We start from the raw sequence: 71,317 nt of genomic DNA, 5'->3' as shown, positions 1-71,317 counted from the left end.
GTTGGGTTTGGACTGAGTCTTACTCCACAGACAGAGCAGGAGACTTGTATCTGGATTGCTGTTCAATTTTAATTAATAAATCTTGCTCCATAATGTTGCAAAAGAGATAAAAACCGCTTAAACATGTCTTACGTATGTAAATTTTTAAGGAAAGCTGGCAGTTAAGGAGCGGTGGAAGTGAAATTGGAGAAGTGGATTATGACGAGGAACTCTGTGTGGCTGGAAATATGGTGATCTGGAGCAAAGGAAGTAAAAGCCAGGCATTGGCTCTTTACAAGGCCTTTACAGTTGGTAGTCCTGTTCAACAGGTGAGTTGATTTGAATTTTAGTATTTGATTGATTATTGAGTAATTTTTTTAAAAAACAAAGCTTTTATCCTAAAATGTAACAGAAATAATAAAAAAATATATAATGATCCCAGTAGCTAGATATATGTTTTAACATGTATTGAAGATAATGGTAGGGAAATAAACATTTCATTTATTTTCTGTATCATCATTTTTTTGCACTGTTCTTTGTCAATTTCATGGTAATGTTTAAACACTTGAGTAATTCAATTAGTTATTGCCAAAAAATTTTATAAGACTTAAATTTAAGGGTATAAGAATATATTAGCACATGATTATATTTGGTTGCAAAGTGTTGAATAAATAAAAATCAGGTTCATAGTAAAAATAGAGAGTAAGGGAAAGGAAAAAAAAAATCTAATTTGCTGTAATTGCACATGGTTGGGTTGCTGGCTTGATCCCCAGTAGGGGGCATGCAGGAGGCAGCCAATCAGCGTTTCTCATCATTGATGTTTCTATCTATCTCTTCCTTTCTGAAGTCAATGAAAATACATTTATATATGTATTTATATTTAATAAATTTATATATCAATTTATATGTATATTCATTTATATGTAAACTACATATATTTGTAACTGATTATAAAAAAAAGAATAGAAACAAATAGAAATTAGTAATTAAAGGGACAGAATTAAGCATTTGCCCTGCCTTTTTAGGAAGCCTTGCAGTTCATCTCCAGTTAATAAAGGAAAACCCTTATTTAAATAAGAATACCAGCTAATAATTATAGAAGGAATGGTAGAATTTGAAAATCGCTATTCTGTGTAAACTCTTACTCCAGTGTAACCTCTGATTCAGACAAGGATTGTAAATGGGATAGTAATGCCATTGCGTGAAAGGTGTTAGCATGGCACCAAGGTGTCACCCAAAGTGACGAAACAAATGCATCTCTACTTTGAAGCTGCATGTTGTTCTCCACCTCCACAACCTGGTGGGTTTACCATCACTGATAGGGGACAGAGGACTCTTTTATACCTACAGCTGTAATGGGGCATGGAGACATGATGTCATCTACTCAGTTTTCTTCCCCAAAATATTTGACATGAAAGGAGACCTAACTTCCAGTTATAGGAAGTATGGGGGCTAGAGGATCAGTTTGTAAAATGAGATGAGGAATGGGTGGAGGTATAGATGAAACAAGAACCACCAGAAATTGAGAATGATTGAAGCTGGCTGTTGGAGATTTATTGTGTTACTCTGTTTACTTTGTATATATTTGAAATTTTCTATCATAAAGACTTAAAGAAAAAAACACTATGAGATACAATTAGACAAATCCAGAATATGGGATAGTCTACATTCTGGTCTCCTTAAAGAGTTAGTCATGGAGAGAAACCAAGATGGCGGCATAGGTAAATACTGGAGTTTGCTGCCTCGAACAACCACTTCAAAAATACAACTAAAAGACGGAACAGACATCATCCAGAACCACAGGAAGGTTGGCTGAGTGGAAATTCTACAACTAGAAGGGAGAAGGAAAGAGAAAAGCATACCGAGACTCAGAGGAGACGCAGTATGGCAGTAAAATACTATGGTGCGGAGGTGCATGCAGAGCAGACTAGCAGCTGAGGGTGTGGTTGTCGTTTTCAATCAGGAGGGAGTCTCAGGCTCTGAGCTCCAGTTCCAGGCGAGTCTCTAGGGACCCAGACTCATACAGGAGAAGTGGGACTGTCTGGCATAGGTCAGAACTAGAGGGTAGCTTTCTCTCTGAGGGGCTTGCAGTGATTACCGGGACATTGAGAAGCAGAGCCTCTGAGGGCTGGACTGAGAGTAGCCATAACTGCTAGCTCCGCCCTGTTGATCCTGTGGGACCCACCCTGCCCAAGTCCTGCAGGGAGGCTTTTGCTGGATAGCCTCAGGCAAAGGCTAGATTAGCACCTCCCTAGAGATCCAGGAGCCAGGAAACCCAGAGGTCAGAGTGGGACCATCTAGTTTGCATCTCCATGGAACCATAAAGGACACACTCAGGGGGCAGACTCAGTGAGCATCAAAGCCCCATTGAAGCAAGTCTTGCCCCAGAGGGGTGTGTCCAGCACAGAAGTTCTCCCTCTGCAGACACAGCTGATTCTCACAGCCAATTGGCCTGGAGGTCAATTCCTCCCAGTGATAACTACAACAATCAAGGCTTAACTACAAGACTGTGCACAAAGACCACAAGGGGGTGCACCAAGAGTGTCTTCCTCAGGTAATTGAGGAGGCTGAACCAGTGGGCCCTAGTGGACACTCAGCACAGAAAACCACTTTATCAACACAGGGAAGCATAAAAAATGCAGAGACAAAGAAAAAGGACACAAATGACAGAAATAGAGGAAAGCAAACTACTGGATATAGAGTTCAAAACCACACTTTTAAGGTTTTTCAGGAATTTTCCAGAAACTGCCAATAAACTTAATGAGATCTACAAGAAATATAATGAGACCCTCGAGGTTGTGATAAAGGGCCAACTAGAAATTAAGCATACACTGAGTGAAATAAAGAATAGTATACAGACTCACAACAGCAGACTAGAGGATTGCAAGAATCAAATCAACGATTTGAAATACGAAGAAGCAATAAACACCCAACCAGAAAAGCAAAATGAAAAAAGAATCCAAAAATACGAAGATATTGTAAGGAGCCTCTAGAACAGCTTCAAGCATACCAACATCTTAATTATAGGGGTGCCAGAAGAAGAGAGAGAGCAAGATATTGAAAACCTATTTGAATAAATAATGACAGAAAACTTCCCCTACCTGGTGAAAGAAATAGACTTACCAGTCCAGGAAGCGCAGAGAATCCCAAACAATAGGAATCCAAAGAGGACCACACCAAGACACATCATAATTAAAATGCCAAGAGCAAAAGACAAAGAGAGAATCTTGAAAGCGTCAAGAGAAAGAAAGTCAGTTACCTACAAGGGAGTACCCATACGACTGTCAGCTGATTTCTCAACAGAAACTTTGCAGGCCAGAAGGGAGTGGCAAGAAATATTCAAAGTGATGAATGCCAAGAACCTACAACCATCATTACTTTATGCAGCAAAGCTATCATTCAGAATTGAAGGTCAGATAAAGAGCTTCACAGATAAGGTAAAGCTAAAGGAGTTCACCACCAAACCAATATTATATGAAATGCTGAAAGGTATCCTTTAAGAAGAGGAAGAAGAAGAAAAAGGTAAAGATACAAATTATGAACACCAAATACACATCTATCAACAAGTGAATCTGAAAATCAAGTAAACAATCTGATGAACAGTAGGAACTGGTGATTGTAATAGAATCAGGGGGCATAGAAAGGGAGTGGACTAGCTATTCTTGGGAGGCAAAGGGGTGAGGGGAATGCAGGAAGAGACTGGACAAAAATCGTGCACGTATGGATGAGGACAGTGGATGGGGAGTGAGGGAGGAGGGTGGGGTGGGAACTGGGTGGAGGGGAGTTATGGGGGGTAAAAAGAGGAACAAATGTAATAATCTGAACATAATGATTTAATTAATAAAAAAAGAAAAAAAAGAACAGTAGTTAAAAGCAAAAAAAAAAAAAGGCATGGAGGGGGAAAAAAGGTGGGGCCTATTATAGGTTAAAAGAGACTAAAGGACATCACCAAATGCAATGTTTTTTGCACCATTTTGAATGAAGTTTGATTGAGTCCTGGTTCTAGAAAATTGTCTTAGAAAAACATTTTGGGGAAAATTTGAAAAAGTCGCAAATGGACTGAATATTAGGTGATGTTAGAAAAATTTTTTCTTAGGCAAGATGATGGTTTTGTGGTGTATAGGAGAGAATATTTATTATGGGGAAATGCATGAGGAAGTCATGATGTGGGGGATTTTCAGGTAGTCAGCACCCCCCACTCAAATCCCTCACATGCACATAAGCAGATTTGGCAGAATGGTAACCACTGTTAGATTTATTTGTTTATTTTTAAAACATTTTTTATTGATTTTAGTGAGGAAGGGAGAGGGAGAGAGAGAGAGAGAGACATCAGTAACTTCAATGGTAAGAAGAGAAGCATTGATTGGCTGCCTCCTGCATGCCCACTACTGGGGATTGAGCCCGTAACCTGGGTATGTGCCCTTGACTGGAATCAAACCCAGGACCAGTCCGCAGGCCGATGCTCTATCCACTGAGCCAAACTGGCTAGGCCTTAACAACTGTTAGATTTAGATGAAACAGGTGTTCACTGTATTATTTCAACTTTTCTTACTGAATATTTTCAGAATAAAAAGTTTTGGGGCGGGGGAGAATATATTTATAGCAGTTGAATTAATTGTTGGGCTATTGACAAGAGATTTCAAGACTTTTTGACTAATGTTAAATTCCTTAGTGGTAAGCACTGCAGTCTTGGTACCTGGATATTGCTTTTTTGTGTGTTCCCCCATTAACTGTTTCCTGATGAACATTGTACCCTTCTGACAATATACTGGGATCAATAAACTGAATTATTCCAAAACTTGAGGGCATGTGTAAAAGTATTTCTGTCCAGGAGTGTTGAAGCCAGTGACCATTTTTTTTTAAATATATTTGTATTGATTTCAGAGAGGAAGGGAGAGGGATAGAAAGATAGAAACATCAATGATGAGAGAGAATCATTGATCGGCTGCCTCCTGCACGCCCCCTACTGGGGATTGAGCCCGCAACCCGGGCATGTGCCCTGGACTGGAATCTAACCTGGGACCCTTCAGTCTACAAGCTCAGGCCCTATCCACTGAGCCAAACCAGCTAGGACACCAGTGACCATTTTGATGATATTTCCACCCCCCACCCCCACCCCATGTAACCATATGGTTAGTGTAGTTGTGAAAGTGGCATGACAATATCCAACAAGTGTTTGTTTTTTTTTAAATATGTATTTTTATATTTCAGAGAGGAAGGGAGAGGGAGAGAGAGATAGAAACATCAATGATGAGAGAGAATCATTGATTGGCTGCCTCCTGGGGATCGAGGCTGCAACTCAAACATATGCCCTGACCTGGAATCAAACTGTGACCTCCTGGTTCATTGGTCGATGCTTAACCACAGAGCCATGCAGGCTGGGCTCAAACTAATTCTTTGCTTCTATGTTTCCATCTTAAGTTCTCCAAAGGATGATTGCATGTTTACTAGATTCCATGGATGTGCAATTAGATGAATTGTCTCTTTTGTCTCCGTTATCTTAAGATGGCTTGTAAATAGAATGATAAGATTTTTAATTTCAGTCTTTTGGTCTGGAAAACATATTGTTCTTTAATCTTCTTACTATATGGGGGAAGATATTTTATATTTTGGTTAGGAATCAATACCAGGTGTATGTGACTCAGATTTAGTTGAACAAATAAACAGATAACTACAATGCTGTATGCAGATAAATTAAAATGCCATATAATACCTGTGTGTCCACAGTGTGGTGAGAGTCAGGGGACTGGCTCTGAAGGAAGGATTTCTCAAAGAAGTTGCTGTTTGAACTGGAAGTTGGGAAAAGAAGGGCATTCTAGGCAGAGCGAATCAGCCAAATGATTTATGGAAAAACATGATGTTTTCTAAGTTCAGAATGGATGTACACAGGGTTTGGGTGTGGAGAGATGCTTGCAGGTGCTGAGTGGATCCAAACTGAAGGGCCTTGTTTGTACCTGGGAACTTGAAATTTAAACTGTACCCAGAAGGAGCCTGTCAAGGCTGTTAAAATGCAAAGTACATCTTCAGTTCTGTATTTTGAGAAGATATGACTTTGGTGGCAATGTATAGGATGTGTAGGATTGGCTGGAGAGTAGAGAGAATGTTGTCAAGGATACTGTTCTATGATAGTTCAGGGGAAAAAGATTGGCTCTGAAGAGAGAAGACAGAGATGAGAGACAGAGCTGAGGGAATGTGCAAGTCCTGAGACATCAGGAGTAAGGGAGAGTATGAAAATACTATTGGGGTGGGGATGGGAGTGGCCCGGAAGATATTAATGCTGGGAAAGGAGGACCTATGTAATACTTTCAACAATATAGATTTAAAAAATAAAAATAAAATACTATCTGTTTTTAGAGACTAGGAGGATGGGATTTCATAAAAGGAAGCTGAGTCAATAATAGGTACAGCGTAGATTTGGGACATTTCAGGTGGGAGTGCAGCTCTAATGCCGGTTTTTCCTAAATTCAACAACCACAGATCAGACAATTCAATTTAAAACTGGACAGAGGGCTTGAACAGACATTTCTCTAAATGGCCAATGAGCACATGAAACAGTGCTCAGCATGTTTAATCATTAGGCAAATGCAAATCAAAACCACAGTGAGATACCATGTCATACCTACTGAGATGACTGATATATTAAACAATGAAAAAAATAAGTGAGGATGTTGAAACTGGAACCCTGTGATTACTGGTGGAAAAGTAAAAAAAAATGCCACTACGGGAAACCATTTTCTGTTTCTCAAAATATTAAACCTAGGCAGGGTGGAGGGGATCAATGGGGGATAGAAAGGGACATCTATAATAATTTCAACAATAAATTTCAAGATGAATTAGCGGGGGGGGGGGAGTTAAACCTAGAATTACCATATGATCCAACAATTTCCCTTTTGAGTATATATACACAAAAGACAGAAGCATCGATCAGATGCTCAACCCTCAGAGGGAACATAGGGGAGGGTGGGGGTAAGGGATAGAGGTCAACCAAAGGACTTGTATACATGCATATAAGCATAACCAATGGACACAGACCCAGGGGAGTGAGTTCATGAACGGGAGTGGGGTGGGGGGCAATGGGGGGATAAGGACATATGTAATAGCTTAATAAAAAATGTTGAAATGAAAAGATTTGAAAGCAGGGACTCAGTCGAACACCAGTGTTCATAGCAGCATTATTCACAATAGTTGAAATTGGAAACAACCCCAGTGTGTATGGAGAGATGACTGGATATACAATATGTGGTATATGCCTACAGTGAAATATTTAGCCTTTAAAATGAAGGAAATTCTGAGATGTGCTACAACATGGATGGACCTTGAGGATGTTATACCCAACATAACATAAATACTGTATAATTCCACCTTCATGGGGTACTTTTCTTTGATTAGGTAAATTCATAGGGACAGAAAATATAATAGAAGCTGAGGGAGGGAGAAAGGGGGAGTTGTTGAATTGGCAGTTTCTGTTTGGGATAATGGAAAAGTTCTGAAAATGCATAGCATTGAAGTTACACAACTTTATGAATGAATGTATTTAATGGTACTGAATTTGTACACCACAAAATGGTTAAAATGGTAAATTTTACATTATGTATATTTAACCACAATTAAAAAACCCATAAAATACCATTAAATAATTTCAAGTGATTGTTAGGCATGCTAGTGAAAGTTGAATGGCATTTCCTAGTTTATGTTTTGCAAGATGAAAGGGAAAGTTTAGTTTTTCTAAAGATTTTTTTCTGACTGTCTAAGAATGATAAGATCATTAAGAAAACTGTAGGTTATGAATAGCTCTTCTGGTAATCTTTGGCTTTATAAAGGACATAAGGTCAATACAGGTTGAGCCACGGTTTGAGGTCACTTTTGTGGCAAGGCTTCTATCTAGTAGATTTTTAAATTTTTGTCTACTCTTTTCTTAAAATTTATTTACACACATAGTTTATCTTTTCTTATAATATTTATCATTAATTTGTTTAATTTTATTTTACCTTTTTTAGTTCCCATGGTGCATGTGTTGAGCTGGTGAGAAGATAGTATATAGCTATATGTCATAATTATTTATTTATTTTTAAAATCTTTCCTTTCGAAAGTATTATAGATGTCCCCCCTTTTTTATTGTCCCCTTCTAGCTCACCACAATTCTTATTTAGATATTATTTGTTAATAGGCTATTATTTAGATGCAATTCTTAGATAAGCATTTTGTTTTAATTTTAGGCATTTATCATATCACAGGGTAAGTGGGAAAAAGCCTACAATAAGTTTCTTTTTGGAATTTTATTGAACTTTTTGATTCCAAATGTATACCTCTTTTTTGTTATTCAAAACAAAATGCATAATTGTGGTTTTGTCTAAGCATTTTTATATTATTCATTAAAGGAAGAGTCCCACATCTCTTTCTGGAGAAGGTGCTGTGGAGACTGTGGAAATGACAACAAAGAGCCTCAAATCTCGTGGAGAAAGTGCTTTGGAGACTGGAAATGACAACAGAGGATTTAGAAGATCACTAAAGTCATTTAGGTGTTTTGATATTCCTTTCATTTTCCAGCATTGTGATTACTTAATTTTTAAAATGTTTTAATTGATTTTAGGGACAGGAAGGGGGAGGGAGAGAGATAGAAATATCCTTGATGAGAGAGAATCATCAGTTGGCTGCCTCCTGCACACTCCCTCCTGGGAATAAAACCAGAAACCTGGGCATGTGCCCTGGTCAGGAATTGAACCATGACCTCTTGGTTCATGGATTGATGCTCAAACACTTAGCCACATCTGCTGGGCCAGCATTGTGATTTTTTTTTTTCATATTCTTAGATCAACTTAATGTGAAAATGGAACTTGAATTGCTTTATTTTTTATTTTTTTTATATACAGCCCTTGACTTCAAGGAGCCCACAGTGTAGGACATGATTTTTATTTTCTAGTATTTAGCAGTATTTTTAATAAAAGGGCATTATACATGGACTCAGAGAAGATAACAGGTTAAAATGAGGACTCTGGACTGGAGGATCTTAAAGTTTCCTCTCTCATTCATAATATCTGATTCTTTTTTTTATTGCTTAAATTAATACAAAGGGTATTACATATGTGTCCATTTTTTGCCCCCCACCCTAGACAGTCCCCTAGCCTCCCCTATCCCCCAGTGTCTTATGTCCATTGATTATGCTTATATGCATGCATACAAGTCCTTTGGTTGATCTCTTACCCCCCTACCTCCTGTCCCCCAACCCTCCCCGTCCTTCCCGCTGCAGTTTGACAATCTGTTTGAGGCAGCTCTGCCACTGTATCTATTATTGTTCAAAAGTTTATAATGGTCTCTATTATCCATGAATGAGTGAGGTCACGTGGTATTTTTCCTTCATTGACTGGCTTATTTCACTTAGCATAATGCTCTCCAGTTCCATCCATGCCGTTGCAAATGGTAAGAGTAACTTCCTTTTTACAGCAGCATAGTATTCCATTGTGTAGATGTACCACAGTTTTCTAATCCATTCATCTACTGATGGGCACTTAGGCTGTTTCCAGATCTTAGCTATGGTGAATTGTGCTACTATGAACAGAGCCGTGCATATATCCTTTCTGATTGGTGTTTCAGGTTTCTTGGGATATATTCCTAGAAGTGGGATCACAGGGTCAAATGGGAGTTCCATTTTCAGTGTTTTGCGGAAACTCCATACTGTCTTCCATAGTGGCTGCACCAGTCTGCATTCCCACCAGCAGTGCACAAGTGTTCCTTTTCCCCACATTGTCTCCAGCACTTGTCGTTTGTTGATTTGTTGATGATAGCCAGTCTGACAGGTGTGAGATGGTACCTCATTGTTGTTTTGATTTGCATCTCTCGGATGATTAGTGACCTTGAGCATGTTTTCATATGTCTCTTGGCTTTCTGAATGTCCTCTTTTGAAAGGTGTCTATTTAGGTCCTTTGCCCATTTTTTGATTGGATTGTTTATCTTCCTTTTGTTAAGTTGTATGAGTTCCCTATAAATTTTGGAGATTAGGCCCTTATCAGATATGACATTGGCAAATATGTTTTCCCACGCAGTGGGTTTTCTCATTGTTTTGTTGATGGTTTCTTTTGCGGTGCAGAAGCTTTTTATTTTGATGTAGTCCCATTTGTTCATTTTCTCTTCAGTTTCAAGCGCCTTAGGAGCTGTATCAGAGAAGAAATTACTTCGGCATATGTCTGAGATTTTTTGGCCTTTGTATTCTTCTAGAATTTTTATGGTTTCCTGTCGTACATTTAAGTCCTTTATCCATTTTGAGTTTATTTTTGTGTATGGTGTAAGTTGGTGCAGCAATCCTGAAAAAGAACAAGTAGGTGGGATCTCAATACCAGACATCAAGATGTATTACAAAGCCACTGTTCTCAAAACTGCCTGGTACTGGCACAAGAATAGGCATATAGATCAATGGAATAGAATAGAGAGCCCAGAAATTGGCCCGTACCAATATGCTCAATTAATATTTGACAAAGGAGGCAAGAACATACAATGGAGCCAAGATAGTCTCTTCAATAAATGGTGTTGGGAAAATTGGACAGATATATGCAAGAAAATGAAACTAGACCACCAACTAAAGAAAAAATAAAATGGCACTTTAAAAAATGGTAAAATAGTAGCAGTAATAATACTGGTTAAAAATAAGAAGGTAGTAATTAAAAGGGTAAAATCAGGTGATGGAAAAAGAAGAAAAAAAAGAAAAAAATGGTTTCTTAGTTAAAAGGTGAAAAAAGAAAAAAAAATTGCAGTAGTGAAAGTCCTTCGGTTCTTCTGTTCTTCAGTCTGGCTCGCCTTTAGTCCTGCCAGGTATTCAGGAGTGTGTTGAGTTTCCCTGCGATACACTGTTCCTCTGTGTTGTAAACCACAGTCCTTATTTTAAAGCAGGCCGTATTTGTTTCCCAGACTGCCTTATTTTGTGTTTAGCAAAGACTCAGTTTGTGGCTCAGCCTCTGGGTGGCAGTGTTCTGGGGTTGGCCTCTGAGGCTATAAGGCTTCTCTATCGCATTTAAAACTGATTTGGATAGGTCAACTATCCAGAGCTGGTTCCTTAATAGTTATCCGCTCTGTGTTGTTGCTGGGATTGAAAATCCCTCTATAGGTCAGATGCTGTTAACTCCCAGGGACTGATCAGATTATTTTAATCCTTGATCTCATTCAGGGTGGAATCTGGGTGTGGCTGTGCTCCTTGCCTGGGGACTGGGGGGAGGAGTCTCACTCTTCAGAGAGAATGGCTGCCCCAGTCCTGGGCTCAGGGGTATCCCAGCACTCAATTCGCTGCCACCTCTCCCGGCTCCCCTTCTCTCCTCAGTCTCTCCCCAGATTCCACTCCTCCGCACCCTCTCCCTCTCTTCAGCACAGGTGAGTGTCTGTATCCGAAATATCTTATGAACAGGATTCAGTGAAAACAAACAAACAAACGCTGGCGTCGGAAACGGGGAAGGCTTGGTTTCTGTAAGCTCTTTTCTTACCGGCACGGCATGGTCTGGTCAGCTCTTCAGGCTGCCCCCTTTAGGCTCAGTCCTCCGTGATCACAGAACCCAGCTCTCAAATCCCCCGGCTGCGCCAGGAATCCCGCGGATCTCCTTTCCCCAGTCAGGGGCTGTGCCTGTCCCAAGGGACGCGGCTGTCTTCCACACTATCTCCCTCCGACCCTCTGGGCTCAGAGGTCTGGCAAACTTTCCTGCCCAAATCCCTGTGTTTTTTTTACCTTTCCAGGCTGGTTCTGCCCTTCCCGGCTGCAAACGGTCTCACCAGCTGAGAAATTTCGCCAATTCGGGGTGGGTTTTATTAGTTTCAGCTGCTCACTCCATTTGCTCCCTTGAATTGCTTTAAATGAATTTTTCTTATTGTTTAAAGCAGCATTTCTCAACCTGTAGATCATGAGCCCTTTAGTGGTCGAATAATCCTTTCACAGGGGTCGCCTAATACCATGGGAAAACACATATATAATTACATATTGTTTTTGTGATTAGTCACTATGCTTTAATTATGTTTAATTTGTAACAGTGAAATTGGGGGTCAACATAACATAAGGAACTATATTAAAGGGTCGCAGCATTAGGAAGTTTGAGTTTAACACTGGTTTAAAGTATTACATATGTCTCCTTTTCCCCCCATCGACCCCTCCTTGATCACTTCCACCCCCCTAATTACAAGGAGGCATGATTTAAAAAATCAACATCTGTTTCTTCTTCTCGGGATTGGGAGTATTTACTGAAGTCAGACCACCACCAGAAGGTTGAGTCTCACCTTTTGAACAGATCTTTGTCTGAATCCTTTGGAAAGTTTCTCAGATGAAGGATGAAGACTTGTCACAGAATCTCAGTCTGGATTCTTCTACAATTCTCTCACATACCTGCAATGTTTTTCCTACTTCACTGGGTCTCTGAGGAGCCTAAATGGAATACTCTGATGGGAGAAGGAATTCATTCACTTGTTGACCCCCCCTTGTTCAGCTGGCAAGGTAAATACTGTGTGTAGAGTGAAAACTTCCAGGAGTGCTCAGGTGACTTAGAAATTGGCCTTAAGAACCCAGAGCATTTTTTGCAAAACACAGACTTGTTTGAAGATACTGTCTATGTAAGGGCTTGTGAGTCATCTTCGTCCCAAGATCAGCAGGAAATCAGGAAAAATGGTAAACACTGGGGGTGACCCAAAGAGCATTTCATGTTGACAGGCTGACTGCCTGCACTGTGGTGGAAGGTCTATAACAATACCTGCTATGCTGTAACAATACCTACATTCTAGTAGTGCTTACAGTTCAGAGAATTGCAGTTTTGCTACATAAATTGTCAACAAGGCCAGGGAATCATGATCCCCATTAGTGATGAGAAAACCTGTCAGAGTGTGTTTCCAAGACCATGACGCTTGGTTAGCTGTGGGCTCTCTGCTGCACTTGTGCTGTCGCCTTCTGTGTCTTTCAGGTTCCTAGTGGATCTACATTTAAATGGTGCTAACACTGCACTTTCACAGCCTTGCCAGAATTCTGTTTATACACCGAATTCTAAAGGTATTTCTGTTATGTTTGGACTCTATGTCATAAATTCGCTTCTAAACAACATAGAGTACAGCCCAGCTGATGGGGTGTCAGGCCCTGTCACTTCTCTGGTACTCTAGTTCTTGAGTTCCCTTCCTTCCTCTCAGCCTCTCTCTGGCTTTCTCTGTCTGTGCCACTGACCTGTTACTCTGTCTGGAAGCTGAGTCCACACCCTTTTCTTTACCACTTTAGCCAATCTTGGTTTTGGTATGTTCTTCACTTTGTTCTGAGAGTGTCTTAGTCTGAGAAAAGATACGGCATATCGTGCTACTTTATTGTAACTTCTAGACATAAGCTGTCAAGTCCCATGAGTGGGATCGATTTCCACCTTGACATTCCTGATACGACGATTCTAGTGTGAAGCCATCAAGGTAAGCAGCAAGAGTACTAAGCCACATTGACTTCAGGGCCTCCTGATCCCATGCATTCTCTGTGACCTATCAACCTCTAGTATCACCAGGTCCCTAAGCATTCTCTACCGGCAGCCCGAAGGATCTTTTGAAAATGTCAGTATATGATCATGTCTCTTCTGAAGACTGACAGTGCTCTCCTATGGCCTTTAGAAATGAGTCCCAAATCCTTAGCGTGTCCGTCCAGGCCCTCCATGGTCGGACCTTGGCTTCTTTTGCAGTCTTGTCTCTCCCTCACCCCTTTTCTGTGGTCACACTTTGAGATCCTCATTGGCATCACACTCTGCCAGCCCAGCTTAGAGCTGTGCCATGCCCTGTGTCCCGATGTCTCCCTCTAGAGTCCCTGGAAGGCTGGTGTTCTTTCCGGCATCTCCCATCTTTCCCCTGTCCTGCTCTCTGCTCCCATCGTTTTTTGTTTTTGTTTTCATTTTTGTTGATTTTTTTTTTTGCAATACCATGAAATGCTACAACCCTGTCCACCCTCAGGGGTTTTAACGATCTCATTCAGTGTGGAAGCTGAGAATTATAAGCAGCAGAATAGTGATGAAGCTAACAGTAGGGCCTTGTCTTTCTCACAAAAGAACAAGTCCACAGGTAGGTGGATCCAATATTGAATCCAGCTGCTCAGTGATGTCAGGGTAAGCTCCCAGCATCAACGAGGGGAAAAAAATCCTCTCCTCGCTATTGTGCTTTATATCAGGGAGGAACTTAGTGTCTCAGAAATCGACTATGAGACTCTTGTGTGAACCCTTGGGCAGAACAGGCCGAATTGCAAGGGACATGGGGCAGTTTAGTGTCAAACTGCTCCTGAAGGAGGTGCCTCAGCCCAGGAGGAGGTGGTGAGGGGAAGGGCAGTGGGCACATGTGGGATGGTGAGCTTCCTGTTTCTACTGTGATCATTAAGGGCCCCGTACATTTCTTCTGTGTGGACTTGTGGAGGAAAGGTGTCCCGAGATACAGGGATGACTGTTTCACAACGGTTGCCTAGTGTTTTGAAGTACCCTGTCTCATAGGGTCCATATTATCCACATAGAACTGGTTAAACATATATGTTTCTACTGATCTCAGAGGGAGGAAGGGCAAGGGAACAGAGAGAGCGGGGGGTGGAGGTGGGGGTGGTGAGGAGGCTGGGCAGGGGAGAGAAAATATCACTGATGAGTGAGCATCAATGGTCCCATAGCCCCTAGCACGCAACCCCGGTACAGGCCCTTACTGGAAATGAAACGGGGATCTCTTGGTTCTGGGGTCCACGCTCAAGCACTGAGCCATCCCAGCCCGGCAGCCACATATCAGTTTAAAATGAAATTTTTTTAAATTCTAATTTAGTAAAACTTAAAATTCACTGAGGCATTTGGGTTTCTCTTGTTGGATACCTGAGGGCTATTGGCTTGGTGTATTGACCAGCTAGCTGGTTTGCCTTGAAAGCAAATATGAAATGAAAGAAAGGAAATGTGTCTCCCCTCAGAGCAAGAGTGCTGCTCACATGAGCACGATGAGCTTTGGATGATTGGGCCACAGCACTGAACGGATCCCTCTTGCACAGCGTGCCTCCTTTTGAAATACTCACCAGTGGCATTCCTTTGTCCTTTCTGCTTAGAATTTTCTGACATGGTGGTTTTCGTTTCAATTATAGATTGTTCCAGTGGTGGTGTCAGTGAACTATGGCCCCTCCGGTAGAACCAGGGCTGCGTACCTTGTTTCAGTACCGTCCTGTTCCAGTGGAACCATTGCCTGTCCCTAAGCTGAGTTTGACTGGTGAGTTAAATTCTGGGCTCATGGAGGAAGGGAAATGATTCAGGAAGTGTTTAGTGGGGGGAGTTGTTTTGAGTTACTCCTGTTGCAACCAAGCAATGCTCTTGCTATCCTAGTGATTTTAAGTATGGTTGAGAGCTAGTCTACTGGCTGTTTCTGGCCAAATGGCAAATCCAGCTAAACGGCGAGGGAAGTAGAATGCCCCCCATTAAGTAATTTTTCCTTTCATGGGACTATTTCAAGAGACAAATTGGCTCTTGGGAAAGTTTAGAAAGATATGATTGAGTCTGGCCAGTGTTGCACGGTGGTCGAACTTCCCCCTGTGAAGCAGGCAGGAGTGCACAGTTGGTTTGATTCCGGGTCAGGGCACAGGCCCGGGATGCAGACTGGATCACCAATAGGGGTCATGAAGGAGGAAACCGATCAATGCTTCTCTCTCATGGTTTAGGTTTCTGTCTCGCCCTTTCTCCCTCCATGAAATCAATCAAAGTGTATTTTTTAAAATATATACTGAGTCTAGCCCCGGCTGATGGGGCTCATTGGATGGGCATCTCCCCTTGCACTGAAAGGTTTCGGGATCAGTTCCCAGGGAGGGCACGTGGCAGGGTTTTGCGGTCAATTCCTTGGCGGGAGTGGGTAGGAGGCGGCTGGTGCACCTCTCATCTATGTTCTCTGCCTCTCCCTTCCTCTCTCCACTGTCTGTCTATATATTGGAGGTATGATCCTTGTGTCAACCAGAACCTATACATAAAGCAAAATGAGAAGAAACTGTCACTTCTAGTAGTTTCACTTCTGACAGTTCACTAGTGTGAACATTTTGGTGTATATATTTCCAGACTTTATTTCCCCATTTTATCAATGTATACGTAGATATCAGAAGAAATTAAATGTTTCAAAACTTATTTTAGATGGCGGCTCATGGCGGCTCTCAGTCCTGTCCCCAGGGGCTCTGCCTCTCTGAGTCCCAGCACCCGCTGCAAAGCTCGGAGAGAAAGCTGCACTCGCTCTGACCGAAGCCAGACAGTCCCACTTCTCCCGTTTGAGTCTGGGTCCCCAAAGACTCGCCCGGATCTGGTGCTCAGAGTCTGCGACTCCCTCCTAATTGAAAACAACAACCGCGCCCTCCGCCACCAGCCCGCTCTGTGCACTCCACACCTCAGAATTTGACTTCACCACTGCGCCTCCTCTGAGTGTCCGTGTGCTTTTCTCTTTCCTCCTAGTTGTAGGACTTCCACTCAGCCAGCGTTCCTGTGGTTCTGGGTGATGTCCCTTCCGTTTTTTGGATTCACTTTTGAAGTAGTTGTTCAAAGCAGCAAACTCCGGCGTTAACCTATGCCGCCATCTTGGTTCTCCTCCCAAGCCCTGTGTTCTTGATTCTGTCTGAAGTTCTGTCTTCTTAGTTCTGTCTTCTGAATTCTCAAGAATTCTTAGAACTACATTGCTATTTGACATTACTATGTATATATATTTACATTCTTTTAAAAACAGAAATATTTTTGTTTGTTTCCTGATAAATTTAAAGAAAAGAACCTCATAATTGTCTTATTTAGGTTTTGTCATAAAAATATGATATAAATAAAGTTTAAATCAGAAAAAAAAACCAACTTATTTTAAAACTGTATTATACATTGAGCACCTTCCATGCCAGCATATATGTGTACATGTGTGTGTGTGTGTGTGTATGGAATTATGTATATGTACATGAGAAGACATAGTCTACACGTGTTTTTAATAAACATCCTTATTTAATCAAAAGGAGTATTTAACTTAATGGGACATAGTCTACATAAATAGGTGGGTACTTTTAGAAATTATCCTTATTTACTATTATAAATGTACAGTTGGGATGTATTCCTCTGAATTATTTAAGATAATCGCTTAGAACTCTTCTGACAGCACGAGAGAAGGCTTCCAGCGCAGCCAGTAGCTGGCTCCATAATGGCTTCAGGTACTGCTTCGGGCCAGGCCTGGCCAGGGCAGGGCCTCTGGTTGGACCAGGCTCTGGCCCCTGAGCAGACCCTTCCTCTGCCTCCAGAGAACTCTGGAGCTCTGAGCGTGGACCTGGAGCAGGAGAAAGAGACAGATTGACTCACACTCCTGGCTTTCCTGTGACTTAGTGCAGACAGGAAAGATGCCACCGCCTTTAAGGGAACTCCAGCCCATGAGCCTGCCCTCCCCCGATGATCTGCCCAGATGATCATTCCGCCTCACCTTGTTGAGTTGCCTCGGTGGGCTCAAGGTGCTGCAGCGCCAACCATAGATTTTGGGCGTGGCCCACCAGGTGTGAGACGGGGGAGTTGACGGGCACCAAGGCCTGCTCTACCTCGAAGCAGGCGAAAGGAAGGGGCTGCCCCAAACCCTGGACGTGGTCCAGCCAGGTCCCCACCATCGCAGCAAAGGCCCTGGGGAGAGGCAGGTGGGCAGCAGAGTCTGAGTCCTGGTGTTTCCTTCCACTCTGCCCTCCCATGGCACACTTGTTTAGATCTGAGCCTCTTTGCAGGCCCCCCTTGCCCACCCAGGGGACAGCCCCATGCCACCCCCGGCCCCTGTGTGGCTGTCCTGGTTGTAGCAGTTGTGGGATCCAGCAGGTTCAACACAGAGTCTGTGTCAGACTCTTCTTCCCACTGGCAGCTCTCCTGAAGGTCCAGTGCACTGCCCACCCCCACCCTCCAGGCCCTGGGCATCTGGGCTGAGGACTGAGACAGACTTGTGAGCAGCCTGCTCACCACAGTCCTGTTCTGAGCCTGGCCACCGCGGTCAGGGGAGATGGATATGGAGGGGGCAGGCAGAGCGGGGTGGGTCTGTGGGGGGTGGGAGGGGACTGTGAGGGACAACTCAGCACAGCGTCCCCTCTGGGTCTACAAGGCCCGGGACCCCACCCACTGTCATCTTTGACTCCTATCCTCCTGGAATAGAAGACGCCAGAGCCCAGGCCTTTCTTGGGAATCAGATGATGTATAAGATTAGGGTTCTGCCAGGCACTCTCCACCCTCCACCCACCACAGTCCCCACAATGCTGACTCTGGGGGCCCTCCCTCTGGACCCGGAGACCACTCACTTTATGACTTGGTCCTGCGGTGTGTCAGCCCGGGCATTGTAAGCAGGTGTGCCTCCAGATGGAAAAATCACTCTGATCGCATCAGCCCTGATGGATGGTGGACACGACCTGCGAATGATGGACAGCGTGACTGCTGGACCCATTGCCCAGAACTGAGGCCCAGTGATTGTGTCTGCTTCATTCCTGGAGTCAGGCTAAGTGTCTCCAAAAGTGCGTGCACATTTTTGAGTAAAGAAACTCCCACCAGAAGCATGCCATACATCTGAGTAGGCCTGGGCCCCTGCTCTCCCCAGAAATCCCCAGTGTGGTCCACCAAGGACCAGGACCGGCTAGGTGAAATCTCACACTGCTTAACAGGTTGCTTTGCATGTGCTTTTCCAACCTCCGATGCCACAGGCTGCTGATGGGTGTGTCAGAGTTCTTTCCATGGGACAGAATGAAAGAATTGCCACCAACAACCGCCGCACATCCACCTACCCTGTATGCAGAGCCAGGGAGCAGGTGAGACCTGCCATGGCTTGTCCCCACAGCAGTGCTATGAAGTTCCCCCCTACCCCAGCAGCCCACTTTTCAGAGGAGCATCCTGAGACTTGGGAAGATGTGGTGACATTTTCATGCCTCACAGCTAGCAGTGGGCAGAATCACAAGTGTGTGCTCACCTAGTTAGAAGCTCGTCCAGGAAACCTTGGGCTCTTGAGCAGGCCAGCGTGGAGACGTGGGGGACGATTCCCCCCGGGAAAGCTGGTACCATGGCCTTGGCCACCTTCTCCGAGGTGCCTTCCTGGAGGGCCTGCATCCTGCAGGACTCATGCAGGTTACCAGTTCGCTCAGCTGCACACTGGGTGGGAGAAGGAAGGATATCCATGTCAGCGGCATGACCGTGAATCCCACAAGGATGGAGATTTGGAGCTCAGTCGGGAGGTCCCAGCCCCACTGGGACGAGTGCAAGAGGAGGGACAGGAGTGTCCTGGCAGGACAAGGTTCTAGGTCTTCAAAGTGCCACTGAAGTTCCGTACATGTTCATACAATTGCCACCTTCTCGGCATCTTATCCCCCGCCCCCGCCCCCTTCCCTTTAGCTGAGGATCAACAAACCTCCTTTTCGTGATAGTGTATATGAAGAGCCCGGGCCCTGTGAGTCCCAAAGAAAGGTCCTTGTTATAGAGATGAGAACACAGAGGCTTAGGAAATATCAGATGCCTGCTCAAGGGCATGCAGGTCAGAACTGGGTACTGTCCTGCATGACATTCCTTCTCAGGTACCGGGGACTTCCCTGCTACTGACATGGGTGGAAAGGGTGTGGGAACGTTGTCCCTCCCCAGCGTGGGAACAGTGTACATGGTAGATATGGCCTGTGAAAGCCTTTGACTTCAAAAGAGCAAGTTATGTGTTATCCTTTTACATTAAAAGGCATTTTAAGACCATCATTATGGAGATGGCAGATTCCGTAAGGTGGCAAATGCCTGGAGACTGCAGATGGGAGAAAGGCGATCACGGGGCAGGAATCTGACCCGAGGACTTGTCGAGGAGGTAATCCATGTGGTAGGTGTAAAGTGACAGGTGCCTCAGTGTCCACATGAGGCAATTGCCAGGGACAGAACACTGTGTTTGAGTTGGACACCTTGATGTCGGCCAGGTGAAACTTTCAATGAGTGAGATCTCCCGGGCCAGGCTGGGAGCAAGGCAGCAGCCATCATCAGAAACTGCTGTTGGCAATGTTCCTGCCACAGCCCTTTGGGTTTGGAATCTGCCTGCAGCCATTCAAATTTTACACATGCTCGTCCTTCCCCCAGCAGTGGGCGTCCATCTCCAGCTGGGGACAGTACATGTCCTGTGGTCTGAATTGTGTACCCCTAATCCCATGACTTTGCAACCCCTCGAACTTGATTATGTGTCTGCATTTGAGTTTTAGTCTTCAAGCAAGTCATTCAGGTGACGTGAATTCAGTGGTGTGGGTCTTCATCGAATCTGACCAGAGTCCTTAGAAGAGGAGGGGAGGACACGTGGCAGTGCAGAGGGGAGTCCATGTGACACACAGAGAGAAGACAGCCATCTACAAGCTGAGGAGCGACCCCCTCAGGAGATACCAGCCCCGCTGACAGCACCATCTCTCACTTCTAGCCTCCTGAATGGTGAGGAAATGAATGTCTGCTGTTAACACCACCCAGTGTGGCCCTATGTTATGGCAGCGCAAGCAAGCAACCTAACACAGTCCGTTCCGACACACATCAGTGTTCCGGGCAGCACTGCTGACATGGCAGCTGAACTGCATTAGGCCCATGTCCATCAGCACTGAAAGGCCGCATCGCTGGGCAAACGACCTCCCCGACTGGACCAGGTCTGCAAGGACAGTGGAGCTGAGTGCTCCAGAGGATACGTGGCAAGTGTAGTTTAAGCAACACAAACAGCGAAATGCCCAAGTGCTCATGGTCCACTGTGAAGTCACAGGACATTTCTCTCTCTGATATTGCTACAAATATGTGAGGAGCGTCTCTCTACCGTCCCATGTAGCTGGAGGGGGGCGTGGGGGTCTGCATTTTTTTGTCTTGGGGCTGTGGGACACTAGGGAGAGTCCTGGGAGGGTGCCCTGGGAGTCCCCAGATTTGAGTGTGGGTTCTGGGCACTGCCAGGTTGTGTTGAGGTTGTGGGTGTAGAGACCCTCGAGGCCAGCTCTCACCTCAGACAGGCACTGGTCTGTGTCGTCAGCCTGGTGCACCTGCACCCTGACCCCGTAGGTGGTGTAGTCGGGTCCATGGGCCAGCACCTCAATGATGTCCTCCTTGGAGCTCTGCAAAGACAGAGTGGGTACTGAGCCAGGAGGCATCAGGAACCTCCCACCCAATCTGTGCTCCTGTGTCATGGCAGACCTAGTCTGTGAGGACACAGTGAGGATGTTCCTGGCAGCCCTGCTGAGCTAGCAACAATTGATTTGTGTCAAGGTGGAGCCACAGTGAAAGCCTGAATCACTGAGGAAAACTCTGTCCTTGTTGGGATGATATGGAGTTGGGTCAGGCCACAGCTCCTGAGCTGGCCACGCTGCAATGGTTTGTCGTCCTCTGTGAGGTGATAGGTTGCAGAGAAAAGTATTCAAGAACTTAATCCCTTCCTATGCCCCTAACCCCCCTACCCCTTCTTCCCCCCTCTTTTTTTTTCTTTTTGAAATACACAGCACTATCAAGTGGGATGATCTCTAAGGCTTGGAGAAGGCCTACAAGGACAGTCAGGCTGGGGCTGGTCCACAGGATACTTGGGGCAGGGAGTTCATCGTTTGAAAGGAGCATGAGGCAAAGACAGCAACAGATGCCTTTTCTCTGATCCCAAGAAGCACAGGAAGAGAGACTGCTTTTCTCCCCTACCAGGGAGCTGGTCGGGAGGATTGAAGGTACAGATCACTTTGGGAGTGGACTTGTGAGAACTTTGAGGCCCCAGATTTGAGTCTGACTTCTGGTCCCACCCCAGTCACCTCAGGGTCCTGGGTGTGGGCCAGCTCTCATCCCAGTTTGGCACTGGACGGTTTTCCTGTCCTGACGCACTTGTACTTTGTACCCGTTGAGGGCCTAAGTGAACCTGTCAGCCAGATCCTCAACGCTGCCCTTGTTGGAGCTCTGCATAGACAGAGCCTGCTATTGGGCCAGGAGGCATCAGGGGCCCCGGGCATTACCAGTGGGGAAGATGCCCACCACCCATTCTGCTCCCCAGATCAGGCAGAGAGGGGCATCTGCAAAGACCTCCAGGCAGGGAGTGAAGTTGATGACCCCTTGAGCACCCCTGTGATTTAACAAGTGGGTAGCAGAGCTCCGACCCCAGCACTCAGCTTCCCTTCCTGTGAGCCATGACCTGGGCAGTGAACATGACACAACCTCCAACACCCTCCAGACCTCTGACACTTACCAACCTGCTCCTGAGCCCAGGATGAGCATCCCTCATCCCCCGCTTTCTTCCCCTCACCATCCCGGACACACACACACACACACACACACACACACACACACACACGCACACAGCCGGGATGAGGGGCAAGAGGTGTGGGCTCCCCAGGTGTGACCCCCAGTTGGCGCCCAAGTGTGAGCTGAAAGGGCCTGCCCTTGGTTACCTGTGTGTGCCTCGTGCCAGAGGGTGAGGGGTATTGGTGGTGGTGCTTGCACCTGTTTCCCCAGCAACAGAAACATCTCTTGCCCTGGGCGTTCTTCTGCCCAGAGCTTTGGAAGAATGGGAAGCAACAGAGAGACATCCTGGCCTCCTGACCTTCTCCACTCAAGTGAGCTGGAAAGGCAGTTGTCTCTAGAACAGGGGTGGGCAAACTTTTTGATTTGAGGGCCACAATGGGTTGTGGCAGGCCGGAAGAAAAGCATGGATGGAGTGTTTGTGTGAACTAATATAAATTCAAAGTAAACATCATTACATGAAATGGTGCGGTCTTTTTTTTTTTTTTTTTTTAGTTTTATTATTTCACACTGGCCAAATCCGGCCCGCGGGCCATAGTTTGCCCATGGCTGTCCCAGGTGCTGGGACTTGGAGTGTCCCATGGGGTAGTGGCTGTTGTGGGCGGGAAGGCCTCATTCCAAGGGTGAACTTGGGCTTGTCAGGTATTTAAAACGCTTGGAGGATTGGGGTTCCCCTGGGCCTTGCTCTGTGGGGGCAGCCAAGGAGTCACTTTCCCGAAGGGTGGGACTTGGCCAGCCCCTGGTTCCTGGGAGAAAGCAGGAGAGTGGAGAGGTTCCATCAAGTTGTAACCTGGGACCAAGAGCCCCAGTGAGAGACCAATAGCCCCAGTGTGGTCTGGTCTCCTGTCATTGTGGGGCAGGTTACATGTGCTCCCTGAACCTGGAGGAGTTGTGGCTGCTGAGCTGACAGGTGGCAGCTGGGGACAGAGTTCCAGCCAGACCCCAGCAGGGCCCCCTGTCTATTAAGCCAGGCAGTGAGGTGTCCTGCTTCTCTGGGGCTTGTGTCTCAAGCCAGGAGACAAGACAGATCTGTAGTCCCTAGAAAGTTAACAACATGGTCAAATAGGGTGTGTGTGTGGGGGGGGGTGAGCGGGGGAGGGTGGAGAGTCGAGCTGAGGGAAAAAAAATGGGCAGGGGCAGAGCTTATTCCAGGCCTGGGAATATGTGTCTTGGAGGGTAGTCACCACGTGAGCCCATATACAACTTGGTGTTTATTCAGCAGTGGCTTCAGTGCAAGGATGATGATTAAATTGTGGTTGGTTGTGGGTGGTTGGTTGGTTGGGTGGGAGGTTGGTTGGTTGCATGGGAGGTTGGTTGGTTTGGTCTCAGAAGAAATAAGAGGTAGAGACAATCGTCAGTCTTTACTTAGAGCCCAGCAGTGGCCTGACTTGGTCTTGGCTGGTAGGGCCTGTCCTTCTCGGGCGGAAATTGGAAGTGTTCTGAGAGAGATGGCAGCACTTCTCCCACCTGTGAGCTGAGGCTGGCATCCTTGCTGCCTAGCGGCTGGCTGTCCGAGGGGCTTAGTGGTAGGAATGATTCACACACAGCTCCCTTCCTCACTGGACAGAATAGGTGACATGTGGCTCTCAGTCCTTGCACTAAACTAATGTCAGGATGGGGCAGACCTTACATGGAAGTATTTCAGCTTCACAAACCATTTGAGTGAGTTAAATAACAACTCTTATGTTTTTTAACTTTTAAGGCAGAAAATACAGCCACATTTTAATTTGATGTTTACAAGAGTTGATTTTTACACCCCAAAAATTGGCTTCAGCTGAAGTTTTCCATACCTGGAAAGTTACTTGTTGAGTTTTAATACAAGTGACATATAGTGCTCAACACATCTGTATTTTCTGAGCCTTTTCACACCAATACAAAAAATATGCAATTGATGTTTTAAAAAGATAATGCTAAATTTACGAATTTGGGTTATAGTACAGTTACTAAGAAATGTTTAATAGTATCTACCAAAATGTTATAGGATAAGTTTTATAGAGATTGTATATTTTTGAAATGAGTAGTATTATAAAACTGTGTTTACATTTTTGTGAAGTTTTGTACCACAAAGTTTAAAACAAGGAAAAGTTTATTATTGCTGAGATATTTAGGAACATTGTAGAAATCTGAACCTACAATTATTTTTTGAAGCGTTTGTAGAAACCTTATTTAAGAGGTCTAATATTACCCTCATCCTATAGATGCAGCTAGGAGACCCAGAAAGGGTAAGTGAAATCCCCAAGACCACAAGCTATTAATAGCAGAGATCAAATGAGAACCCAGGGCAAGTGCTCATTCTATTTTTCCTGTCGGCCTCTATAGACCCAGTTGAGGTTAGAACATTAGAGCTGTGACTTCGGAGATCTGAATCCTTTAAAAATCTTTTCTGTATATGTTTCTCTTAGGAGTCTTGATAGTATTATTTAATTACTAGATTCCCAGTGCATGAATTCGTGCACATTGAAAGGAAATTAATTAGAAGAAATATTGTAAGATCACTATTTGCCCTTTCTCAATAATAGAAGTGTATACCAAATTCACGATCAACAATGACAGATGGAAACACATGCAACTGGCGCCAATGATTTTATATATATATATATGTATATGTGTATATATATATATATATATATATATATATATATATATATACTCGCTTACTTAGACCTGCTTTCTGATTAGGTAAACTTTTTCCAGCCTAGTGAAGTGCCCCAATTTCTTTTTCAGGATATTGCCAGCAAAACAGCATAAATACCAATATGAAAGTAGATTATTATTGTGGATCATGCAGAGATAACAAAGGGAGAAATATTTAACTATAGCCCTGTTTGACTATATTCCGTGCAGTGAGAAAACCTGAAGTCATGTTCAGGTTCTACCATTTCTTGCTTCTTTTCAGTTGGGTCAATTTTTAAAACATTATAAACCTCCATTTTCTGGCTAATGAAATAAAAACAGGATTCTACCAAGTCTCCTCTCTACCTATTCCGGGACTTCAGTGAGGATCAAATGAGATGAGGCACATGAAAACACTTCAAAGACATTTGGTTAAAGTGTAAAATGTTTGCACCTGGCTATAAAGCAAATGGGTGAAGAAACTCCAAGGAGGCTAGTCGCTAGGGAGAGGAAGCCTGGCATTACTATGTGACATCATTACCTGGTGCCCACAGCCACCATTTCTGTGCTGGGCTGGCCTGTGGGCTTTGTGCCATGGGTTCGTGGCGGGGCCTGTGTCCCACTTGGGAAAAGCGGAGTGTTGCTTGTGGACTCTGGGTGCGCAGTGCCCTTCCTCTGTAAATGGCCAGTTCAGGTCACAGCAGCTCCAGTATTGAACGTCTGCCCCTGGTGGTCAGTGCTCTTCATAGCGAGTGGTCAGGTGGTGGAATCCTTAGCACATTAGCCTTTTATATATATAGATTTTGCAATAAGAACGGCAAAAACCGTTTTAAAAAAAGTTACTGTGGCTCATGTCCTAAGTTTATCAAATCTGAAACTTTACTCTAGATATCAGCCTTCCAATGAGGAATTCTTCAAATACAGCCTGAGCTGTGGACCCTGAGGCATCCTGCCTAAGAGCCTCTCTTCAGGGTTGCTGACCCGCCCCATCCCCTACCGCGCCTCCAACCCCTGCTCATTATTTTTTCCAAGCAGACCCAGCATTTCCAAAGCCCAGTGTTCTCATTCAGGAGCTGTTGGAGTGCAAGAATGCATTTTAAAGTATATTTCACAACCCAAAGCACTTTTTAAGCTTCTCAAAGATAAGTGGATGGTCACTGAACATGGATGCAAACTGCATTTTACACCAAAAAAAAGTTACTTAAATGTTTTTTAGAAGATTTTTTTCATTATCAAAATAATATAGGATCATTAGAATTTTAAAAAGAATAGTATAAAGTAAATCACTTCTTTCCACTATCCAAGGTTAACCACTGTCAACTTTTCAAAGTATTTCCTTTTGTCTTTCGTACATTTATATATCTAGATACATTTTTGAGGTGATACTATTAATTCATTTATATTAATATATGTTGTATTGACTTCAGAGAGGAAAGGAGAGGGAGAGAGAGAGGTAGTAATATGAATGATGAGAACGAATCATTCATCACCTGCATCCTACATGCCCCCTACTAAGGATGGAGACCCATGCACTCTGACAGGGACTCCATGTATGACCTCCTGGTTCACAGATCAAGGCTCAACCAGTGAGCACGCCTCCAGGGCAAGATGATACTATTTCTAATGTGTGTATCCTGATTTGTTTTCTCTTAGTTATAGTGTTTTCATTCCACTGCATCTATAACCACTTTTTTCCTGTTTATTAAGGCACTGTTTATTTTTCCCAGCTTTATTGAGAAATAATCAATATACACCACTGTATAAGTTTAAGGCAGACAAAAGGATGGTTTGATTCACCTACATTGTGAAATGACTACCAACAATGGGTTCAGCTAACATGTACTGAAGATGTGACAAACCAAAATTGAAATCTCTAATGTAATTTGGGTTATTTTTTCTTCAAAGTCAAATCTAAAATTGTTACCATTGCAAAAAAGAGCTTGTACTTGGAACTAAAGTGCAGGGTGTGGTGGGTCTGCAGGCTGGGGCTCTACTGCCCTGGCCCCTTGCACTTGAGCCCTGTGCCTCTTCACATGCAGATCCTTTCTCCTTCCAGACTTCACAGGAGGCTGGTGATGGATGTGCTGCCCCTGCTGGACGGGGCTCCACAGTCTGTCTTCCCACCACGGAGTGTCAGAGGTGAGAGCCCCCTGTGTAAGGCTGTGGAGCATATGAAGTTCAGAGTCACTTGTGTCTCAGCAGCTCTGGGGGTGACCTCAGCATCAGCATGCGCAGAGCCTGTGCTGGCCTCCAGGGTGTGCTCTGTGCGGGTCCAGCTCACCCACAGCTCCTCTCTCCCTGGATTTCAGCCACCTTACTGGTCCTTCTGCTAGAAGCTCTGGTTCTCTCAGAACCTTACACTCCTCTTCACCCATGAGCTGTGTGGAAGCTTCATATAACAGGATGGTTTTCAAGGAAAACTGGCAAGAGAAAAAGAAGAAAAATAATCAGGAGTCACCACAATACTTTGGAGTCCAGGGCCCGGCCAGGAGAGAAGGGGGAAGGGTCCTGGGCAGCCGCCACTCTGGCTCCAACAGGCCCCTGGTCCAGTCCTCTCTGAGTCATTCCCGTCCTGCGCACAGAGCAGTGGTAAGACTCACTGCCTTCAAGACAAATCAACTCACCACCGTGCTGGTCACTGGTCAAGTTCTCAATTCTCTCCCCATTCAGCCCACTGCTGCTCTCTCTGGAGTCCGCAGATACTATTCTCTCTGAGACCATGGTTGACATCACTGGGTGGACAGCTGGCCATTGATCTGCTCCATCTCGATGGCTCCAGAATGATGTGTTTTCTTCTTTGAGAAGAAGAAAAAAGAGCAAGAATATGGGTCTGGACAGCAAGTAGCCTTTCTGTAGAAATGCATGGACAGTGAGTTTTTACTCTTAGTACTTGGAAGTGCTATGTGGATTGGCATGAGGTACTTTCATTTTATTATTCTTTCTGGATGTTCTTCCTGAAGGTGACTGAGTTGGCTGGCTGCACAGGTAAAGGAACAAGAGGGTGAGTGTGCTGCCCTGTGTGCCAAGTAGCAAGGAGTTTGTGCTGTTCTGCATTTCTGAGCCTCTCTCACCATGTGAATCAGCTCTGGCCAGAGACAAGGATAGCCATGACACCAGGCCATCCTGACACCACTCATCTGTCCGACCTCTACACCATTGAGCTGTGCTCATTGCCAGCTAAATCCACAAGCCAGGGGAGCCCTGGAGCCCTGAGTCACTGCGTGCAGAGGATGAGCTTTGGTGGCTCCCTGGCCCACATCATGGACCAAAAAGAGCAAGATTTTATGGGGTACAGACACTGAAAAGGCCTTCATGACAGCCCTACATTATTACCCTAATGGTACAGGTTTGGATGGACAATTACAAACTCCCTACTTGACCACAGAGTAAGTACCAAACCTTTAATGAGTGACACTCCGTCTCTCATCTACGTTTCACCCCTTAAAATAGGGATGTGTTGATTTCATCCACCAGCATTACTTCTTCCATCTCACATTCAAGTTGACAGGAAAATTGGACCCATCTGTGGAAGGAGATAGCATATGAAGACAGGGTATTATTTTTAGTTCATTTTGAGCACCACTCTGTCGAGTACAAAGAGAAAAACTATTTATCTTTCCTGACCTTTAACAGGGCATAGGTATCTTTCTACAGTTGAGATCTGTAGATGATTAAAAGGCACCTGCTTCCAAGGACAATGCTGCCTTCCTTCATCCTTGTCCTTGGGTTGGGTCACTCCTGGGCCCTGTACCCAGGTCCCAACCAAGGCACGGAGAAGTGAATCTGCTCTGTCGACGAGACCCTGGCCCAGCGTTCCTGGAATGGCACAAAAGGCCCATCCTTGTCACTTGGTGGATGTGGTTTAATGAAGCAGAGGGTCACTGTGGGAGGATTTCACTACCCGTGTTGTGTTTTTTGAGATGGTTAAAAGGTTTGAAGCTCCCTTAAGAAACCAGGTGGCACAGTGAAGGAGCTGTTCCCCCGAGTGATCGCATTAGAGGTGGCTGAGACACAGCAGCTGTATTAAAAGCTGTGGAAGCTTCATGATGGGATGAGAACTTAGCTGTGTAGGTCACTGGTCTGGATGGTGGCCCTCAATCCCACTGACCACCAGTTCCTGTGGGCAATACCTTATACTCAGCCCTGACCCCAAGTGGACCTGCTGGACCAGATTCCCTGGGGCAAGACAACCAAATCTGGTTGTCACCCCTTTTAGTTTTTAACCTTTTAAAAATATAATTGTAGATTCCATTATTTATAAGAGAGAACGCAGAGGTAGCCCATGGAATCTGACCTGGTTTCTCTCAATAATATCTTACAAAAATCTCACAGCCAGGATATTGACAGTGACCCAACTGCCCATGTAGGGCCGATAGAAAACAGCTCTACCTGATTCTCCCACACCCAGGACAGAGCCTTCTATTTTTTTTTTTGGTATATTATTATCACAGTAATATATACACAATGAAATTTACCATTTTAACTATTTTTCAGAGCACAGTCCAGTGCTGTTAAGTGGTCCTTAACTCAACTTAACAATCATATTGTTGTGCTGCCGTTACCACCATCGGCTCCATCACTGTTCTCATCTTCTCCAACTGAAGCTCTGTCCCCACTAAACAACAACTCTGCATCCACTGCCCCATTACTGGTACCCTCCATCTTACCTCTATGACTCTGATGGCTCTAGGGACCTCATGTGAGTGGGATCACACACTATTTGTCCTTTTGTGACTGGCTTATTTCATTGAGCATCATGTCTTCAGGGTCCATCCAGGTTGTAGCATGTGCCACAATGGCCTATTTTTCTAAATTGAATATATTGGGGTGAGATTGGTAATGAAATCATGTAGCTTTCAGGTATACAGTTCTGTAATACATCACCTGTATGTTGAATTATGTATCTCACCTCCCTCCCCTCTTACCGCAGGTCAGGTCTCCTTCCATCACAATTTATCCTTTCTAAGCCCTCTTCTACACACACCCCTCTCTCTGAGATAATCACCAAACTGCTGTCTCTGTCTATAAGTCTTTTCTTTGCTTAATCCCTTCACCTTTTCCCCCTAGTCCCCCAACCTCCTCCCCTCTGGCAGTATTCAGTCAGTTTTCTGCACCTATGAGTCTGTTTCTATTTTGATTGTAGTTTATTTTGTTCATTAGATTCCACATATAAGTGAAACCATAAGGAACTTGTATTTCTCTGACTGGCTTACTTCACTTCACTTAGCATAATACTCACCGGCTCCATCCATGCTGTTGTAAAAGGTAAGATTTCCTTCATTTCCTTTTTGTGTGTGTGGGTGAGTCGTATTCCGTTGTGTTAATGTACCACAGCCTTTTCTCCACTTATCTGCTGCTGGGCACTTGGGCTGCTGTGAAATCTTTGCTATTGTAAGTAATGCTGCAGTGAACATAGCATTGCATATATCCTTTCCGATCAGTGTTTCAGGTTTCTGCAGAGATATTCTCAGAAGTGGAAATGTTAGGTCATAAAGCAGTTCTATTTTTAATTTTTGAGGTAACTTCATACTGCTTACCACAGTGGTTGCACCAATCTGCATTCCCACCAAGAGTACACGAGAGTTCTCTTTTCTCCACATATTCACCAGCACTTGATGTTTATTGATTTATTGATGATAGCCATTCTGACAGATGTGAGGTGATACCTCACTGTGACTTTAATTTCCATTTCTGTAATGACTAGTGATGCTCAGCATCTTTTTGTGTAATAATCATCTGCAGGTCCTCGCTGGAGAGGTGTCTGTTTAGGTTCTTTGCTCATTTTTAAATTGGATTGTTTAATTTTGTTATGATGTTGAGTTTTTTAAGTTCTTCATAAATTTTGGATATTAAACCCTTATCAGATGTATCATTGGCAAATATGTTCTCCCCTTCAGTGGGTTGTCTTTTCATTTTCTTGGTGGTTTCCTTTGCTGTGCAACAACTTTTTAGATTGATGTAGTCCCATTTGTTTAGTTTTTCTTTTGCTTCTGTTGCCCAAATAGATATATCAGAATAACAAATATTTCTATGAAAAGTTATTGCCTTTATTTTCTTCTAGAAGTTTTACGGTTTCAAATGTCACTTTCAAGTTTTTAATCCATTCTGCGTTTATTCTTCAATATGGTGTAAGAAGGTAGTCTGCATTCATTTATTTTTCCACTTATGTGCCCAATTTTCCCAATAGCATTTTTTGAGTGGACTATCTTTACCACATTGTATATTCTTGTGTCCTTTGTCAAATATTAATTGACCATAAATGTATGGGTTTATTTCTGGACTTTTTGTTCTGTTCCACAGATCTTTATGTCTGTTTTATGCCAGTACCATACTATATTTATTACTATGGCCTCGTAGTATAGTTTGTTATCAGGTAGCATGATTCCTCCCACTTTGTTCTTCTTTCTCAAGATAACTCTATTGGTTTGGTTTTATTTTGTTTGTTTTGTTAGTGTGTGTGTGTGTGTGTGTGTGTGTGTGTGTTGGGTTTTTTGGTGTTTTTTGTGTTTTTTTTTTTGTACTTCCATATAAATTTTTGTGATATTTGTTGTAGCTCTCTGAATTACGTCATTGGACATTTGAACGTTGTTAATTCTTCCTATCTTTGAACACCATATGTGCTTTTATTAATTTGTATCTTCTTCAACTTCTTCCTGTCTTCCTTCCTTTCTTTCACTTTCTTCTTTCTTCCACTTCCTTCCTTCTTTCTTTCTTTCTTTCTTTCTTTCTTTCTTTCTTTCTTTCTTTCTTTCTTTCTTTCTTTCTTTCTTTCTTTCTTTCTTTCTTTCCCTTTCTTTCTTTCTTTCTTTCTTTCTTTCTTTCTTTCTTTCTTTCTTTCTTTCTTTCTTTCTTCTTTCTTTCTTCATGATCTTTATTATGTTCAGGTGAATTCCCTTTATTCACATTTTCACTGAGAGTTGTTATAATGAATAGGTGTTGTGTTTTGGTGAATGCTTTCTGTGTCTATTGTTGTAATCATGTGAATTTGATTCTTTATTTTGTTTACGATGTATCATGTTTTTTATGTGTAGATACTGTACCAAGCTTGCCTCCCTGGAATAAATCCCACTTCATCCTGATGTGTAATCTTTTAAATGTATTACTGGATCCAGTTTGCCAATATTTTGTTGAGGATTTTAGCATCTACATTCATCAGGGATATTAGCCTATAATTTTTTTTCTTTATAAAGTCTTATTCTGGTTTGGGATTAGGAGAATGCTGGACGCATAAAATGAGCTTGGGAGGCTTCCCCTGTCTTGAGTGTTTTGGATGAGTTTGAGGAGAACAGGTGCTAGTTCTTCTCTGACTGTTTGATGAAATGCACTGTGAAGCCATCCAGTCCAGCACCTGCGTTTGTTGAGAAGTTATTTTTTCTTTTAATTCTCACCTAGTATATATTGTCCAATGATTTTTTTTTTTAGAGATGTGGGAGGGAGGGAGGGAGGTAGAAGGGAGAAAGAGAGGGGGGAGAGAGAGAGAGAGAGAGAGAGTGAGAGAGAGAGAGAGAGAGAGAGAGAGATCAGTGTGAGACACACACATCAAATGGTTGTCTCACGCACATGTACACCTCAACAGGTGGCAGGGGTGAACCTGCAACCCAGGTACATGCCTTTGACTGGGAATCGAACGCATGATCCTTTGTTCCGTGGACCACATCTCTAACCACTGACACACAATGGCCTTAGCTTCATTGATCTCATGTTTGTTTTTTACTGCTTTGTTTATTTCTGCTCTGATCTTTATTATTTTCTTTATTCTTCTCACTTTATGGTGTCTTTGTTTTTCTTTTGCACTAGTTCCTCTAAGTGTCAAGTTAGATGATGTATTTCAGATTTTTCTTGTTTCTTGAGGTAGGCCTGTAATGTTAGGAATTTTCCTCTTAGGACTGCTTATCCTGTGCTCCATAGCGTTAGGATTCTTGTGTTCTCATTTCCATGTGTTTCAAGGTATTATTTCATTATTTCCTTGATCTCATTGTTATCTATTCATTGTTTAGTAACATGTTAATTAGCCTCCAAGACTTTCTGTGTTTTATAGGTTTTTCTTTTTCTTTTTAATCCTATAATTACTAATTTATATTGTGGTCAAATAAATATAAGATTTAGAGTTTTAACCACATTTAAGTATACATCAAGTATATTGACATGCAATTCTCACCACCATGTATCCCCAAATTTTTATTTATTTATTCATTTTTGCTTTTCATTGCTTTTATCTCTGTTAATAAATTTATTGGGGCATGGGTGGTTTTAGGTGTGTACAATTCAGTAATAGATCACTTGTAGGTCAGTTTTTTCTAATTGACTTCTAGTTTTATACAGTTATGATCAGAAAAGATTCTTGATATGATTTCAATCTTCTTAAATTTACTGAGACTGTTTTTGTGCCCTAACATGTGGTCTATCTAGATAATGTTGCACGTCCACTTAAAAAGAATGTATATTCTACTGCTTCAGGGTGAAAATGCTCTGAAGATACCAATTAAATCCATTTGATCTATTGTGTTATTTCAGTCCACTCTTTTTTTTTTTTAAAGACTAGGTGTGAGGCCGCCCTGTGCAAGGGTGAGGCAGCGCACAAGTCTTCCCCCCCACCTTCTCCCTCCCCCCCAGCCCCTGCCCATCTCCCTCCGCCCCCACCCACAGGGACCCCAGCCCAGGAGGAGGTCAGGGCCCAAGTCTCCCCCCCGCCTTCTCCCTCCCCCCCCAGCCCCCGCCCGTCTCCCTCCCCCCCCAGCCCCCGCCCATCTCCCTCCACCCCCACCCGCAGGGGCCCCAGCCCAGGGGAGCCAGGGGAGCCTAGGGGAGCCAGGGGAGCATGTCACACGCTAGGGGGAAGGGAACGCTTCACTGATTTGAGTGTCACCCTTGCGCAGGGGCCACCCTAATCTCCTCTGCATCATTCCAGGTTTACTATATGTGCTGCTGCTGCTGCTGCTGCTCCTGCTGCTGCTGCTGCAGAGTCCAGCACCAGGCCACTCTTTGCTTCTTGATTTTCTGTGTGGAAGATCCAGCCATTGATGCCAGTGGGATTGTTCAAATCCCCTACTACGTCTGTATTATTGTTGAACTCTCCATTTATGTACATCAGGATTTGATTTACACATTTACTTGCTCTTATGTTGAAGAAATACATGTTTGCAAGGGTTATATCCTCTTGTTGGATTGCTCTCTTTATCATTCTGTGGTGTCCATTCTTATCGCTCAATATAGCCTTTGTTTTAAATTCTGTTTTGTCAGCTCTAGGTTTACCTCCCCGGCATATTTCTCATTTGTATTTGCATGAAATACCTTTTGCCATCCCCTTGCTTTTTGTCTGTATGTCTTTCATTCTGAGATAGGTCTCTTGTTGACTGCATATATATGGTTCTTGATTTCTTATCGATTCAGCTACCATGTCTTTTAATTGCAGCAGTCAAGCCACTTACATTTAAAGTGATTATTTGTAGATATGTTTTATTCTTTTAACTCTGTTTCCCTTTTATTCCTTCTCGATAGTTCTTATACTAATGGTTTGGTGGTAACACACTTCTTTTGCTGTTTCTTGTCTGGGAAGCTCTTTATTTCTCCATCAATTTTAAATGACAGCCTTACTGGGTAAAGTAGTCTTGGTTGAAGGTCCTAGCTTGTCATTATTTTGAATATTTTGTGCCAATCCCTACTGGCCTGGTATGTTTTTGTAGAGAAATAAGCTGACAGTCTTATGGGAGCTCCCTTGTAGGTAACTGACCGTCTTTCTTTTGTTGCTTTTAAGATGTCCTGTCTTTAATCTTTGTCATTGTCATGATGATGTGTCCTGGTGTCAAGCCTTTTTGGGTTCATCTTGTTTGGGACTCTGTGCTTCCTGGACGTGTGTCTCTTCCTTCACCAGGTTAGGGAAGTGTTCGGTCATTATTTCTTTTAATATGGTGTAGTCCCTTAACCTTTCTTTTGTCCTTGTACTCCTATAATGTGGTTGTTGTTAATGTGTCATGTTGTCCCAAAAGTCCCCTAAACATTCCTCATTTTTAAAAGTTCTTTTTTCTTTTTGCTGCTTTTGTCTTCTGTGACCTTGTCTTCCAAATCACTAATTTGATTCTCTCCTTATCAAATTATTTATTTTCTCTAGTGTATTCTTCATTTCAAAGATTTTACTCTTTATTTCTGACTGGATCTTTTATATGGCTTAAATGTTCTTTTTCATGCCTACTATCAGTTTTCAAGTTCCCAATGATTTCATCCATTCTTCACCTAACTTAAATTAACTATCTGAAATATTGCTTGCCTCACTTTGTTTAGCATTTTTTCTGGATGTGTCCCCTGTTCTTAAATTTGGGGCATGTTTCTTTGCATTTTGGCTGCCTCTGTGTGTTTGTTTCTTTGTATTAAAATCCAGGTCTTGGTAGTGTGGCTTCGTGTAGTAGGAGTCCTGTGGAACCCAGTGGCAATTTCTTCTTGTTCATCTGAGTTGAGTGCTCCAGGGATGTCCTGTGTGTGTTATGTGAACCTTCCTGTGGCAGTTGATTCTTGATGGCTGTTGGCCCATTCATGTAGTGATTCGATGCTCAGGCTAGTTGGCTGTGACCACAGTGTACCCTGCCTACAGTGTAGTGTATGAGCTGCTGACAGGTGTTGACCACATGGAGCGCAATTCATCTCAGCGGGGTCTGGTGCCTTCCTAGATCTCTCTTTGGATCTGCCACTTCTGAGGCTAATTGTATCCTTCTCTGATGTGCTCTGAAGCTGGCTATCGGCTTGTTGTTCCTGGGGCTTCCTGGGAGGGACTCTGGTGCTGAACAATGTCAGATGCTTGATGTGACTCTCCCAGGGCAATCTCTTTGCATCTACAAAGCAATTCACAATTTGTGACTGCCTCTGCTGAGGCCCAGTGAGCACAGGAAGGTCCAAGCAGGGCACCAAAGCTGGCTTTGACTAGCATTGAGCCTGGGGGCAGGTCAGCAAAAGCCCCAGAGCACACCATGTTCTGCCTCCCTGTCTGCCTCCATCTGCCGGGTGCCTGTTTGTCTCAGTTAATGAAAGAGTCTCTGGAAGCACTCAAGTTGCATGAGGGAGGTTCTCAGGGAGTCCCCAGGTAGAGGTGAGTGGTGCTCACCAGATGGATGCAGGTTCAAGCTCAGTGTCAGTGTTGGGTCTGAGGCCACTCAGCAAATGTCCCAGGGGATATCAGGTCCAGCTGCCACCCCTGGGTCCTCACACATCCTTGAGCAGTGTACAGAAGACGCAGACCTGGCATTGTTTGTAGGAGGAGAATGAAAAAGTCAAAAGAGGCTGCTTCCCAGGATTGAAGGTGTCTGGAATCTGTAGTCTGAGATCAGCTGTGTGAGCTTAAGGGCTTTGCAGAAGGTCTGTGGATTCTCAAAGGCCAGAGAGCTGCTTCCTGTTGTAGATGACTCATGGATCCCCACAGGGGAGCGAGAGCATGGTGGCATCATGCAGGTGCAATCCAGCCATCACGTAGTGAAAAGTAGAATCCCCTCATGGGTGGCTGATTTCAGCAGATTCATCCCTCCATTTCTGTCCTAAGAGAACTGGAGCTCTCTCCAGACTTCCAACCAGATGCATGCTCACTGGCTTCCCGGGCAGCACTGTCCCTGCCTTCTTTCCTCAAGGCTGGGTGAGCCAGGCTGGCTGGAGTGTAGGGAAGGGAGGATAGAGGTCCGTTTGGAGGATTGAAATGCTGTGAGAACTTTTAAGGCTTAAATTTATTTTCTGTGTGTCTGCTCCCACACTATAACTAAGCAGCCAAAGTGATGCTTAGCTCACTCTCAAGGAAGCACAGTTCTGCCCTGCACCAGTGCCACACATCACCAGAGCAGTGAAGGGAGCTACTGGAGGAAGAAGACAGGGCATTCCTCTCCCAGCAGTGTAACACCCTCACAGGCATGATTCTGTCTGGAGAGCTGACCCCTGCTGGAGCACTTAAGGCTTTTAGGCACAGAGTGTAATGATCTGATTTATATTTTTTAAAGATCACTCTGATTTGCATTTTCATTTTTATTAAAAATTGCTTCTTTAATTTTTTTCAATTAGGGATGACATTCAATATTAGTTTCAAGTGTACAAAATAGTGGTTAGACATTTATATAACATATAAAAGCATCTCCTGATAAGTCTAGCATGGGATATCTTTGAAAAGGGTATTAATCCTATTCACGAGGGCTCCACCCTCATAACCTAATCAACCTCAAAAGACCCACCTTTTATTTATTTTTAATCAACCTTATTTGGGTGACATTCATTAATAAAATTGCATAGGTCAGGTGTGCAATTCTATAATGCATCATTTGTATATCGCATTGTGTGCTCACTGGCTTCAGGTCAAGTCTCCTTCTATCACCATTTATCCCCCCTATGCCCTCTTCTCCCTCCCCTACCTGTCACCACCAACCTTACCCCCTACTCCCCACACGCCACCCACCTGCCACCCCACACCCCACACACCCAGCCCCCATCTGCCTCACCACATCCCTAATGCACAGCCCCCATCTGCCACCCCAACTCCCCTCCCGCCAGCTCTCATCCCCCAACACTACCCCTCACCCCCACCTCCCACTCTTACCCCAACCCAACCCCCCACCGCCCCCCCATCACGCACCCCACACCCCACACCTCCCATCCTCCACCCCCAACTTCCCAGCCCCCACCCTCCACCCCCCTTCCCCTGCTTGTGATTTGACATTTGAAATGATATTTGAGATGTGTCTTGAGAGCACGGGTAGGATTTAGACAGATGAAGAAGGTGAGAATATGCTTCAGGTACAGAGAGTGGACATTCGGCCTGGAGGCAGGAGAGATGAACACTGGACAGACCAGAGCATATGCCCTTCAGATGCCTGTGAGTGAGGGGTCAGGGCAGGGAAACAGAAGACCCTGCATGGAGGGAAAGGGCAGAGGGATAAGGGGACCAACCACAGAGTGGTCAGAGCAGGAGAGACAGCAGCCCCTCCATGGGAAGGCAGGGCAGCAGGGTCAGGGGACCAGGGGAGGGGCCGATGGACAGGTATGAGAGGGAATGCTGCCAAGGGGCAGGGCTGGGGGCAAGGGCTCCACCATGGGGAACAGGGAACTCTCCATGGAGGGGTCTGTTTCTCCTGTTACCTATCTCTACTCCCATGTCCCCCCTTCCCTGGCCCCTCCATGGATGGTGCCCTAACCCCCCTATCTTGCTCAGACTATGTGGGGTCCTTTGTCCTCCCTGCCCTGCTACCTCCCTGGATGATGCCCTCTCCCCCCTGCCCTGCCATCTATTTCAGGACCTGTGCTGAAATCCTTGCTGTCTCAAAGTAGGCTTCCCTATCCCCCCAGCCTCTCCTCTCCATGGAGGGTTCCCTGTTCCCTCTCATGCATGCCCTGTCCCTCCATGAAGGATTCTGTCTCCTCCATGCCCTTCTCCCTCAAACCGGGGCTCCCTTTCTCCACTGCTTGCCCCCTCAAAGTGAGGTTCTCTGTCCCCCTGCCGTGCCCCCTCCACGAAGGAAATCTTCCTCCCTGACCGTCCCCCTCAAAGTGGGGTTCTCTACACCCCTGCCATGCCCCATCCATGGAGGGTACCTTCTCCTCCCTGCCTCTCCCCCTAAGTTGGGATCCCTGTCCCCCTGCCCAGCTCCCTCAATGGATAGTTCTGTCTCCTCTGTGCCCTGCTCTCTCAAAGTGAGGTTCCCTTTCCTCCTGCCCTACCCTCTGCATGGGGATTACCTGTCCAACTGCCCTGCCCCGTCCCCATAGAGGGTTCCTGGTCTCCCCTCTCCTTCCTGCCCTGCCCCCTATAATTGGGGTTCCCTTCCTTCCTGTCCTCCCCACTGCATGGAGGGTTTCCTGTACCCACTATTCCATCCCTGCAAGTGCAGTTCCTGTCCCCCAGCTCTAACTCCTTTCTGAAGGTTTCCCTGTCCCCCTGCCCTGCCCCCTCCATGAAGGTTTCCCTGTCTCCTGCCCTCTACCCTCTATGAAGAGTCCCCTCTCCTCCCTGCCCTGTCCCCTCCATGGAGTGTGCCCTCTCCCCCCTGCCCTGTCCCATCCATGGAGGGTTTCCTGTTCCTCTGCTCTGCCGCCTCCAAGGAGGGTCCACTCTACTCCCTGTCTGACCCATCCCTGTTGGGTTCCCTGGCCAGGCCCCCCTGCCTCGAGCCCTGCCCCCTCCATGGAGGGTTCCCTGCCCCACCTGTTCTGTAGCCTCCATGGAGGTTTCCCTGTCACCACTGCCCTGCCCCCTCCCTGGAGGGTCCCCTCTCCTCCGTGCCCAGTACACTCCAAGGAGTATGCCCTCTCCCCCCTGCCCTGTCCCATCCACGGAGGGTTCCCTTTTCCTCTGCTCTGCCCTCTCCATGGAGGGTGCCTTCTCCTCCCTGCCTTGTCCTCTCCAAGGAGAGTCCCCTCTCCTCTCTGCCCAGTCCACTCCATGAAGGTCCCCACTTTCCCTGCCCTCCCTCCTCCATGGAGAGTCCCCTCTCCTCCCTGACAAGCCAATCCTTGGAGGGTCCCATGTTGCCAGTCCCCACTGCCCTGCCCCATCAATGGAGGGTTCCCTGTTCCCCAAACTCCCTGCCCTTCCCCCTCCATATAGAGCACCCATGCCCACTATCCTTCCCTTCCTTGGAGGGTCCTTTCTCCTCCCTGCCCTGTTACCTCCACGGAGGGTCCCATCTCCTCTTTAGCTATAACCTCCATGGAGGGTCTCTTCACTCTCTGTCCTCTTCCCTCCATGGTGGGTTCCCTGCTCTACTGCCCTGTCTCCTGCATGAAGGGTCCCCACTTCCCCTACCCTCCCTTCTTCATGCAGTGTCCCCTCTCCTCCCTGCCCAGCCCATCCTTAGAGGGTTCCCTGTATCCCTTCCCCATAGCCCTGCCCCCTCCATGGAGGGTCCCCTATTCTCCCTTCCCTGTCCCCTACGCTCCCCGCTCCATGGAGGGTACCTTCTCCTCTTTGACCCATCTCCTCCATGGAGGTTCCCATCTTCTCCCTGCCCTTCCTCTCCCTTGAATGATCCTTCTCCTCCCTGATCTGTCCCCTTTATTGAGGGTCCCTTCTCCTCCATGGCATGTCCCCTCCATGGAATGTCCCCTCTCCTCCCTGCCCTGTCCCCTCCATGGAGGGGTCCCCTCTCCTCCCTGTCTGGCCCATCACTGTAGGTTTCCCTTTCCCCGTCTCTGCCCTCTCCTCCCTGCCCTGTACCCTCCATGGAGGGATCCTTCTCCTCCCTGACCCATGCCCTCTGTAGAGGGTCCCTACTCCTCCCTACCTGTCCCCTCCATGGAGGGTTCCCATAACCCTACTGTCCCCCTGCATGGAGAGTACCTTCTCCTCCCTGTCTTGTCCCCTCCATGGAGGGTCCTTTCTCCTCCCTGCCTTTCCCCTCCATGGAGAGTTCCCATCTCCAGTCCCCCCGCATGGAGGGTCCCAACTCCTCCCTGCCCTTCTCCATCATGGAGGGTCCCCTCTCCTCCCTGCCCTTCCCCTCCATGGAGGTATCATTCTACTCCCTGACCCATCTTCTCTATTGAGGGTCCACGCTCCTCCTTGCCTGTTCCCTCCATGGAGGGACCCCTCTACTGCCTACGTGTCCCTGAAAGGAGGGTCCCCTCTTCTCCTGGCCCATCACCTCCATGGAGTTTCCCCTCACACCCATGCCTGTCCCCTCCATGGAAGGTTCCCTGTCCCCACTGCCCTGCACCCTCCATGGGAGGTCCCTTCTTCTCCCTACCCTTGCCGCCTCCATGGAGGGTCCCATCTCCTCCCTGCCCTCTCCCCTCCATGGAGGGTCCACTCGCCTCCCTACTTGTCCCTTCCATGGAAGGTTCCCCACTGCCTTGTACCCTCCATGGAGGGTCCCATTTCGTCCCTGCCCTTTACCCTCCATGGAGGATTCCCTTTGCTCCTGGCCCTGTCCCCTCCATGGAGGGTCCCCTCTCCTCCCTGCCAGTCCCTCCATGGAGGGTTCCCTGTCCCCACTGCCCTGCATCCTCCATGGAAGGCCCTTTCTTCTCCCTACCCTGTCCCCTCCATGGAGGGCCCCTCTCCTCCCTGCCCTCTCCCTTCCATGGAGGGTCTTATCTCCTCCCTGCCTGTCCCCTCCATGGAGGGTCCCCTCTCCTCCCTTCCTTTCCCCTCAATGGAGGGTTCTCTCTCCCTCCTTCCTGTCCCCTCCATGGAGGGTCCCCTCTCCTCCCTGCCCTCTCCCCTCCATTGAGGGTCTCCTCTCCTCCCGACCTGTCCCCTACATGGAGGGTCCCCTTTCCTCCATGCCTCTCCCCTCCATGGAGGGTCCCTTCTCCTCCCTTCCTTTCCCCTCCATGGAGGGTCCTCTCTCCTCCCTGCCCTGCCCTCTCCATGGAGGTTTCACTGCCTCTCCTACCCTTCCCCTTCCATGGAAGGACCCCTTCCCCCTGCCCTGCCCCATCCATGAAGGGTCTTCTGTTTCCCTGCCTGGTCCCATCACTCACAGGCTCTGCGAGGCATGTGCTCTGGTCCCCAGTGTTCATCTGTCCTGCCTCCAGGCCGTGTCCACTGTCTGCACATGAAGCACATCTCACCGTCTTCATCTGCCCAAATCCTCCCGGGCTCTCAGGACACATGTCAAATATCATTTCAAATGTCAAATCACCGAGTGATCTTTAAAAAATATAAATCAGATCCCCCTATTCTTATGCCTAAAAGCCTTCCTGCTGTGACAGCAATTTCAACCCGCACTAGGGCCCTCTATGTCCCCCCCCCCCCCGACCCCCGCTCTCTGCTGTTCCCATCCAGCCTGGCTGTCCTTGCCCTGGGGCACTGCCTCTCCTTTTGGGGTGGCTTCCCCAGGTCTCCATGGCGCCAGCTCTGTCTCCACAGCCACGTCTCAGTTTAAACATGTTGGGGAGCCCTTTCCTGAGCCTGCTAGGGAGTCATTCTGCTCTGAAGCCCCCATGTAGCCCTATGGTATATCACCTGGCAGTAGGTCACAATACTAACAGAGGTCAGAATGGTAAGACAGGTCATAGAGGTAACCTAGCCACCATGCCAGGGCAGCCATGTGGGCCAACCTCTCAAGTTTTCTGGTGGTGTTGTTGTTAAAAATCATTGAATAAACATTTATTGACCCCAACATACCAAAGGCCCTTTACAGAAACCACAGGAGGTGTGGCTCTCCTGGGTCCTGGCCCTCAGTAACTAGGTGTTCTTCAAAGTAAAAACTGGGTGGGAGGGTGGGTCAGAGAAGCAAGGGAGGGACTCCACTTGAGTTGCTGTCTTTGAGGCTGGAGGAAGGGATCAAAGGCCAAGATTTTGGGGAGCCCCAGGAAGCTGGGAGTGGCTTTGGCAGGGACACAGAAGGGAACTGTGCCATAAGGAATGGATTCTGCACCTCCCCATGTGCAGGACCCTGAGGCCTCCTGGGAGGAGGGCAACCCAATGAACCACCTCAGGTTTCTGACCCACAGCACCTGGGATCCCACACTTTGTCCTGTGAACCACTGCGTTTAAGGTCATAGGTCAGGGCACCAATAGAAATCTTTTGTGTCCCTGTGGCTCCCTAATCATATAAGCTAAGTCTGTTTTCTTCATGGCTCTTCCTATCTTCTGAAATAAAGTGTGGCCTTGGTTCTTGTTCACCTGTCTGTCTCTCAGGCCCTCTCAGCACCTGAAAGGTGACCTGTGAAGGCCATGCCCCCAACACCCAGGTAGACAGCACACACTTGCTGAATGATTTCCTGAGCAAAGAGCTCTTTTCGGATTTCATATATTTTTTATTTGTAAATTTGTAATAAACCTGATTCATTAACATGTACATACATATGATACCTTCATCCTCTTTAGGACATCCCACATAGATTCATGAATTTTTAAAATATCTTAATTTTTTGGTCAAAACCCGTGTCTCAATTTCTTCTTCAGGAATTCAGTAGCTGCTTTGTGACCTGCCTCAGGGAGGAGAGGGTTCTGACTGCAGACCAGGTTCATGCCAGGATGTTGCTCCTGTTCCTGGTCCTTCACAGGCCAGTCCTTTGGCCTCTGGTGGCCAGTTGACCCATGATGCGCCCTTACACCTCATCTCCTGTTCACCAGCCTGGTGTTGCTTCCTGCGTTGGTCACAAGGTGCAATATACAGATCCTGTAACATAGAACCCACACCTGAAACCTATATGTTTTTGTTGACCAATGTCACCCCAATGGATTTAATAAATAAAAACATTTTTTTAAAAAACACACATTAGTTATTTTGCAGATTGAAACTGGTTCAGGGAGATGAAGTGACTGGTCTGAGGTTCCCCAATATTCCCACTGCCCATGATTCTGAATGCCCAGCACTTTCTTGTCTTTCTCCCATTAGACTTCAAAGGTCCTGCCTTTTAAAAATTCAAGGAGCTGAAAAAACAGTAGGAAGCTTCAAACCTCCTTTGGAAAGCGAACTTTAAGTCAGCAGAGTGGAACATCTTCTCTATGAGTGTTTCTTTGCTTCTTTGTTCATTCATTTGCCAAATGTATGTTTTACAGACATTTCTAGAACTGACCTTTTCAGTACTGGCTCTCCCTCTCAGAAGGTGCCTAGGCCTGTGCTAGGACCAAAGAGTCCCCAGTGCTGAGTGGGAATTCAGCAATGACTTTTGAAGGTTTATGTTTAAGAAATATATACAAATTCTGAATTACTTTTATCACTAGATACTAGGAAGGGTTCTCCCCTCACAAGAGCCTTTATGCTATTTTCACAAGACCCCTGCTCAGTATCTAGTGAAAGAAGCTCAGCTTACTTTACAGAAACACAACAGCTGAAACCACAGCACGATTTTTATAATAAGAAATTTCCTTTGCACATTGTACCGAGGAAGAAAAACCTTTAAGAAGAAATGTCAGATAGAGTTACAGTTTTGTATGAATAAAGATAAGTACGGACCAAAGTTGCAAATATATTCAGTATGTTTAATGTGCAGAAAAAATATAGCTTATTTATTTATTTCTAAGTGGATTTTATCTTGAGTCCCCCACCAGGGGATAGAGGGGACAAGAGCAAAAGAAAATATTTAGCTCAATTTAATATCTGAGTTCAGCCTCATGAACTGAATCCTGTCTTTAAATGAACACAGTGCCTTTCCCATTGGTGTTATATGGGATGGGAGGTGGAGCTATTTTGTTTTTCTGGCAACAGGGGCAGAGTCTTTGTATCTCCTATTGTCGCCCAGGGAGTAGCTAGTCTGGGTCCATGTGTGGGGTCCTACTCCAAGTTTCCCTCTGGAGTTCTCACCCAGAGAGCGAGGACATGCAGCATCCCTGCTGGGGGCTCCCAGGCTGCCCCGATAATCCCAGGGGAGCAGTCCTCAGCCCTCCAATTCTAACCCCAGTGTCTGTGTGTCCCCCTCTCCCCTCTGAGAGTCCTGGCTGCAGAGGAGGGGACAGGAAGCATCTGCAGTTCCCTATCCTCAATCTCTTCATTTGTTCCCACAGTTACCAGAGCTCAGAAGGCTTTGCTTCTCCTTCCTATCCATACAGACCTTCCCTGATGGAAAATTTGAGAACACTGGAAAACAGGGCACATGAAGACTTTTCAAGAGTATGTAAGTGTTTACAAAGTATTTGAGAAATTAATTTCTAAGTTCTGTTCCTTCTACGTGCTCTTTGTAAATTTGATCTGCCTGAGGAGTCATCTGTGATTATTTTGCTTTCCATCTCACCTTTCACAGTTTCTCCTCTCATTTTAGTAAAGAAAACTAGGCCTTCCCCACCTCCTCAAAGAAATCTTACCATTGTCCCTGGGTGTGACACTCTCTAGCCCTCTGAACTATGAATGCATGCCAACTAATGGCACTGCAGGAAGCAAACTCTATCTGAGAAGGAATTCTTAGGGTAATCTGAAGGCAGCAGGAAAAACAAAAGCAGAGACCTCAGAGGTATTTGGAGCCTTTGTCACCTCCAGCTACACAAATGTTAAACACAGCCTGACACCTGGCCAGACAGTGTAAAATCTCACAGTGCTCAAAATGGTTGATAAAAGGGAAAAATGGATAAGTTTTTGTTAAATAAACATCTGAATAAGAACGAAAAAAAAAAACTAGTTGTCTTCCATAATTCAGGCACTTTACATGTATTGTTCTAATCCCACAATGGTCCCCATGTGCCTCCCATTTTAGAAAGCAGAGAACCGAAGTCAGAGAACTGAAGACAGGAGGCCAGAATTGGTGGGATTCCAAATCCAGCCAAGTTGGCTCCCCCAGAGCAAGCTGCCTCCTGTGTCCAGGGTTTCCTTGTCCTCCCTGATGGAAAGTCTGACCTTCCGTTCCTAAGACACATGCTGGCGTCTTCATGAATTTCAACCAAGTTCCAAAAGCACCAGTGGGAAAAGAATTTTTACGGTTAAGGACAGCAATAGGGACACAGAAGAGACTCTCATTCGGAACAATTGGAGCATAGAAAATGTTTACAGATCTGCTTCCGAATAAATGAATGAATGTCACACTGGGCTCAACGTTTAGACAGGTGCAGCTGCAGAGAGAATCCAGAGACCACTCAGCTGCTCTGTAGACATGGGAGCATCCTATGAATGACACTTGCCTTGACACCTGTCTTGTTGACAAGAATTATGCAGATGGCGTCAGCGGATATACAAAACTTTATATAAATCAAAAAAAAAAGCTTTAGCCAGTACCAGTTTGGCTCAGTGGTTAGAGCGTCTGCCTGCAAACTCAAGGTCCCAGGTTCGATTCCTGTCAAGGGCATGTACCATGGTTGTGGGCACATCACCAGTGGGGGGCGTGCAGGAGGTAGCTGATCAATGTTTCTCTCTCATGGATGTTTCTAACTCTCTATCCCACTCCTTTCCTCTCTGTAGAAAATCAATAAAACTTATTAAAAAAAATTCTTTAGAAAAAAATATTTAGTTGTGTTTTTTTTTTTTAAGTGAATTACTGAATCTTCTGAAACTTATTTTGGCTTTTGCAAAAGTTCAAAAAATTCCACATTCTTTATATAGTTTCTTCCTTCGTTGATTTTTTTTTTTCCCTCCGATACTGGAAAAAGATAAAAAATAAAGGCATGTTGAAAGAAGAACATAAAGCCGAAACCGGTTTGGCTCAGTGGATAGAGCGTCGGCTTGCGGACTGAAAGGTCCCAGGTTCGATTCCGGTCAAGCGCATGTACCTGGGTTGCGGGCACATCCCCAATAGGAGATGTGCAGAAGGCAGCTGATCGATGTTTCTCTCTCATCGATGTTTCTAACTCTCTATCTCTCTCCCTTCCTCTCTGTAAAAAATCAATAAAATATATTTTAAAAAATGTATTTCTACATGGAGGGACCTGGAGAGTGTTATGCTGAGCGAAATAAGCCAGTCAGAGAAAGACCAGTATCACATGATCTCACTCATATGTGGAATCTAATGAGCAAAATAGATCCAGAGACATAGAACCATAGAACAGACTGGTGAATTATAGAGGGAAGGGTGGTGTGGGGTGGGGAGAGATGAACCAGGAGCTTCTATGCATATATACATAGCCTATGGACACAGACAATAGTGTGGTGAAGGCCTTGGGTGGGGCAATGGTGAGGGCTAGATAGGGGTGAGGGGCAGGGTGGGGCAGGGGAAGGGGACATCGCTAATACTTTAAAAAATAAATAAAAATTTTAAAAAATTATTTATATTTTATGGGGTTTTTTTGCATTTGCTAATTTTGTTTTCCATTCTCTGTCTTCCACACCTCATTTTTACCCAGTAGTCTATGTTCAGTATAGGATTCTCCTCTTCTCAAGGGGTCTTAATAGACTCAAAGGAATGTAACTTTCACGAAAAGTGCGTGAGAAAGGAGTGAACCTCAGAATCCCCTACCTATAGCTTGCAGATCTCTGAGTCTATGAGGAGCTGAGGGCCATATCCAGGTTACATAGCAAGTTAGTGACCAAGCCAGGACTCGAGTCTGATCATTCCCTTCCTGTCTAGAGCATTCTATTCTCCTCAAAACTCCTGTTAGCTCTGTGTACTTCCAAATTCTTCCTGAGCCTTGAAGCCTTGAATGATCATTGAGACAATTATTAATATATATATATATATATATATATATATATATATATATATATATATATATATATATATATATATATATATATATTTCAGAGAGGAAGGGAGAGGGAGAGAGATAAAAACATCAACGATGAGAGAGAATCATTGATTGGCTGCTTCCTGCATGTCCCTGCTGGGGACCAAGTCCACAACCCAGGCATGTGTCCTTGACTGGAATTGAACCTGGGACCCTTCATTCTGCAGGCCGACGTTCTATCCAATGAGCCAAACCAGCTATGGTGACAATTCTTTTTAATTAAGGCTCATCCAGACCAATCAGACTTCTAACTTGACATCAATTTATGATAGCAGGATGTTCTATCATACCCGTAAGTCCAACCGTATTTTAACCTCATCTTCTATGAGCTGTATTGTAAAAGTGAATACTTACTTTGACCTCCGTAGCACCCTTGGTCTTTTCTAGCAAGATAAACTAATATGGTCTTATACGTTTTAAGAACCAAGAATCACTGTGTCCCAGGGACATATATATATATAAGCACGTTTACACTTTAAAGCTCTGTAGACCCATTCAAATGTAACAGAGATGCTACTTTAAACCAAGCATGAGTATACGTAATTCACAATGAAAGCAAGGTGATGGAGAGGCAGTAATAACAGCTTCTCAACCTTGTGACTGTCTCAGTGTCCCTGCCTCCCTTGCCTGTGCTATTTCTTTTGCTTCTGGTTCTAAGTTCTTTGGAAGGTGGGGTGCAGTGCACTTTCTAGAAATGCCAGGCAAGAGGTAGTGGAGTTTAAACATTTTGAAAAAGGCCACTTGACTTCAGGGCAGACTCCCGCCTTGCTGCTGGCAGTCCAGGCCTTCCCTTCAGCAGTTAAGGACATGAGCATCCAGCTAGCACAGCAAGAGAAGGAAAGTGAAGCTCTTAAAAGTTTTACTAAGTGGATCTGTGTGCGCAGCAGCCCAGGAATCCAGATATCGCATGCCCTGTTGACCCAGGCTGTGGCATCTCTGTGGGCCTAGGCTGTGCGTCCACCTGGGTCACCCTGAACATCAGACCTCGATGAGACAATGAGCAAGTTCCTGGGCCCCTGCTATGGCCAACTGGCCAAGAACTGGATTCCCATGCTGGGCATATGGGGCACCATGGGCACCATGGGGCTAGTGTGGGCCACTGAGTGGAGGCTGATTCTAGACTGGGTAGCCTACATCAATGGCAAGTTTATGAAGGATGACTAATTAAATTGACCCTCCTCAGACCCCTCTGGTGCCTGGTGGTGCCAACAGGTTCCATCTCAGCCTTTGAGCATCTGGAACAGCCCCAGCCTTCAGCAAGGATCGCGAGGAAATCCATAGTGTGACTTAGGATTTTCCATGTTTCTGAAAATACTTTTGATGTATGAATGCATTAAACCATGCTCTGAAACCCGGGGCAGGGGGAGGGGGGGAGTTAGTAAGTGTCAATAGTGTGCAACATTGTTCACAAACATTCTTCTCTCTTTATCTGTACAATATTTCTGGTGGGAAGTTGTGTTTACCATTTTAAAAACGGAAAAATGAAAGTGGAGAAAGTCCCCCCCAACCCGCCAAATGGTGGCCTAATAGGGAGAAAGGTCACACACCTCCTCCTGGGGCCAGGCCCGAAGAGGGACGAAATCAGACAACATCCACCCAGAAGCACCAGAGTAGACATGGCTGAGGAGACAATTTTCATTTTAATTTTTATTTGTTTGTTTTTTACTGTTTGCCTAATATTAACAATTATAAACAGAGCAGTGCAACTAGTATTTGGAACAATCCCTACAGAGTTACAGTGTCAGGAACAGCTTTTCACTTCTCTTCACACCACTGGTTCTCTATGCGTACCTGGGATTCCTCTTCCTCAGTAAAGTCATTTTTTATATGGAAAGTCTTGCGAATCTCTTCGGGGGTTTTCCCCTTGATCATATTGGCAACAGTCTTGCATGTAACATCAAGCAAACCTTTGATGTCTAAATAGTTTGCAGCCAGAATTAGTTCAAAGAGTGTTCCTTGGTCAACTTTGAGGAATTCTTGGTCCCAAACAGGAATATCATCTGTTCGCTTCTCTTTGTTCTCATCATCCTCAGGAGGTGGAGGGTCATCCTTGTGGTGGGTGCACCACGGAATGACCTTTTTTAATGTTGCTGCATTAACATTTGGTAGAGGAACTGGGTCATCATCGCCTTCATCATCCATTCCCAAATCTTCTAACATGGTCTTGATAGTCACAGATTGTTTGGCAATTTCAACATCAACTTCAAATATCTCTCCATCAGAACTCTGCAATTTAATTGGAGGCATGGTGCTCGGTCTCATGGAGAAAGCGGGCCTGAGGCTGACGAGAGCCGGGCAGCGTCAGCAGAACCAAAAGCAAAAGGTGGAGAACAAGGCCAGTTACTTGTTCGGGCGCCAATTGTTGGGGTCCAACCCCAGCAGGTCCAGGGGTTCCCAAAGGTGCGGATGCAGTTGGCGAAGAAGGAATGACACGGAGACAGCGTTCAGTTGATCAGCAGCCCAGCCAGGTTCTCTAGCCTGGATCTCCAGCGAAGTTCTGTGTTTGATTGTCTTGTAACATCTGTATTTATACCAGTTGATTTTAGTCCTATCAATTTCTCTTCCAATGGTTAGGCGGTTTCTTATCTCCATTCCAGGGAGTAAAGATTATGTAGCTTAAGCGTGATTGTTTAGTTAAAGTGATTAACTACCTGCCTATTTCCCTCCCTAACTTCAGGGGAAAATCCCTATCTGGGGAAACAACCTTTCTTGGAGAGGTGACCTTGGTGAAAACATATAGCACCAAGAAGGGGAGCAAACATATTAAGAACAGTATGCCATATACGCCAGGTCCCTTGAAACATATACTGTGCAGATGTTTCTTCCCTGCAGCGACTGTGTCAAGCAGCAAAAATGGACAAGCTTCTGGCAAATTCTCCCTTTTTTATTTTTTAAATGACAGTGTATTTAAGTCCCACAGTATTGCCTTGAAATCTGTTACAGCAAATCTTTTGCAAGAGTGACTTGGCCTTTTGCTCTTTAATACAATTGTAGAATTTGGCTTTTCATGTTCACACACTTGAAGAAAGGGGACCATTGTTATTTCTAAAAGACACTGGAGGAAACATTCTTAGAAACACTGCCCAGTGAAATGTATCTCACCCCCTAGATCAAAGGTAACCATTCACATTCTACCGTCCACTGCCTTCAACCTTATTTTCCTTAACCCAATCTCATAAAAATCAGTTTAAGTAGGACCTTGAACTTAGACAGCCCAATCAGTAATCACGCATAGTTTATCCATTTTTCACCACAAGTACCCTATAAGGCAGTGATGGTGAACCTTTTGAGCTCGGCTTGTCAAAATTTTGAAAAACCCTAACTTAACTCTGGTGCCATGTCACATATAGAAATATTCATTTTTTTTATATTTGCAACCATAGTAAAAAAAAAAGATTTATTTTTTTGATATTCATTTCATATATTTAAATGCCATTTAACAAAGAAAAATCAACCAAAAATATGTATAAAATGAACAAATACAGAAAAACAATGTACATTTAGGAAAAAATAATAATAAAAACAATGATAATCAAATGGTATGAAAACTAGAAACTAGTGACTTTTTTGGTGCTGAAGTTTGTCTGCTAATTCTTTGATTGCAGGTTCATTATTCGTTTGAATAAGGAAGAAGAGTGCAACTATGAACAAGGAATTTTGAGTGCTTCAAACAGAGTGCCTGACACTTTTAGCGAAATAAAAAAATCTAGCAATCGCTTTGCTAAGAATTTTTTCATCAACATATTTTTGTGAGACTTTGTTCTCAGCATTAAATAATATTACAACGAACATAAGAAATGGGCTAACAGATGAAGTTAGTGGTGCTTGCTTGGCCTTGAAGTGCACCAAGTATGAACCTGTTTCTGCTTTTGTTCACGTTATACATATTTTTGGTTGATTTTTCTTTGTTAAATGGGATTTAAATATATAAAATGAATCTCATCAAAAAAATAAATCTTTTTTTTTACTCTGGTTGCAAATATTTAAAAAAATGAATATTTCTATATGTGACATGGCACCAGAGTTAAGTTAGGGTTTTTCAAAATGTTTACAAGCTGAGCTCAGAAGGTTCGCCATCACTTACTTATAGGGTACTTGTGGTGAAAAATAGTTAAACTATGTGTGATTACTGATTGGGCTGCCTAAGTTCAAGGTCAGACTTAAACTGATTTTTATGAGATTGGGTTAAGGAAAATAAGCTTGAAGGCAGTGGACGGTAGAATGTGAATGGTTACCTTTGATCTAGGAGGTGAGATACATTTCACTGGGCAGTGTTTCTAAGAATGTTTCCTCCAGTGTCTTTTAGAAATACAAGGGTCCCCTTTCTTCAAGTGTGTGAACATGGAAAAGCCAAATTCTACAATTGTATTAAAGAGCAAAAGGCCAAGACACTCTTGGAAAATATTTGCTGTAACAGATTTCAAGGCAATACTGTGGGACTTAAATACACTGTCATTTAAAAAAATAAAAAAGGGAGAATTTGCCAGAAGCTTGTCCATTTTTGCTGCTTGACACAGTCGCTGCAGGGAAGAAACATCTGCACAGCATATGTTATAGGGACCTGGCGTATATGGCATACTGTTCTTAATATGTTTGCTCCCCTTCTTGGCGCTATGTGTTTTCACCAAGGTCACCTCTCCGATAAAATTTTGTTAATAATTTTTATCTTTTTCTTCTTCTTCCTCTTCTTAAAGAATACCCTTCAAATTTCACATAATACTGGTTTGGTGGTGATGAACTCCTTAGCTTATTTTTGTCTGTGAAGCTCTTTATGTAACCTTTGATTCTAAATGATAGCTTTGCTGGGTAGAGTAATCTTGGTTGTAGGATCTTGCTACTCATCACTTTGAATATTTCTTGCCACTCCCTTCCGGCCTGCAGAGTTTTAGTTGAGAAATCAGCTGACAGTTGTGTGGGCATTCCCTTGTAGGCAACTGACTGCTTTTCCCTTGCTGCTTTGAAGCATCTCTCTTGGCTCTGTTTCTGCCTCCCACCCTGATGCCCTTCTCCTCCCAGTTCCCGTCCCTCCCTTCTCCTCCCTTCTCCTCCCTTCTCCTCCCTCCTTTCCCAGGTCCTAATAGTGGCTTGGGCTGTGAAGCGCCCATCCTTCCAGCCTCCTCTGCGCTTGCTCATTGGCTGAAGCCTCAAGGACGCGCATCCCAAGGGTGGGCGGCAGCCATTGGGGGACTGAGCAATCCGAGTATTTGGATGAGGCAACATTCTGCCCTATAAAAGGAGCAGGGAAAGGGGGAGACCGCGCAGTTTGAATGGCGGTGCCAGTGAGTCAGTGCTGGCATCTTGCTGGGTGTCTGGCTCTTCCTTTCTCTGCCCTGCTCGCTTGAGCTTCAGCAGAAATCGACATGGCTGGCGGCAAGTTTGGGAAAGACTCCGGAGAGGCCAAGACAAAGGCGGTTTTCCGCTCACAGAGAGCCGGCTTGTTGTTTCTGGTGGGCCGTATTCATCGACACCTGAAATCTGGGACGACCAGCCATGGACGTGTAGGCGCTACCGCTGCTGTGTACAGCGCAGCCATTCTGGAGTACCTCACGGCAGAGGTACTTGAATTGGCAGGCAATGCATCAAAAGACTTACAGGTAAAGCGTATTACCCCTCGTCATTTGCAACTTGCTATTCGTGGAGATGAAGAATTGGATTCTCTCATCAAGGCTACAATTGCTGGTGGTGGTGTTATTCCACACATCCGCCAATCTCTGATTGGGAAGAAAGGACAACAGAAGACTGTCTAAAGGATGCCTGGATTTCTTATTATCTCAGGACTCTAAACACTCTAACAGCTGTCCAGTGTTGGTTTTTCCAGCGGACTGTATCTCTGTGAAAAACACAAGTTTGCCTTTTTGTAATTCTATTTGAGCAAGTTGCAAGTTTAATTAGCTTTCCAACCAACCAAATTTCTGCATTTGAGTTGTAACCATATTTAAGTGTTACTTTGGCTTCAAAGAACCTTGATTCTGAAGTAGTGGTTTTGATTGCATTGACTGCTTTTAAAAAACTGTTTGGATTTTAATTGTGATGCAGAAGTTATAGTAACAAACATTAGGTTTTGTACAGACATTATTTCCACTCCAGTGGATAAGCTCAATAAAGGTCATATCCAACAGAAAAAAGAAAAAAAGTCTCTTTGTCTTTAGCTCTTGGCATTTTAATTATGATGTGTCTTGGTGTGGTCCTCTTTTACCAGAAGCTGGTCCGTCCTTGCTGCTTGACACAGTCGCTGCAGGGACCTGGTGTATATGACATACTCTTCTTAATATGTTTGCTCCCCTTCTTGGGACTGTGTGTTTTCACCAAGGTCAACTCTCCGAGAAAGGTTGTTTCCCCAGGTAGGGATTTTGCCCTGAAATAAGGGAGGGAATAAAATCTCTTAAATAAGTGCCAGGTGGGTAGTTAACGACTCTATCTAAGAACAATCATGCTTAAGCTACATAATCTTTATTCCCTAGAAAGGAGATGAGAAATGCCCTAACCTTTGGAATAGAAATTGATAGGATTAACATCAACTGGTAGCCCTGGCCGGTTTGACTCAGTGGATAGAGCGTCAGCCTGTGGACTCAAGGGTCCTAGGTTTGATTCCGGTCAAGGGCATGTACCTTGGTTGTGGGCACATCTCCAGTGGGGGAGTGTGCAGAAGATGGCTGATCTGATTGATGTTTCTCTCTCATCAATGTTTCTAACTCTCTATCTTTCTCCTTTCCTCTCTGTAAAAATTCAATAAAATATATTTTTGTAAAAATCAGCTGGTATAAATACAGATGTAACAAGACAATAAAACACAGAACCTGGCTGGAGAACCTGACTAGGCTGCTGATTAACTGAACGCTGTCTCTGTGTTATTCCTTCTTTGCCGACTCCATCAACACCTTTGGGAACCCCTGGACCTGCAGGGGTTGGATCCCAACACTCTTTGGATTCCTCTTGTTTGGGAGTCTCTGTGCTTCCTGGACTTGTAAGTCTATTTCTTGCACCAGGTAGGGGAAGTTTTCTGTCATTATTTCTTCAAATAGGTTTCCATAGCTTGCTCTCCCTCTTCTTCTGGCACCCCCATAAAGTGAATGTTTGTATACTTGAAGTTGTCCCAGAGGCTGCTTACACTATCTTCATGTTTTTGTATTCTTTTTTCTTTTTCTTTCTTTCTTTTTTTTTAATTCTTTATTAGTTAAGTTACTACAAATGTGTCCTCATCTCCTCCCCATTACACCCCATCCTCCCCCCCTCCACTCATGCTCTCATCCCCCTGTTGTCCATGTCCATTGGTTTGGCTTATATGCATGCATACAAGTCCTTTGGTTGATCTCTTCCCATTACCTCCTCCCTCCACAGAGGTGACTCGCAAACTCATTTTTTTGATTGATTTCTCTTTGTTAAATGGCATTGAAATATATAAAATAAATATCAAAAATATAAATCTTTGTTTTATTATGGTTGCAAATATCAAAAAACTTCTATATGTGACCTGGCACTAGAGTTAAGTTAGGGTTTTTCAAAAATGCTGACACGCCGAGCTCAAAAGGCTCGCCATCACTGAGGTCCTAGGCTCTCTCCTGTTGCTTCTTCTACAGTCCTTCCTTCGTTTCAGTCCCCAGCTTTAATGAATGGACTGTCAAAATCACCCGGGCTTGTGCTGTGAAATCTTTCCATTGATAATGCTCTAACCAGGTGAGCTGCTGGCCAGGGCCCACCCACCTTGGGAAATGACTGCCACGCTCACGGGAGGTGGTGAAAGGCCGTGGGGTGAGCGTGTGGATTTCTGGACTTGCCTGTGAGACCTGCCCAGTGACGTTTACACCGGATATGACCGCACCTTGGGGGGATGGGGCAGCAGCCATGGAATCCTCACATCCACAGATTCCTGCCTGACCAGGCTCCAGAGTGGGCTATGGAGGGATAAGGACCCTAGTGGCCACAGGCAGACCACTTGGCCCTGGCTGCCTGCTGACAACTGGAATCCTTAGCACAGCATCTCCACTTCTGGTCCCATGTGATCACCCTTCATAAAAACCACCCTTTCCCACTGTAGCTGGTGTGGCTCCATGGACATAGCTTTGGCTCATGGACCGAATGTGATTCTGGGCAAGGACACATACCTCAGTGGCAAGCTTGATGCCCAGCCCTGGTTGGGGTGTGTGCAGGGGAAAAACAATGAGTGTGTCTCTCCTGCATCAATGCCTCTCTCTCTCTGTCCCCTCCACTCTCTCTAAAATAAATAAATAACTGGATAAATAAATAATAAATGGGGAAAATATCCCCCAGTGAGGATTAGCAACAACAACAAGATGTCACAACTGCCCTGTGTGCTCCCTGCCTCGTTACTGAGTCAATGCAACAAGCCCTGCTCTGCACCATCTTCCCTCCTTCCTTGGGACCCGTGGCTCACGCAGGTGCAGGAACACCTCGTGAGGCTGCGATAAGGTTGCCTCCAGGGTCCCAGCTCACATCTGTTTGACCTAGAAGCCCGGGCCAACACGACAGTGTTTCTCGGATTGGAGATCCGAACAATCATACAGGTTCGGAGGTCAGTGGCATCAGGATGTAATGAACTAGAACAGGGTCTAACATATGGATCCTAGCCCAGCCTGCGTGGCTCCATGGTTGAGGGTTGACCTTTGCACCAGGAGGACATGGTGCGATTCCAGCTCAGGTCACAGGCCTGGGTTGTGGGCTCCATCCCCAGTGGGGGGCATGCAGGAGGCAGCAGGTCCATGATTCTCTCTCATCACTGATGTCTCTCTCTCTCTCTCCCTCTCCCTTCCTCTCTGAAATCAATAAAAATATATTTAAAACATAAACTGAAATACGGTGCTTAAATGTATTTAGAAAATAAACTGAAATGTCAGTTACCTGTGCAGCTGCTCAGTGTGGGTCCGGAGCCCCTGTGGAGTGCAGCCATCACTGTGCTGGCTCAACGCGGGGGGGGGGGGGCAGGGGGTTCACTGTTGTCCTGAGCTATTCCGAGCCCTGTTGCTAAGATCAAAAGGACTTTCTGGTCGGTCGCCACTCTGCCTTAGTCTCCCAGGGCCCGGGGGTAGGAAGCGGGGGTGGGGGGTGGGAACGCTGTGCTGAGAGCAGCCATGTGCTTTGCAGAAAAACCCAAAGGAAAGAGGCTGGGACTTGGTTGCCTTCACTCCGCATCCTAGTTGTTTCTGGGTGGTGATATGTGGGTGTGTTCTGGCTGCTTCGTGGGGGACAGGGTTTGGGGATGAGGTGTTTTTCCTAAAGAAACGCGCTCCTCCCAGGGCCCTGCTAGGAGGTGTGTCCTACCAGCACAGGATGGGCTGCTGAAGAGCCTTGTGGACAGAAGCCTCCTCAGGGACTTTTTAAGGCGGCAGGTGCTCTCCTGGCTTTTGGTGTGGACCTGGGACACTTTTCTAAAAGGCAAGGATATCTATGAATGGAAACATTGTCGTGCTTTTAATTTAACTCAACAACCATATCTGTGAGTTGCCATTCATGGATGGAATCTAATTAACTGATGAACGGGGTGGGTCCAGAGACAGGGAAGCATGGAACAGCGTGAGAATCTCAGAGGGGAGGAGGGGAGGGTGGGTGGGTGGGTGGGAGGTGATCAACCAAAGTCCTTGTATGCAGAGAGCATCAGCCATGGACACAGACAGTGGGATGGTGAGGGCCTGGGGCAGGAGGTGAGGGCCTGGGGCAGGAGGTGAGGGCCTGGGACAGGAGGTGAGGGCCTGGGGCAGGAGGTGAGGGCCTGGGGCAGGAGGTGAAGGCCTGGGGCAGGCGGCGGAGTGGGCTGGAGGGGCTGGGTGGGGGAAAAGGGGACATATGACACTTTCAACAATGACAATTAAAAAATATATATGAAAACAAAACAACAAACAAGCTGTGAGCTGCATAACCAAGTTTGCTTACGGCACGGTGGTTGGAGCTGAGTAGTGTCAGAGAGAACTTTATTATTTGCATGTGAGAGTGGCTGGATAATCGGGTGCAGCTGCGCCACGGGGTGATGTATGCTACAGAAATAAACAAGATCTCTGTGGACTGAGAAGGGGAGACTTCCAGGGCATAGGATGAAGTGAAAAAGCCAGCACAAAACCGCACCCATAGTGTGATGCCCTTGCAGGGAAAGAGGCTGTAGGAACACATGTGCCCTGCTCATCCATGCAGAACAGAGAAACCCAAGCAACGACAGAGACCGGTTCCCTGTTGGGGTGGGTGGGTTTGAAAGGAGCAGGAATGTGGAGGAAGGGGAGCAAAGTAGCAGGAAGAAGGAGAGAGGCACACTTTTGAGTCTGCCTTCCTGTACAGACATACTCTCACTCTCACAGCTATAGCAACGCTTCATGTACGAGCAAAATAAACAAACTATGAACAGCCATGGGGGTGGGGGAACCCAAAATGCAATGAAAGCACTAACAGGTGAACCAGACTGTAGTACGTTAACATCATACTGTTGCTGAAGGGATTGAGGAGGATAAAAACGAATACAAGTAACTGTGGAAAACAGTGTCATGATTGCACACTGCATGGCTACAGACAAAAGCAACCGCATAGAGCCCGTCTGGTGTGGCTCTGTGGTTGAGCATCCACCAAAGAACAAGAAGGTCATGGTTCGATTCCGGGTCATGGCACAGGCCCGCGTTGTGGGCTGGATCCCCAGTGTGGGGCCTGCAGGAGGGAGCCGATCCATGACTCTCTCTCATCATTGATTTTCCTCTCTCTTTTTCCCTCTCCCTTCCTTTCTGAAATCAATAAAAATATATTTTCCAATTTGGGCCAGAGCCCGGGTGAAGAATCTAGCGGCTCCAATGGTCTCCAACCGGCGCTGCATCTCTCGGTACTGAATGACTGCCTCATTAATGGCGGCCTGCAGGGTAGGACTGCCCCGATCATGGCCGCCTCCAGGCTACTGGTTACCTCCTTAATTTCGGCCTTCAGAATTGTTGGTCCTGTTCACAGGACATTAGCTGGGGTTTCAGCACCACGGACAGCAGCACAAGGTGTTATTCCTAGAATGGCCACGAGAGGGGAGGAGAGGATCGTTTTTGCGCAGGAATTGGCTGACAGCATCCTGTGAGGTTTGTGTAATAAGCACAAGCATGTACCTTGGTTGCGGGCAGGGGGGGTGCAGTAGGCAGCTGATGGATGTTTCTCTCTCATCGATGTTTCTAACTCTATTCCTCTCCCTTCCTCTCTGTAGAAAAATCAATAAAATATATATTTTTAAATATATATATTTTTAAAGTATTTTTAAAAGAAAGAAAGCAGGGAGCCGACTTGAATAAGGAGAAACATGTTCTATGTGGGTGTCCACTCGGAGGCCCGCCCCCCAGCAGCTGGGAGCCTGGGCTAGTCCTCCCGCGGGGAGAGAAGCAGCTTTCTTCCCAGCTCATCACCAGGCAACCCGAGCAAGTCCCTGGTGCCTTAGGGGCAGAGCTAATAGGCAACATGGGTGGCACAGCGTTGATTTAGTCACACCCACCAGCATGTGACCCCATGCTAGTGGGGCTTTTGTTTCTAGATTAGTGGTTCTCAACCTTCCTAATGCCGCGACCCTTTATTACAGTTCCTCATGTTGTCATGACCCCCAACCATAAAATTATTTTTGTTGCGACTTCATAACTGTAATTTTGCTCCTGTTATGAATCGTAATGTAAATATCTGATATGCAGGATGTATTTTCATTGTTACAAATTGAACATAATTAAAGCATAGTAATTAATCACAAAAATAATATGTAATTATATATGTGTTTTCCAATGGTTTTAGGCGACCCCTGTGAAAGGGTCATTCAACCCCCAAAAGGGTCGCAATCCACAGGTTGAGAACTGCTGTTCTGGATGGTAGACACCTTCTCTTCCCAAGCATCTATTTTTTACCCTTTTCATTTACCTGTTTATCTAACACTACCTTGTTGGACAAAAGACCAAGTGTCTATTTTTAAAATATACATTTTTCTTGATTTCAGAGAGAAAGGGAGAGGGAGAGATACTGAGCTATGTTGGCTGGGCTGTGTGTTTAATAATAATCTGTAATCAGCATTGCCAGAACAATTGCTGCCAAGTTTACAGGACAGTGGCAGCGCCTCCTCCCCAGCAGTCCTGAGTCCTCGTCGGTGTGAGGGGTGAGAAACTGTGTCCCTTCTGTGCATAACCCAACCGCTCGGAAGGTTAGTGGTTGTTTGTTTTGCTTTGTTTTCCCTCTGTCACTGCCTGGTGTTCCTGAGCGAAGAGCACAGTGAGGTGGCAGCTCCAACCGGCAGCAAACGGGTAACAGAATCTACAGCTCACTCAGCACACTTACTTTTTTTCAGAAACAGCCTCACCCCTAAGGAAGGTGCATCCGTCCTCAGCCCCAAGAAATGTGCAAGTTCTTCTTCTTCCCAAACTCCAACCCCAGAAACTGTCAAGTGAGAAGTCCAGTGGAGTCCTGATATGTTGTCAATATGGCGACATTGATTCCCTGCCTGGAGTCACCTTGTGTTGAAGTCCACATGGTATATTCTAATATCTTTTGGAGTAACAATGATCAATCTGCCCCCCCTCTCTTGGTTTGTCTATTTATTAATGGTGCCGGTTTCTAGTGTCAATGCAGGAGATGACTGTCTTTTGGTAGATCTCCTGGTGCTGCTAACCTGTCTGGTACAATATTAAGGTTTTGGAATAAAACAGAGGGGAGAATTCCTGAGCTAAATATGACCCCTTGTTGTCAATTTCTGTCTGCATGAGGGATCTTCCATGAAATCCCTAACATCTTCCAGTAATATTCATACATGATACTTGACAGGAATATTTACTTGCATTTGAATTTATTTGAGCTCATATATGATACTTGACAGGAATAGTTATTTGCATTTGCAATTCTAAGTTAGGATTAACAGATGAAAAACACATGTTAACCTAATTCTAACCTTAAAATACATGTGACTGTTTGCAACTCATAATAAAACTTACCATACTTGTCAAAAACGAGTTCAAACGATACATAAAAAACAAAACAGGGAGCGAGGGGTGGATGAAGGAAAGGATATTGCTGCACAGAGAGGTTGAAAATATAAAAAGAGGTTTAGCCCACCAGTGTAGCTCAGTGCTTGAGCATCAATCTATGAAGCAGGTCACAGTTCGATGCCCAGGTTTCAGGCTCCATGCCCAGTAGGGAGGTGTGCAGGAGGCAGCCTAATTAGTGATTCTCTGTCATCATTGATATTTCTCTTTCTCCTTCTCCCTTCCTCTGAAATAATAAAAAGAGTTATAATACACAGTGATGCTGTGTCAAGCAGATGTGCTGTGTCTGGGACGCCCCAGATACCCCACTGATGATTCTGCCTCGGCCTGGCTTCTCAGTAAACCCCTTACATAAACCCGGCATGTCAAACGCAAAGGCTAACACAGACCAAATAAACAATATTTAAGTGTATGTGGGCCGCAAAAAAAAAAAAAAGCTTTCATTCTCATAGAAACGTAGGTTTATTTAGAACAGTATAGTATAATAAAAAGCACAGGAGCAATGATAAAAATCATGTTTTCTTCCTGACACTTGGCATCTCTGCTCTGCTACTCTCTGGCCTACTTTGGGGGAAATGTTGTTCGCAGTGATTACTTTCAAAACCAACTCCAGGTGAATGTTAGTGATTCCGGATCTGACAGGAGACTTACTTCCGTTCATCATTGTAAGTAACTACGCACACTGTGATATTGGCTGGGCTGCAGAAATATTCGTTGTGGGCCGTGAGTTTGACATGCTTGCCTTGGGTCAACTTCATCCCTGGTACCTGGCGGTCTTCAGGGATTGGAGGTCCTGGGCTTTTCACTCTCATCCATTCCCCTGAGGACATGGTAGAACCCTGTTCAAGGGAAGCCGCTGGGTTTATTGCTCACCAGCGCACTTTCTCAAGTGTCGATTTCATGCCAGGGCCTCTATGCTATCAGCCAACTTTTTTATTATTATTATTGATTTCAGAGAGGGAGAGAGAGATAGAAGCATCCATGATGAGAGAGAATCATTGATCGGCTGCCTCCTGCACGCCCCACCCTGGGGATCACCGGGCATGTGCCCTGACCAGGGGTTGAATCTGGGACCCTTCAGTCCACAGGCTGATGCTCTGGCCAGGGAGCCAAACCAGTTAGGGTAAGCTATCAACATTTTAACAAGATGAGGTCCTTGACTTTAAGGTCTTGCTGCAGGCGTAATAAACAAATGAAACAAACACAGCGTATCATTCCCAAATAAGTAACTAAATAGAACGTTTGGTGTTTGGTGCCTAGAGGAGAGAGTTCAAATTCAAGTATCAGCTAACTCCTTTCACTGCTCACCACAGTAGTTCACCAAGTCGGTTCCCAAGCCATTTCCCCCCCAGTCCCCCTGCTTCCCTTGTCACACACTGAACCAGGTGTGTGGCTTCTTGCTGGGAGTGCGCTGTGCACACAGCCATCTATGGAGATTCCAGGGGCATCTTGCCACCTTCCCTTCTCTTCTTGCTGGAGTTCAGGATGCCATTTCTAACGTTATGGTATGTTGGCAAAATTGACCTATTATTATGTGTACAGTTTTTACCAGTTTTCTTGTTCTTAGGGGCAGGAGTTATAGTCTAGCCAGGGGTTAGAAGTATTGGCTTCCTGACAGTGGGACACAGAAGTTGTTCACGCTCTTTTCTGGTTTCCTCAGCTTTAAAATCAGGTCGGGGGCCCAGCTGGTGTGGCTCAGTGGATTGAGCATTGCCCCATGGACCAAGAGGTCCTGCTTTTGATTTCCAGTCAGGGCACAGTCCCGAGTTGTGGGCTTGATCCCTGGTAGTGGGTGTGCAGGAGGCAGCCGGTCAATGTTTCTCCCTCATTGATGTTTTTGTTTTTTTTCTCCTCTCTCTCTGAAATCAATACAAAACAAATATTTAAAATGAAATAAAATAAAATCAGGATAGGAGAGGAGAGGATTTACCTCCAAGGGGGTTGGGAAAATGAGCTCATAGACGGGGAGCAGGTACCAATGTGTCTGACACAAGGAGGGCTTCTGTCCTCCATGGCTCTCCAGCACCCTGCCCTGATCTCAGAACCCACACCGCTGAGCCTTTCCAGCCTCAGGTGAGCCAAGATGCAGAGGAAGCGAGAGCACCAGCACCTGACCCAGCTCACACACCTGGTCAGAGTCGGGGCTGGGTTCAAAGGCAACCTGGACGGTGATTGAAAAGGGACCTGAGGCTCAGGTGAGGCAATTCCGAACCGAGGATCCCAGTTCAACCTACAAGGAGTGCTGGTCGGACAGAACCTGGCCTCAGTGGGCCTGGGCCTTTAGCCAAAGCCCAGGTTAATGAGCTAGGTCCAGTTGCCCATTAGAATCACACTCCCCTTCCTGCCCCCCACCAGGTGCTCAACGGGGGCGCCATCCAGGTGCTCACTTGTTTTCCTGCCAGTTTGGCTTTAGCACAGGTCCTGCCACTTCTGTGGCTGGTGGTTGCATGGCGAGGGGGGAAGAAAGGGAGGTTGGGGTGTAGGGGGATGGGCCAACCAGAAAACCTTGGTGAGATTCAACCCTGGAAAATAGAGTCCTAATACTCCGGGATTTTGGCCCTCAGGTAATCCAGCACCTCCGCCAGGTACACTGGCGCGACAGCCCCCATGCGCTCGCGCTAGGCATAGTTGCCCTTGTGGAGCAGGCAGTGAAAGCGGCCCACAGGGACCTGCAGCCCAGAACAGGAGGACTGTGTCTTGGCCTTGGCACAGGCCTTCCCTCCTTGCTTCCCGCGCCCGGACAGATTGGCAAACTTTTTACCTGCAGAAAAAGCTGCTGCAAAAAGGCAATGTGAGAATGTTAAGCTGAAGAAACCATTTTAGAGCTACAGCTTGGATAGAGTGAGAAGACATCTGATTGGTTAAGTGCCTTGGAGAGCTTGTATTCCCTTCCCAATGAAAACACACACACACACACACACACACACACACACACACAATAAATAAATAAATAAATAAATAAATAAATAAATAAATAAATAAATAAATAAAAAACGCGCACCCCGGTGCAGCAGCGTCCCGCGTGGGCATGCACCTCTGTGCCTCTGTTCTTGGCGCCGCTCCCCTCCGACTCGGTCTCAATGTGCTTTTTTCTTTCCTTCTAGTGGTAGTACTTCCACTGGGCCAGCTTTCCAGCGGTTTTGGGTGATAGCTGTTTGTCTTATAGCTGTGGTGTTAATGTTGTGGGGGGCAGCAGTACAGGTTTGTACCTTATGCCGCCATCTTCTTTGCTGAGAGTTTTTATCAAGAAAGGGTATTGGATTTTGCCGAATGCTTTTTATGCCTCAATTGATATGATCAGGTGATTTTGTCTTGCAATCTGTGTATGTGATGTGTCACATTTATTGATTTGGGAGTATTGTACCAGCCTTGCATCCTGAGAATACCTCACTTGGTCATGGTGTATGATCTTTTTAAATATATTGCTAGATCCGATTTGCTAAAATTTTGTGGAGGATTTTAGTGTCTATGTTCATCAGGGATATTGGCCTGATGTTCTTTTTCTTTGTCATGTCTTTATCTGATTTTGGGATTAGGGTAATGCTGGATTTAGAGGAAGAGCTTGGAAGTGTGCCTTCCTCTTGAATATTTTTGGAATAGTTTGAGGAGAACAGGTTTTAGTTCTTCTTTGAATGTATGGTAAACTTCCCCTGTGAAGCCATCTGGTCTAGAGCTTTTGTTAGCTGGAAGTTTTTTTATTACAGCTTCAATTTACTCCATAGTTATTGGCCTATTCAGGTTTTTTGATTCTTCCTGATTGAGTTTTGGAAAGTTGCATTTTCCTAGAAATATGTCTATTTTGTCCAAGTTGTCTCATTTGTTAGAATAAAGTCTTTGATAGAATTTTCTTTTCTTTCTTTCTTTTCTTTTCTTTTTTTTTTCTTCTTTTTTTTACTATCCATTGTATTTCTGTGGGGTCAGTTGTTACTTCACCTCTTTCATTTCTGATTTTGTTTATTTGAGTCATCTCTCTTTGCTTCTGGATGGGTCTGGCTAGAGGTTCATCAATATTGTTTATTCTTTCAAGAACCAGCCCTTGGTTTCCTTGACTTTTGTATTTTTTAGTTGCTATGCCATTTATTTTCACTCTGATCTTTACTAATTACTACCTTCTATTTACTCCGACCTTTTTATGTTGTTCTCTTCATAATTCTTTAAATTGTAGGGTTAGAGAGCTTATTAAAAGTTTTTCTTATTTCTTTGAGGTAGGCCTGCAATGCTATGAACTTCCCTCAGGACTGCATTCACTGTTTCCCATAGATTTTCAGTTGTTGTGTATTCATTCTCATTTGTTTCCAGGATGTTTTTTATATCTCCTTTTATCTCTTTGGTAACCCTTTCATTGTTTAATAGCATGCTTTAAATAGCATTGTTTAGCCTCCATGTGTTTAAATGTTTTTATTGTAGCTGATTTCTAATTTCCATTGTGGTCTGAGAAGATGCTTGATGTGATTTCAATCTTCTTGACTTTGTAGAGACTTAGCTTCTGTCCTAGCTTTTGGTCTATCTTTGAAAATGACACATGTGATTTTTGAGAAGAATGTATATTCTATAGCTTTAGGGTGAAATGTTCTGAAGATGTCAATTAGTTCCATTGGTTCTAGAGTGTCATTTAGGATTGCTGTTCCCTTGTTGATTTTTTTGTCTAGACGATTTATTCAGTCATGTCAGTGGGGCATTAATGTCCCCTACTATGATTGTGTTGCTGTTGATTTCTCCCTTGATATCTTCCAGAATTTTAAAAATATATTTGGTTGCTCCTGAATTGGGTGCATATATGTTTACCAGAGTTATATTTTCTTATTGTATCGATCCCTTTAGTTTTATGAAGTGGCCTCCCATACCTCTTCTTATGGCCTTCACTTCACTTTGTAAAGAAGACTGTAAAATAATAAATTTGTGTTAAGTCACTGAGTTTGTGGTTAATTTGTTAAAAGCATTAGGAAACTAATACACTCAGTCATGCTGTGCAATTTTCATCTACTCAATAGCCACAGATGGATAGTAGTTGCCATATTAGACAACTCAGATATGGAACATTTTTATCATTATAGAAAATTCTTTTGGACAGCACTGGTCTAACAATGTAATTCTCAAAGTGTGGTCCATGGAGCAGCAGCATAACCTGGAGCTATTTATTTTTATTGGTTTTATTTTTTTATTTTAAAATATATTTTTGATTACAGAGAGGAAGGAAGAGTGAGAAAGAGAGAATAACACCAGTGATGAGAGAGAATCATTGATAAGCTGCTTCTTGCACACCCCGCACTGGGGGATCAAGCTCACAACCTGGGCATGTGCCCTGACTAGTAATTGAGCCATGACCTGGTTCACAGGTCCACTCTCAACCTCTGAGCCACACCGGCATGGCTATTTTGGATTCTTTTGTGGCTTTCAGTCTTGCCACATTAAATATTTCCATACATAGCATTTTTGTAGCAACATGCATGTATATCTTCCAAACAAATGACTAGATATGAAATTGTTGGGTGAAAGAATATTTGCATTTAAAAACTTGATAGCTATTATGAAATTGCTTCCATAGAGCTTGAACCAGTATTCACTTGAGTGATGTATGAGAGTACCTGTTTTTCCACACCTTTACCAACCTAGTACAGTATCTAATTTTTTGCTGTTGGCCTACCTTACTATCCTATTGGTGAAAACATGTATGTTTGGTGTCCCTAAGACCGTCCCTAAATTAGATGATTTGCTGAGGACTCACAGAAGTTATCATATAGTTGTACTTATTTGATATGATAGTTGACTTATCCTATATAATAAAAGCCTAATATGCTAAGTGTCCGGTTGTCTGGTCGGCCATTCAACCAATCAAAGTGTAATATGCTAATGATATGCTAAGGCTGCTCAACTCCTTGCTATGACGTGCACTGACCACCAGGGTGCAGACAGTCAAACAGTCACTATAACATGCACTGACCACCGGGGGCAGTCGCTCTGACCAGTAGGTCAGCTTGCTACTGGGGTCTGGCCAATCGGGACTGAGCAAAACGGGCCGGACACACCCTGGAGCCCTCCTGCGGTCCCTCCATGGCTGGCCAACCTAACCTGTCCGTCCCCAGCCCCGATCGTGTACCCATGTGGTCCCTTGGCCTGGCCTGCACTCTCTCACAATTTGGGCTGAGAAAGCCCGCTCCCCCCCCCCCCACCCCCCCGGAGTGCACCAATTTCGTGCACCGGGCCTCTAATTTGAGTATAAACGTTAATTTGTATTTTGGTCTGTTTTATTAAATTAGCATCATTCACATTGTGACATGGCTTAACCATATCATCAAGTCATCAATTTTAATATATTTGCTTTATAATCTTACCTTTTGGAAAATGTTAGCCTTTTTTTTTTTTTTTTTTTTTTTATAATCATGACAGAGAGTGAACTCATTCAGTGTGAGTGTTTCCAAATTTGAAAGTTGCTTTTTAACTTAAAGCTGGGTTTATTCTTTGAATTATGAGGTTGTTTTTCTAACAGTACAAAATCTTTGTTTAATACTTTAGATGGCAACTATCAAAAGGAAATCGGATCATGGCAACAGATGATGAAAGTGGTGATGGAACAAGTTTATTTGATGTCTTCTCTGGTAAGAGCTTATTGTAATTGTTCTTCTAAATTTATCTAATTACAAAACCATTTATTGTTCTTATTGAAAATAATGATTGTCAATTTTTTCTCTCCACACATAAATGAATTCATACAATAAAGTGTCTGGCAAATAGGAAGTGCCTAGCAAATGCGAACTTTTAGTTATTGTGTTCTTTCAAGCCTCTTAAATGTAATCAATTAGCAACTTTGCAAATCTAAGTCCTAATGATTTTTAGTGTTATATCCAAAAAAGTATAAGATAGGTATTTGTTACTCTTGAAGTGAATACTTTCAGTAATTGCAGTGGTGCTTGTTTATTGCTGTTCAGGGGGAAATTGACACTATGAAAGATAATCAAGGCATAGTAGTAAAATATGCTTATAAAATGGAAATATTTTAAGTAATATGTGCAATGTAAACTTCCAGATCCTGATGTAATATTTACTAGTTCTTAATTGTAATTACCTTTTTTCAGATTACAAATAATAAAAGTGTATTTATTGACTAGAATTACAATTACTATGCTATAGTGAAAATGACAGTTGTAAAATATGTCTAGTAGAATTCTATTTTTTGGTTAAGTATATATTTTTAAAAATTATTATTCATAAATATGGAAAGATTCACATAAAATATGGCCAACATAACTGCTCTGGGTAGTATTATTTTTTTGGTGTTATGTAATTATTTTTTGAAGTTTCAAATTTTTATGCTGCTGTATATTTCTCTTATGATATTTTTTCTTTGAGATATTTAAACCAACAGAAAAATTGAAAGTATAATATTGTCAACACTTTTACTTTTTATGTCTAGTCACAAATTGTTAACTTTTACTACATCTGCAACTCTTATTGTGAAGGACAAACTACATTGTTAATCCCATTTGCTGGAAATAGCTGTTTTTATGTCTACATATTACTGTCTCACAAGTTCCTGTCTATATACATATATTTTTCAGTAGTTACAGTCCCAGTGTGTATTTTACTTTTTACCACTTAACATGATTTCATGAAACATTTTCATAATTGTGTTTTTATTATATTTGTTTGGAAATAATTTCAAGGTTACAGAAAAATTGCAAGAATAAGAACATATAAAACACCATTTACCACCCAAACCGGTTTGGCTCAGTGGATAGAGCGTAGCCTGTGAACTGAAAGGTCCCAGGTTTGATTCCAGTCAAGAACATGGACCTTAATTGCGGGCACATCCCCAGTAGGTGGTGTGCAGGAGGCAGCAGATCGATGTTTCTCTCTCATCGATGTTTCTAAGTCTCTATCCCTCTCCCTTCCTCTCTGTAAAATATCAAAAAGAATGTATTTTTAAGAAAAAAATACCATTTACCTAGTTTCTTCCAAATTTGCCTTTTATTAATATTTTATATGAGTGGCTTTATTGCTGTGTACATACTCTCTCTCTCTCTCTCTCTCTCTCTCTCTCTCTCTCTCTCTTCCTCTCTCTCTCTCTCTCTCTCTCTCTCTCTCTCTCTCTATATATATATATATATATATATATATATATATATATATATATATATAATTTTATTCAGAGAAGAAGGGAGAGGGAGTAACAGAAACATCAAGATGAGAGAGAATCATTGATCGGCTGCCTCCTGCACACCTCCTACTGGGGATCGAGCCCACATCCTGGGCATGTGCCCTTGACCTGAATCAAACTCGGGACCCTTCAGTCTGCAAGCTGGAGCTCTATCCACTGAGCAAAACCAGCTAGGGCCATACTCTACAAATACACATACACACAATTTTTTTCTGAACAATACACATACCCGATTGATGTGGTTTGGCCACGGGAATTTCCCCAGTTTTCTCCAAACAGTTCGCAGAGATCTGTCTGGATGCCGGGCGACCCTACTCCAACAACAGAGCCTTTAACGGGTCTCTGTTCTCCTGGACCCGCCATCCCTTGACACTGTCGTTTGCCTTCTTAACCTGCATACGATGGATCCAGTGCCTCTTTCCTGCGACTTTGATGGCGGTTGGAGTGCTCAGCACCACCTGGTAGGGTCCATCCCATCTAGGTTCCAGGCTGCCAGGGTTGTGGCGTTGCACCCAGGCGAGATCACCCGGAGAGATGGCAGGCTGCTCTGGACTGGTTCTCAGTGCATCCTCCTCCCGTACGGCTCTCACCACCCATTGTGCCAACGTGACGCTGCTCTGCAAAACCTGTAAGGACTTAAGCAAATTTCAGGTAGACAGCCAGGCAATTTCTTCCTCCCTTAGGCGGGGAAGAAGAGGTGGAGGCCTGCCAAACATAATTTTAAAAGGGGTGAGCCCTTTATGTATGGGGTGCAGCTAGCTCTGAGGAGGGCAAAAAGGAGACTTACCCAGTTTTCGCCAGTCTCTAATTTTAACTTTGTTAATGTTTCCTTTAAGGTCCGATTCATCCTCTCTACCTGTCCAGAACTCTGTGGTCTATAGACACAATGCAATTTCCAAGTAACCCTCAGGGCCTTAACTATGGATTGTGTAACTTTGGCGATAAACGCTGGGCCATTATCGGACCCCGTGTAGAGTGGTAGGCCAAACCGGGGGACAATTTCAGTGAGGAGTTTCCTAACTACTACCTGTGCAGTCTCTGCCTTGGTTGGGTAGCCTCAGGCCAGCCAGAGAAGGTATCAATGAAAACCAGCAGGTACTTAGACCCTCCTTGTCCTCCTGGGATCTCAGTGAAGTCCACTTCTCAGTGTCCTCCGGGGTTCTGACCTCGGAATCGCTGCCCCGGCGTGGCCACAACAGTGGGCCCTTGGTTCACCCGGGCACACACTTGGCACCATCTAGCCAATTCTTGGGATATTTTCTGATAGCCTCCTTCCCCCCAGGTGGGTGCTGTGGTGGGTCTGGGAAGCGATGGTTCACCCCAGGGCTTCTGGAACTATAGGCCTCCCATCTGGCAGAATTAGCCATCCAGCCTCTCCTTCCCAGGCCCTTAGTTTCTCAGCTAGCATCTGCTCCTCTGGCAGATGAGTAGGCTTCTCTGGGAGCCTTCATGCTGGCAGGGCTACGAGAACTTCTAGGGGCCCTACTGGTCTTTTAGCCACATCCTTGGCCCCTATATGGCTGCTAGGTGGTTTAGTATCTCAGGAGCTTTTTTACTTTCCACCTGAAGTCAGGAGACTTCTTTAAGGTGGCTCCCGTGTCCTCCTGTAAGGGCAGTGTGAGGAGATATATCCCTGCATTCCCTGGTAGGTCTGGCAGGGCGAGTGCTGGGGCACTCACCAGGGCTTCTTTCTAATCCTGGTGGATTGTAGATTTCCCCTGGCTCCTCCTTATGTCACTACTGCCGCCCCCGCATACCAGGTACCTTCTTCTATGGTGCTGCTCCCGCCCATGTAGAGGGTCTCATCCGGATTCTGCAGGGGCTGGTCCACAAGGTTCTCACGGAGGAAAGTGAGGGTAATCAGTGTCTCCTTGCAGTCATGCAAAGGGGCCTCTGCCTCCTGGTCAGGGAGGAGTGTGGCAGGGTTCAAGGCAGCTGTTTTCAGGAAGCTGAAATGTTTACTCTTTTTTCCCTTTCCTACCAGAGGGCCTGAGTGAGTGCTATGAGTTCCACAAGGAAGTCCACCGTTTGGCCCCCCACTGTCAGGGTTATCCTGGGCTCTTGGGGGCCAGCTGAGCCCTGAAAACCCTAATCCACCTCCTCCATTAGCACGGGAGTCAGTTCCCCCTCCATGTTCAGGGCACACCCTTTTCCAATGTTCTTCCTTTCTGCAAAATGCATATTGATTTTTCCCAAGCCGGGGTCGGACTCCTTTTCTCTGGCGAGGCTTTATTTGCCCTTGTTGTCTCTCTGGCCCCTTGGACATTTTCCCTTGCTTATGGCCAGGAGGACCTTCACCATCTGGGTGTTTAAACCTGACGTTGGGTTCTCCCTGATTGTTAAAAACCTTCTGGGCCACCTCAACCCACTTGGAGATTGATTTCCCCTCAAAGCCCTCTAATTCTGCAATTGTTTTTCTAATGATTGGGGCCGACTGGGAAACAAATGCAACAATGTCAGCCCTCTGATTTTCTGGGTCATCAAGTTTAGGCCCCTGGACTTCTCTGTCACTTTAGAGAGGTTTGTGGGTCTCTGAGCAGCAGCTCAGATGCCCCCCAATAGAGTCTGGTGATACCGATCGAGAGCCTCCTTTCCCCTATCACTATAGGGGTTCCAGTCGGGTCGCCTGGAGGGAAACACAGCCTCTAATCTGTTTTGGTCAGATGTAGACTGTCTATCCGGACCCAGAACAAGTTTCCTCCCTTCCTCCATGACCCTCTCTCTCTCTCTCCTGAAGTGAAAAGGGTTTGCAGCAACTGTTGACAATCATAAAAAAACGGACTCCAAAAGAGAGATTAACCCCTGTGGGTTCTGGGAGAAAGAAGGACCCCGGCCCCTCCAACTGTACAGGCCAACGGTAGAAAAGGGGACACAGACCACAAAGGGCTGCCCGTCTGGTCCCGTAGAGACTGCCTGCCGCAGTGGCAACATAGGAACTGCAGGACTGGCGGATGTCGCAGTGTCCCGCAGGTTCTCCCCCTCCCTCTCTCTGTCTCCATACGCTGTCCCTCACCTAGTGTGAGGAGGGGAGAATGGAGCCAGGTCCTGGACTGGTGTTTCTGGAGGAAAGAAAACTGGCCGTGGAGGAGGCAGGGGCTCCGGATAGGGGTCATTTGCCACCGTGGGATAGGTGGGTGGAGGAGCATACGGGGGAGGCCTGACCCTGGGGAGTGCCTCCTCACCCGGATCTTGCAGAACAGGAGGAGTTTTGCACTTCTGGGCCGAAGCCAAGAGGCCTGTCTGTCTCTGTCCCAATTTCATTTCCTTATTCTGACAACTCTTTAACCACCTTGTTTTTTCAGTCAAAATATCGACTCACACTTGAATATAGGGAATTTGGGCA

The 71,317-nt window shown here is 45.0% G+C and overlaps 3 protein-coding genes and 2 non-coding genes across 5 annotated transcripts; 2 read left to right on the top strand and 3 right to left on the bottom strand.

Annotated features, from left to right (window-relative positions):
* Positions 1-33,619: 33,619 nt before the first annotated feature.
* Positions 33,620-33,723, bottom strand: LOC132214015 (U6 spliceosomal RNA). Its single transcript, XR_009448120.1, has one exon. It is a non-coding gene; the product is annotated as a U6 spliceosomal RNA (small nuclear RNA).
* A 2,777-nt stretch (positions 33,724-36,500) lies between these two features.
* LOC132214045 (small nucleolar RNA SNORA74) lies at positions 36,501-36,703 on the bottom strand. Its single transcript, XR_009448144.1, has one exon. It is a non-coding gene; the product is annotated as a small nucleolar RNA SNORA74 (small nucleolar RNA).
* Positions 36,704-47,838: 11,135 nt separating this feature from the next.
* LOC132213760 (cytochrome b-c1 complex subunit 10-like) lies at positions 47,839-48,006 on the top strand. The gene has a single exon (XM_059660699.1). The coding sequence runs from the start codon at positions 47,839-47,841 to the stop codon at positions 48,004-48,006; it is 168 nt and encodes a 55-aa protein (XP_059516682.1).
* Positions 48,007-48,582: 576 nt separating this feature from the next.
* Positions 48,583-49,189, bottom strand: LOC132213759 (S-phase kinase-associated protein 1-like). Its single transcript, XM_059660698.1, has one exon. The coding sequence runs from the start codon at positions 49,102-49,104 to the stop codon at positions 48,598-48,600; it is 507 nt and encodes a 168-aa protein (XP_059516681.1). The 5' UTR covers positions 49,105-49,189; the 3' UTR covers positions 48,583-48,597.
* A 2,962-nt stretch (positions 49,190-52,151) lies between these two features.
* On the top strand, positions 52,152-52,803 carry LOC132213068 (histone H2A.Z-like). Its single transcript, XM_059659104.1, has one exon. The coding sequence runs from the start codon at positions 52,203-52,205 to the stop codon at positions 52,587-52,589; it is 387 nt and encodes a 128-aa protein (XP_059515087.1). The 5' UTR covers positions 52,152-52,202; the 3' UTR covers positions 52,590-52,803.
* Positions 52,804-71,317: the final 18,514 nt, after the last annotated feature.

The sequence above is a fragment of the Myotis daubentonii genome, chromosome 12 (assembly GCF_963259705.1).
Source record: "Myotis daubentonii chromosome 12, mMyoDau2.1, whole genome shotgun sequence".
Classification (NCBI taxonomy): Eukaryota; Metazoa; Chordata; class Mammalia; order Chiroptera; family Vespertilionidae; genus Myotis; species Myotis daubentonii.
Note: the sequence above shows the minus strand (reverse complement) of the source record. Positions and strands in the feature narration are given on the sequence as shown.

Coding starts and splice junctions, on each gene's coding strand:
- LOC132213760 (XM_059660699.1), top strand. CDS start 47,839: ATGAGCAAGTTCCTGGGCCCCTGCTATGGCCAACTGGCCAAGAACTGG.
- LOC132213759 (XM_059660698.1), bottom strand. CDS start 49,104: ATGAGACCGAGCACCATGCCTCCAATTAAATTGCAGAGTTCTGATGGA.
- LOC132213068 (XM_059659104.1), top strand. CDS start 52,203: ATGGCTGGCGGCAAGTTTGGGAAAGACTCCGGAGAGGCCAAGACAAAG.